Source organism: Stylophora pistillata, chromosome 9 (genome assembly GCF_964205215.1).
Source record: "Stylophora pistillata chromosome 9, jaStyPist1.2, whole genome shotgun sequence".
NCBI classification, from domain to species: Eukaryota; Metazoa; Cnidaria; class Anthozoa; order Scleractinia; family Pocilloporidae; genus Stylophora; species Stylophora pistillata.
Window position 1 is genome coordinate 8,505,458 of NC_142527.1, and position 72,089 is coordinate 8,577,546.

The window sequence follows — 72,089 nt, forward strand, 5'->3', positions numbered from 1 at the left end:
TATCTTCCTCGATGCAATCGACTTTCGATAGAAGGAATGGGCCGTAATAGGTTTGACCAATGCTTATTTTTAGTTTCATGTAATTTGAATCGACGAGGAAATATTGCCTCTTCCACTTTTACATTCACATATGAATCCAACAGAATCTTTTTTTCATGTCGCAATTCATATCATTATAGAGCCCATAATTGACATCATAATCTTTGTACACCTCCACACAGTTCTCGCGACCTTTATTGTCACTAGGTTGTCCTTCTGCCCATGGCCATTCTCCTTTTTTGGACGCAGTTACTATGCTGTTATCACTTAACCATCTCCACACCCTAGTTGATGTATATTTTCTCAAGCCTATGAAGTACTCAGGGGTTGTAATGTTCTGTATAGTTTCCATCAGGAATTCCCATTCCTCACGACTCTCAATAGAGACAAGGAGCAGGGGGGGGGGGGGGGACAGCTGGCTGCACATGTATATTATTTCTTACTTGTTTTCTTTTTAAATTAGCTTTTTTAGTACACTTTAGATTTAGTTTGCCGTGGAATGCTGAGCGCTGGCGTGTAGGACAAGTCCCTTGCCTACTAAGCATTACTTTTATCAAATCTTACTTTCAACAGTCAAACCTGGACAATAAATACCTCCACTTTTTAGTTTGACTACCCTGAAATTGCAACAGCGATCGTAAATTTATAGTTTTGAAGATGTGTCCGAGTACATTTTGATATCAAACGTGTTATGGGCCGGCAGCATGTGTCAGTGCACAGTACTATTTCCAAATTATTCTCGCAGGAATGAATACTGCTTAAGTAGTAGTCAAAGTAAGGTCTGAAAAAAAAAATGTAGGCTTGTACAGGATTTGAAACCATGACCTCTGCGAGACCGGTGCAGTATACTACCGACTGAGATAAAAAGTCAACTAGGAGCTGGTCATTATGACCATAGGTTTCATACGAGCCAAAATAATGACCAGCCCCAGTTGGCTTGTTGCCTCCGTTGGTAGAGCACTACAGCGGTATCACAGAGGTCATGGGTTTAAATCCCGTACAGGCCTGACTCTTTTTTTGTTTGTTTACTTTCGTTTTACATAGACAGGTAAAAACGAACGATATAAAATACCGACGTTTCGGCTACTTCATGACGCCATTATCAAGGGTACAAATGAAAATAAAATTAAGAAATGCGAGTTCAACAGTTACAATTTGCATAGGGGAGGTAGCTACACAAATACTTTAGCACGGATAGAATCCGTTTGCACGTGCAAACTCGGTGTTAATTGTTTGATGTAAAGCATCTCGTTGACAAGACAATCGAATTTGTTCATGCACTTCTTGAGAACTTTGAAACAGCTAAGAAGGTCCTCAGGGACAGCACCTGCGTGGTCGTTGTCGTAGCGCTTGCGTGCTGAAGATGACGTGCTCTTATGGCTATCCACGCGGGCATATAAATGCCCACGTGTGTAACCAACATAGCTCCCTGTATCACACAGGTTACATTTAAATTGATACACTACGCACTGTTGATTAACCAGCTGTGGTTTGGTTTCACATTCTTTTCTTCTTTTGTTTGGTAGGCTTTATTTTAACTACTACTTACCGTCAAACTAAGTCAAGCGTACCCCTCAGGATTACATTAATGATTTGATTATTTGAATATCGAACCCACTAATCGTTTCAGGAGCGCAATAACAAATTTAATATTTGAACATGGAACCCACTAACCGTTTCAAGAATGCAATAATAAATTGATTATTTGAATATTGAACCCGATAGCCGTATTCGTTTTGAAAAGGCGCGGATCATTGTTCAAATCAGAAGTCCATTGTGATTGGATTATGCGAACACGTGATGATGGATCGGAACTATTTCAACATGGCGTCAGACATGGGGGGAGAGGTGAGTGCGAGTGTTGTGTAGAACTTCTTGTAAATGTTGTAAATGGAATGCTATCGAGAGCTTTTATCGCCTATTTACATCTTGACGAACTTATAGAAATTCTTGTGTGTATTCATGGTCGGAAAAAATAGTTTACGGGCGAAGCCGTCGCAGGACTTTTTTGATTTCGATAAATTTTGCAATCGACTGTTTTCGCAGTGTTTTTACAGTGCAGTTTGTTCATTTTCAGGATTCCTCGTCAAATAGAACAATCTTATCGGACTTCAAAAATGGACTTCTAATTTGAACAATGATCCGCGCCTTTTCAAAACGGATACGGCTATCGGGTTCAATATTAAAATAATCAATCCATTATTGCATTCTTGAAACGGCTAACGGGTTCAATAATCAAATAATCAATTCATTATTGCATTCTTGAAGCGACTGGTGGGTTCAATATCCATTTGATCAATTCATTTATGTAATCTTGAGGGTTACGCTTTACTTAGTCTGACTGTAAGTAGTGTTCATTTCTGCGAGGATCGTTTTCAAACATTTTAAGCATGCTTCATTGTCGGCTTTCAGTTGGATACGAAATATAATTTAGAAAGGAAACTTGTAGCCATTGATTGTGCTCACCAGCAACACTCTTCATGTGTATGATTCCAGTTAGCAAAAGAAGAGCAGAATAAACCGCAAAATACACTTTTTCCATTCCGACAAACAAGTATTTCCCACAATGTGCTCAAGAATTAAAAACAAAACTGTTTGCAAGTCGCGGTATAATATTTGTTTTACATGCTTTCGCTTCTGCACTTGTAAATAGGAAATTTCCACCGAGTTTCGCTGAGACGAGATTTAGCACTCACGTGTATCACGCACAAATTTATGTGCTAATTGTAAGATAACACGGAGCAGGAGAACACCTTCTATAGTTCACGTTAGTCGCTGGTGACATCATTCTTTCCTGGAATAATTCAATAAATCAGTCCAAGTTCCTATTGCAGTCCCATTGCTTTCCTGCTCCCGATAATTTGTTCATCACAAACACTTTCAGCAAGAGGAAATTGACGAAAGGATAGTGAATACGTCTAAACCTTAGTTGTTGTGTCTGATGTCCTGTTTACATTTATTTACCAAACTTTACTTCTCTAGAATATGTCATGTACACCATAAATCGTATTTAATCTGACGGTAGCAATATTCAAAACATCAACCAGACGTAAACATTGCAAAGAATCTGCAAACATGCATACCGGAAAAGATTTCATTTTTTACTTGACTTTTCTATTCTCAATACTCTTCTCCGTTTTTCATTCGTCTTCATGATTTCACTATGGATCGGTCGATGAAATTTGCATTTTTGACGTTTCCTGAGTAGTAGAAAAAAACCAAACAAAAAGTAATCCACGGCGAAAAGAACCAAGGAAGGAAATGGTTACGATTAAGACGCAGTGTCTTTAAAAGTGGCCCGTGAATCTCGGTAGAAAAACTCGTTTTCTATTAAACTTTGCCCATGAATGTCTTAGGCCCAAATTGATCGAAACCACCTTGGGTTTTCGAAGTGTTGTAAAATAATTATTTTCCGAGCAAAAATCACTTCCCCACTCTGTAGCCTGTTTTTAACAGCGCCAATCATCAAAATTGGCCAAAATTTAATTGCTCGTCTTTTCTCAAAACTCTTGTGTGAAAATTTTATTTATGTTTCGCATACTAAGATCGATCTTTTGTGAAAAAAAAATCACATTTTTTTTTTATTTCTTAATGGTCACTTACACTCAGAAATATTTTTCACTTTGACACCTAATTTATCCTTGCCGCCAGGACCGTGAATATGCTACCTTAATCTTGGAGCTGAATTTATACACGTTTTTAAAATTTAAAGTCATCATGAGGTGTTCGCCGGAAGTAGGTATTTTGATTCATGTAAAATTGTAAAATTTAGGTGTGACTATGTTATTGATCCGATATACTCATGAGCCAAAAGACTTTATGAGCACTGTGTATCAAAGTGTACATGGATACTAATATGATATTAATATGATGCTCATTCAAACCTTTTGCAGAGAGCTGAATGACAGGTTTGTTACAATGAGATGTTGTTAAGGTTGAGAACGGACGTCGGCATTTTCTCAGGCGCCTCTGGCAGCCGCTTCAGTCCATATCAATCTCACATTCCCACGCATTCCACCCCAGAGGAGGACATCCATCACACAGTAATCTCGTGTGTGGGAAATGAACGTCTCCTACCCCAACCCTGCAGGAGACGGGACCTCCATTTATTCGTCCCTATCCGAGAAGACTAGAATATCTAACCATTTCTTGATGTTATAGAAAGGTAGCAAATTCTTCCTAATCATTTTAAGACCTTGAGTGTTGGTCCGGCCGGGGCTCGAACCCTCCCGCACAACAGTCCAGCGCACTATCCATTGAGGTAACTGGGAGGCGGTCTGTTGGTTACCAAATTCAATAAGCTGTTAAGTACTTGCAAATAGGCAAGGCATTTCAAGGAAGTAACATGTTTGCCATACATTTTCTGATAATCCTAAAATCAGAGCTATACACATCCAGTAAGTCCTGATTTCACCTTACGTTCATTACATGCTCTTATAGAATGTTATTTGATCTGTACACTGTATTTCCTCTGATACAAACTGTAAGCCCCCCAAGCTCTCAATCTAAAACACTTCCCTGCTCCGAATGAGCGCCCACCCCGTAGAGCACAGTGTACATTCGTATATAGCTGTTAAAATATCGTAATTGCTTTCTACTTTCTTGTTAAAAAATATGCACATATTTAAGTAAATTATTTATAATATCTCTTTCGAATTTAGCTAGTGTGGTAGTTTAGAATTGAGAGAGAAAAAAGAAAAAGAAATTATTAAGAGCTCTTACCTTCCGCTGAATTGTATAAAAATATATATATTTCATTTTGCTGTGTGAGTTTCAGCTGTAGATCATTGATACCTCCATTCTTCAATGAGTCAACTGTGCCTTTTATTTATTTATTTATTTATTTATTGATTTTTAGCGTAATATCAAGTCTATATGTACAGATCTCCTTGGAGGGGGAGGGGGAGAGGGTGCTAGGTTGTATAGGTTAGGCTTATTTATCCAGGTGAATTGCTGGTGTGTGTATACAAATAGTTTGACCACACACTTTAGAAACTAGATTTCATTTGATTTTGATTAATGCTTTATTAGATTGTTCCCCACTTGACTTTGGTATAGCAAGAGGTATTATTCCAGCCAGCGATATCACAGCATCAACATTACTAAATTCTGATTCATATGCTAAGTACGCACGGTTAAGCAATAGCAAAGCATGGGTCCCTGGTAGAAATGATAGAAATCCATGTTTACAAGTGAATTTACAGTATTCAAGAAATATTATGGCAATTGTTACACAAGGTTTTTCTGGCTCCTTTGTTACCCACTATTATGTGAGTTTCAGTATTGACGGAAACAATTAGAACAACTTTACAGAGGAGGGAAAAGTAAAGGTAAAGAGAATCGAATTCATTGTATAACAGCACACATACCCGGTTATTCGGACCCCTCTATTTTTAGTAGGGAAGGGGGTGGGGAAGGTTTTGGTGGTGTTGTTTAGGGAAGGATAATATTTTTTTTTATTTGGCAAACATATACATGGGTATCGTGGTGCTAGGTAAGGTTCATAAATTGCTTATATTTGTCGTACACAGGAATTAACATGACAATTACATGTTTAAGCAAGTGATAATTTTTTTTTTAAGTTTTTGTTCAAGGTGTTTCAAGCCAATGTAAATGATGATACAAACAAAACAGTCCTTTTCAAACCTTTTCATATAGCACAGTACATAAGATTATACCCAACAAAGTGCTCCAACACTTGTGCCCTCAAATTTGAGCTTTATGGATGTAATTTGACAACATGTAAGGGACGATTTTTGCAAAATCTCTTAGTTAAAGACATTAATATCTACAGTTATTATCCAATTGTGCTTCGTTGACTACAAGTAACGCGCGAGACGAGTACAAATATCACGCCATATTTGTACTCCAGAGATATCCGCGATTTCGCCTGCACTCAAATAAAAATTTGGCGTGTTGGATGAAAACGGCACAACTCTAAAAACTATCTAACATCCAATTCTTGAAATGCTTCCTCGGAGATTTGATACTGGATCAGCTAAATAAGCCCCCTTTTCACTTGTCTACTTGATATTGCATTGATATTGTAAAGAGAATTTCTCTCTTGTTCCCTGATGGGAGGTAAAGGGCTTTATACATGTCGTTAGCTGTTTTCTCTTGTTATAGCCTGACCTGTCGAGCAACCAACCGTTTTTCAAAGTTATGTATACAATAAAGTAGCAGACTGGGGTCTTGTCCATATGTTTCTTGATTTATGGAATCTTTCTTGGTGTGGACATTGTGTTTCCCACATGTACTTGCGAACTCAGAGACCCTCTTGAGCACTGTGCATACTCTACGAATGTAGAATTGATTTTTGCCACATAAAAAAGCGGTCAATGCATAACTCTACAATGTACTTGTATAGTATGACATCAAATGTCCTGTACACCTGAACACACATGTGCTGCAATCCTGATGTAACTGTGGTTCTCATACAATAGCATTTGATATTACATTCACCCCATGGCTTTTATAAAATGCTTTGACCACCATCTTTCCTGGAATAAGTTTCCTTGTTCAAATAAGCTCCCACTCCCTAGTTTATAATGTCAAACAAACGCCCATCTCGAATAAGCTCCCCTCCTATCCCCTACTCTCTAGGTCTATGTCTTTGATTTGAAAACATGTTGCTTAAGTTTTTACGTCAATCCCGCCTTTGATTGAGGGATACAAGAAAAACCTGTTTCTATTGCCACTTTAATTATAACTTTTAAGAGGAAATGTTACCATCGGTCAAACATTCCGTGGCTACAGCTCCAAATTCAATCTGGCCCATATTCTGAGGTTAGGTTGACTTTAATGTAAAAGAAAACACTGCGTCATTTGTTTGGCTAAATATTGATTAGTTTTTTTATAATAACTGAATCCTGAGAATTTGCCACAATTTGAGCTTACAATTTAGGGACGAATAAGAAGGCTTCGCTTAACGAAACAACACACTCTACAGAAATGAATTCTACTGAATCTTGTAGAATGATGCCAAAATATGAGTGAAAAAGAAATTGAGCAATCCTCTTCCATTTACTTTGAAAATATAATTACATTCCGCGAACCCTCTTTCATTAAGATGAAAACTTACTAAAAAATAACCTTCAATCCAAGTATGTGGTACTAAATGAAATACATTGAAAAATCTGGATTTCGAAAGCCAAGAAATCGTTCTTTTACATGTCCAAAGGATTTTTTTGGGAATTGATTTAACGCGAAGATATTGAATTTTAAAGTTGGATAAAATGCCCTGTTTTTAACCAACCTTCCAGTTTATGAAGTAACACACAGAAATACAATTAGATACGATGAATATATGAAGTTCATATATTTTGAACTGCGGTTATCGATACGTATGATGCACGATCCTCGCAGTAGAGAGGGCTATTTATGCAAAATCTACGGCGAGGGTCGTGCATCATACGTATCTATAACCGCAGTTCAAAATATATGAACTTCATATATTCATCGTATCTGATTTATCATCAAGGGTTTATTACGAATCAACTTAACGACCTGCTCCCAGTTGGCTTGTTAGCTCAATTGGTAGAGCGCTGCACTAGTATCGCCAAGGTCAGTGGTTCGAATCCCGTACCGGCCTGATTTTTTTCAGGTCTGATTTTCGCTATTGCATAAATAGCGCTCTCTACTGCGAGGATCGTGCATCATACGTATAAATACAACTGTTTGTAAGATAGCTTTCAAACAAAGGCGGGATTGACGTAAAAACTTAAGGAACATGTTTTAAAATCAAAGACAAATTTTATTTCTGCTGTCACTTTGTTTGATACAAATTTCAATCAAGCTACAAGATAATCTTTAAAGAGAACGAAGCTGACATGTTTGTTCACACGCCAGCGTGAAGAGCTGACTCGAGATTTTTTGGTGTGAAAATTGGGAATGTCGTTTATACAACGAGCTAAACACGCTGATTTGGCTGTAATTTCTCTAGTTACGCGTTAAACAACGTTGTCAACGTTTTACGACACCAGGAAATGTTTCCACACCGGAAGTCAGTTCGGCCACGAACAAGATTTACTCGTGACTAGAAGTTAAATGACTTTTTATATACATGTATTTTTATGTATACATCAACATTTGTATTTATAAACAACAGAACTTGACCCATGCCTGTTACTAAGGCAATTGTGTAGTTCTTATTTAAGGATATCGGAGACATTTCACAGCTGACATTAGCTTGCTTGTTTGATGGTTGACAGTAAAAATATTGCGTATTTGACAGTTGACAGCTAAAATTTTGGTTAGTACGTTGACGGTTGACGGTTAACCCCATTGAAACCCTTATTAATGGCATTTAAGAATGGAAATAAACTGACCACCAAGAGGAAGACACACGAACGCAAGATCAAACTGCTAACAACAAGCAGCGGCACCCAATTCGTTAAACTAAGTCTAATAAGTAATTATGACATCTACTCAACTTGAGAGGAAACCTATTCGTCTTCATGAAATCGTCACATTTGTTAAGTTCTTATTAGGAATCGTGATTTCTGTATCGATGGGCTTGTCTTAGAGGAAACTTGCTGGGCTGGTTAATAAAATAACCTATCTTAAATCAGTCTTAAACAGTTGCATCAGCCTTGTTATGTTCTCAGACTAAGTCTCTCTGATCAGACCATAGTTAATCGATTAACTTTCTTCGAAGTCGTGTTGATTCCTGTAGAGCAGCGGCAAACAAATAAACAATATAGTGGCCTATCTAAAGGCTGGATCAGCTTTGTCATCTTGTGAGAATACGTTTCGGTGATCAGACAGAGGGGAAAACAGGGAAACTTGTTTCCTATGTGAAATGCGACGACCCCTTAACACTTAACCTCATGCAGAAGCAGAGTCTGATATTCTCACCTCGCTTTGATTGCAAGAATGGGTCAATTTCATTCGGAATAACATACTGGTGAGTTTTTCTGTGCTATTGTTTATCACCATTTGCAGGAAACTTCCCCCTTTTCCTCCAAAAAACAAATGTTATCCTTTTCACCTATTTGTTTGTTTTCTTGCTTGTCTGCTTAATCTGTTTTCTCAATTTTCTATAATCGCTTTGATAAAACTCAAAATGGTGATACGTCAGATGTCCGAGATATAGCCGTAGCTCTCTTTTACACGCCCATTCTTCTTCTTGGCTAGTAAATATGGGAATAGCACAAAACTATGATATCATTCCAGGTTTTGTCTACTGTAGTGTCTAAAAATGAAGAAGTATGCCACAAAAGGCAGCCACGACGAACAACAACAGTACACACAGTACACGTTTCTTTAATAATCTTCCCGCGCTCACACTTTCCCGGATGTATACTTTTACATAAACAACCGCTGTCCTAGTATACTACATTCCCTCTCTTTCTTCGCTTAGATGGTTGACCTCGAAAGACAGAAACGTTACAAACTTCCACTTTGTTTAGACACCGTAAAAGTTCAATTCGATTCCAAATGTTCAAGACAAAAATCACGCTAAACATAAAAATAGCCTTGGCCGTTCAGCTTATAAAACAACGTTTCAATGTCACTCATGTAATAACAACGAACAGTAATATGAAAATGCCAATGTCACTAGTTTTAGTACAGAACGTAGTCACTCAGAGCCTTTGGACGGCTCGTAATTCTGCCGGATCTTCTCACATGCTGCTCAGCTGTAGGTACAGTAGAAGGTACATCTTCTGGTGGTGATTCAGCCATTGGTACTTGATCCTCTGCCACAGGTGGCGTCTCAAATGACTTAGGTTCAGTCCGTGGTTTAGCGTCCTGTTGTGGCGTTTCCTGTTCTTCTAGATCTGGCATATTAAAGGACTTAATATGCTGAAGGCTGCGTTTGTACTGGACACCTTGAGGCGATCGCAACACCACCTGGTCCCCATAACGAGATATCACCTGATATGGTTCCTTCTCATAGCAAGGTGACAGCTTATTTTCTTTCTTCTTCTCAAGCAGAACACTGTCTCCTTCTTTCACATTTCGATCTCTGGCATGGAACTTCTTGTCCACATAGTCCTTGTTAAACTGCTTTCTCTGATTGTCCCGATCACGAACGGCTTGGTCGCTCACTTCTACCTCCTCCTCTTCAACATTGACTAGCTCAGGCATTTTAGTTGTCAGCTTTCTCCTAAACAATAACTCGGCGGGACTCTTTCCTGTGGTTGAATGTGGCGTGGACCTGTATGCCAAAAGGAACCTGTTTAGCTCCTCTCTCCAGTTCTTTCCTTCTGCATGGGCTGCTCTCATGGACTTCAGAAGCGATCTGTTTTGCCTCTCTACCTCACCATTAGCTCTTGGCCATAGAGGTGCTGTGTAATGGTGATCAATCCCCATTTCATTCAGGTAATCTTCTACTTCTTTAGATACAAGATTTGAGCCATTGTCGGTACGCAGACCTTTAGGCAACCCATGTCTTGCAAATTGGGCATTCAAGCAATGAATGATGGTTTTGCTGGAAGTTGTTCGGATAACATCAACCTCTATCTACCGGCTGTAATAATCAACGAGAACTAACAAATGTTCCCCAGAAGGTAACGGACCCATTAGATCCACAGCTACTTCTTCCCATGGTTGGTTGAGTAACGGTGTTGACTTCAATGGTGGGGGTGGAACGTTCTTTGTGACCATCTGGCACCCGTAACACTCTGCACATCTTTTCTCGGCATCACGATCCATAGCAGGCCACCAGACTTTTGTTCTAAGTCTCTCCTTTGTCTTTGTGACTCCTTGGTGCCCCTCGTGTGCCAAACTAACGACTCTCTTGCGAAGTGCTTGGGGTATAACAATTCTTGTCCCCCGGAGAATTACATGGCCAATAAAAGTCAACTCATTGCGCACTGGCAAATACTGCTTTGGGGCATTGTCCCATTTCCCTTCGATGAGACAATTCCTGAGTGCTTGCAACTCAGAGTCTTGTGCTGAGACTTGTTCAATCTCTTTGATTCTCAATGCAGCAGGGACAGCATGTAGAGCTATCGCGCGTACATATCCATCATCTTCCGCGGAATTGTCTGAAGCAGGTATCTTCGTCAGTCGGGAAAGGGCATCTGCGATGTTTTTTCTTGAAGGCACATAGCAAACTTGATAGTTGTACGGTTGTAAACGCAGAACCCAGCGCTCTATTCTGGCTGAAGGTTTAGACTTCCTTGAATAGATGACTTTAAGTTCTTCATGGTCTGTCACCAGATCAAACTGTGGAAGCCCGTACAAGTAGAGGTGGAAGCGTTCACAAGCCCAGACTAAGGCTAGTGCTTCCTTTTCTGTCTGACTATAACGACGCTCCACTTGACTCAAACTACGACTAGCATAACAGATGGCACGGCTTTCCCCATTCTTTTCTTGCACCAGCACGGCGCCAATTCCAACAGGACTTGCATCAGCAATAACACGGGTGGGTGTGTCCTTATCGAAGTAAGTTAGGACTGGTGCACTTGCAACTTGACTCTTCAATCTCTGCAACGATTGCTCCTGCTCCTTACCCCAAACGAACGGTTCCCCTTTTCTTGCAAGTTTTCTGAGGGGATCAGCAGTGGTAGCAAAATCGGGTATAAACCTGGCACTGAATCCAACGAGCCCCAACAAGCTACGGACTTCTGATGGTGTCTGAGGCTGACTTGCCTCTGCAACTGCTCTGACTTTTTCCTCCGTTGGGCCGATGCCATGCTTACTCAGCAAAAGGCCCATGAATACCACTTTAGTCATTCGGAAAGTGCATTTTTCAGCATTCAAAGTCAGCTGCTTCTCACTAAGACGTTGCAACACACTGTGTAAGTTCTTATCATGTTCTTTAGTGTCTCGACCATGAACGATAAGATCATCTGCTATGTTTGACACCCCTTGTAGACCTGCCATTGACTGGGTGATGATATGCTGGTACTTCTCTGGTGCGGCATTTACACCGAAACTCAAACGTTTGTAGCGGAATATACCATCATGGGTGGTAAAAGCAGTGATATCCCTTGAATCAGGATCCAGGGAAAACCCCACCTTAAATCTAACTTCGAGAAAACACCACTCCCATTAAGACTTTCAAGGACTTCATCTATGGTTGGTATGGGCAATCTTTCCCGAATAATGGCCTCGTTGGCTCTCCGCATGTCGACACACAACCTTATGTCTCCGGACGGTTTAGGAGCAACAACGACTGGGCTTACCCACACCGTCGGCCCCTCGACTTTCTCAATTATGTCCTTTTCAAGGAGTTCGTTAACCTTGGCAGTTACTTTGTCCTTTACAGAAAAAGGTACTCGTCGCATTTTTTGAACGACTGGAGTTACACTGGGGTCAATGTGTAGCTTCAACTGATAATCTTTAAGCTTTCCAATTCCCTGGAATACACTGGGGTATTTTGCTTTGAGTCCTCCCACGAAGGTACCATCAACAGTGTTACAGTCTCCTGTCCCAAGAGTTCCCGAGAGATCCACACGAAGGATTCCAAGATCTGTGGCGGACGAATATCCCAGCAAACAACGCCCGGATTCAACAACAATGAAATCTGCCACAACCTTTGCTTTGGGTACGGAAACTTCTGTCTGAAACTGGCCCTCAATTTTAAGTTCTCGACCCCCATAAGCATACAATCTCTTCAGACAAGGTTTTAATTCAATCTTGAGCCCCTGATACTTAAGTTCCTGCAGTGTATCTTTACTAATGAGGTTACTTGCAGAACCTGAATCAATCAACACATCTCTGCTGATTCCACCAATCTTCACTGAGATAACGGGTTCAGAGGAATTTGACATAGCACATGTCTGTTCTTCTATAGTAAAAGCAAAACTGTCATCCTCACCTGACTCGTTACAATGACCCTCAACATGATTTGCCTGTCTCCCCTTACCATGACGCTGCTGTCTGCCTCCCCGTTGTTGGGTGTTACCTTGTTTTCCAGGCTTCGAGTTCCTTCCCCCTTTGCAACAGCTTGCATAATGACCATATTTACCACACTTGCTGCACTTGCGACCTCGGGCTGGACAATTTGTACTTTGAGCAAAATGACCTTCTTTACCACAGTTGAAACAAACGCTTTTCCCTTTGTCTCCACGCCCATGACGTTCTTCAACTGCATGAGTACCTGCTCCAGGTTCTTGACTTGGCATGACCATTTGACTTGCCTGCTCGTGTGAGGCTTCCCACTTTCGAACTTTATCCATTGCTGCTTGCAGAGTAATATTAACGACTTCCAATAGCTTCTTCTTTAGCTCAACATTAGGCAACTTTTCAATCAATTGATCCCGTTCTTCCAAAGTTGGACCAAAATTACAATGACGAGCTTGTTTACGTAAACGAACCATGAACTTATCGACGGTCTCTCCCTTTGTCGGCGTAAGTTGACGAAAGACATGACGCTCGTACGGTACATTGTCCTCGGCTCGAAAATGAGCATCCAACTTTCGCAGACACACCACATACTCATTATCCTCGTTAGCATTCAGTGGTCCAGGATCTGGAATATCTTCGTAAATATCTTGTACTTCCATATCTGCTAAATGAAGTAACTGAGCTGTTTTCCGAGAAGGATTCGTAATTCCCTTGCCATCGATGTAATACTGATACGATCGTTTCCACTGTCGCCATCGTTCCGCGACCTGAGAGGAAGACCCTTTTAAATCTAGAAGCGGAAGCGCCCTTTCTACTGAATTCGACATCCTCGTCGCCAATTTGTAGTGTCTAAAAATGAAGAAGTATGCCACAAAAGGCAGCCACGAAGGCGAACAACAACAGTACACACAGTACACGTTTCTTTAATAATCTTCCCCCGCTCACACTTTCCCGGATGTATACTTTTACATAAACAACCGCTGTCCTAGTATACTACATCTACTGGCCTCTAGGGAGCTATCAGCAACCTTGATTTTGTGACTTTTAAAAGCATTGGAAAGCTTTCTATCTTCTCAGACGATCCAGTTGTCTTCGTCTTGCCTGAATCAAGCCATTTGAATACTAAAAACGAATTCCAAAAAGAAAACATATTACTTCTGAGCAAGAGAATAGACAGGTTATATCATCTTGTTCTAAATCATGAATCTTTTTTAGCAATACACTCATGCGATCAGAGTTAACTACGACTGACTAAATGTCTGATCAGGATCTGTTAAACGAAATGAAATATAATCATCAGTCAAAATAGAGTCCAAATAAATAAAGTCAAACACATCATTTTCATTTCTCCAAAGAGTTCGTGTTTAAGTATATAGAAAAGTTGAAGCCAGGCTATAAACAACATGTACGTGGGTTTATCGCCGATAGTATTTTACCATTAAAATGCTATCGGCAATAAACCCACGTACATGTTGTTTATCGCCTGGCTTCAACTTTTAACTCAATAATTATAAGCAGCTAGGCTAAACAACTTGACCAACCGAAAAAATAATTCTCACAGCTTAGAGGTTCTTAATGGGGTTAATCGATAGCCATAAAAAGTGCAAAAAAATGTAGCCGTCAGACTGTTAACCATTAGCCGTAAAATAGCCAAAATATTTAGCGTTCGCCGTAAAAGCGAAATCAGCGTATCAACTAATGTGTACAAGTTTTCTTTTTACCAAAGGACAATATATTTATTTATTTGTAATTCATAGATCATATTTATATCAATAGTTTTAACCGATTGTTGTTCATTACTTAGTGCCATTGTTTTTGAAATTATTATTGCTATTTCTTATGATATTATTTTGAAACTCTTAGTATAGTTTTCTTTTTGTTTTTTTTTTGTTTTTTTGGCTGTCTTAGGAGTATAATTATTAAAGATTAAAGATTAGAGACCCTCAGCTTTCTTAGAGTTGTGATCTAATACTGTCTTTAGCACGTCTTGATTGGTCAGTTTACCCTGATTTAGCATGGCGTAATTTTACAATTAGTAAAATGTCATTTTTGAAGAACCAGTCTGTCCAACGAGAAAGCAAATCATTTAAATCAAGTACGCCTGAGACTTGAAAGGTGTAATTATTTCATTTGCCACAACTCGGGGTTTTCTCATCCGAACCACACAACTTTAACTTTATATTTGGCTCCCTTGTCTGTGTGATTATATATATCTCACAGATTATTTTTGGATAATTCTTTTTTTAATAAAGCCTGCCCCTTGATTGCCTAATAAAAGAAAGGGCTAAAATTACATTTGAATTCTAAATGGATTGCCAATAGAATCCAAGTACCTTTTCCGCGTTGCTTCTTACGTAGAAGGTTCATAACCACAGCAAGGATTATGAATACTGTAAACAATAATCCTGCTAAAATAGCGACTGCCAGATAAAGGGAAAAGCACTTGTTGTCATCGATGAGGACACCGACCTTTGTCACTACTGGCAATGTGGTCGTCGAGGAAGCCTAAACTGTGAACAAAGCTCAAATAGAATAAAAGAAAACGAAACAAAAACAAAAAGCAAAACAAAACAAAAATCAAAACAAAACAAAAAGGAAAACAAAACAAAAAGCAAAACGAAACAAAAAGCAAAACAAAACAAACAAACAAACAAAAAGAAACAAGATCAACAGCAACAGCAACAAAACAAAATATAAAACAAAACAAAACACAGCAAAACAAAAAATAACAACAACAACAAGAAAAACAAAACAAGAACAAGAAAAATAACACAAACAAAAAGCAAAAAAAAAAAAAAAAAACAAACAAGCTGACAATATAGGTTGTCCCCCGTATAGCGAATTCCTGTGGGTTACTAGGTTTGTAGGGATTTAAATACTTATCCACAAAAAGAAAAGATCTCCGCTGAACTTTTTCTGTTGACTTTGCCGTAGCTAGTAGGAATCAGGTCAGACCCTGGATTTAAAGCGTTTCAAATACTTAGTTTTGAAAACATAGAGTCTTCACTCTAGGTCCCTCTCGCTTTCATAACGGAATACTTTAACAGAAATTATCGTCAAGAAGAAAGAATTTTTATTTCTCACATAAAGAGCAAACGAGCAGGCAAACAAAACAACCACACAACTCTCGAAGAAAAATATCAATACAAAACACGCAAATCCAGGATTTAATGAATGATGCTCATCTTCATACACTCAAACTACTACTGATCGTTGATCCTACCTGATACAGCAGTGATATCCTGTTCAGTTGTCTTCTTGCGTTGTGCAGTAACAGCTTTATTTTCAGTCAATGTTTTAGGAGGACTTGTGCTTGCTGGAACAGGATCGTGAAAACAAATTCCTCTACAGTTAGCTATTGAAGAAACATACCTACTGCCACACTTCCACCATACGTTTGTCGAGTAATATCCCAATTACGGAAAAGTGTCACGTCCCTATAATCCAGAAAGCTTTTGAGTACATTTACGGCTAAGACTAAGCTGTTTGCTCACATTATGGTGATGAGCTATCAGTGGGCAGAGTGGAGATAGGAAAGATAAAGGAAGGAAAAGGGAGGGTAAGATTAGCTTATAGAAATTCAAACTTGTGCATGAAAATCAAAGTTTGATACATGCAGCTAATATTTTACTTTTTCTGGTACTGATCAATACCTGTTTCTTCCTTGCAAATCCATCCTCTTGGCATGTCCCTCTTGATTGTGTTAAATGATCCTTTAGCTCCAGGTGGATATTCCCCATGAATTAACCAATACGAGTCGCTTTGGTCAAGATTTCTGCCCACTGCATGCCATTTGTCAATAGTCAACGGTTTACCATTGATCCAAGTCCATCTCGGCGTTGTTAAATTTCGTTTCAAGCCAATATACCATTCACCACGTGGGTTGCCTGTTTTATTATGAATCTCAATTGTAATAAGCATGCCATTCCTGCTCTGTTTCCATAATCACGAGTGTTCTTTTGTTTTGTTTTTTTTTTGTATTTTTCACAAGATTACTCAAGGTGTGACTCGGGAGGAAGTTTGGCGCAGGCTCACGGGTCAAGGAAATGGTAAAATAGATTGATAACAAGTTGTCTTTAATCAAGAATAAGCCAAATAAAGAAGGGAAATTTTGCATGAGGGAAACAACACTAATTTCCACTTTCAGCTCCTCTTATAATTAAAGGAGAAGCAAAGTGTTATTGCTTATTTCAGACAAAGCAGGGTGCATTGTTGAGCTTAAACGACCACAACGATATCGACGCAATATCCAGTACTCAAGGTGGGACTTGGGAGGAAGCTAACTCCCAGTTAGCTCATGGGATAGAGCGCTGGCCTGTTGTGCAGGAGGTCGAGGGTTCGAGCCCCGGCCAGACCAACACTCAAGGTCTTAAAACAAGTGAGAAGAATATGTCACCTTCCTATATCAAGAAATGGTTAGATACTCTAGTCTTCTCGGATAGGTACGAATAAATGGAGGTCCCGTCTCCTGCGGGGTTAGGGATAGGAGACGTTAATTTCCCACTCACGAGATTACTGTGTGATATATCATAACTCAACCAGTAAACAAGCCCCATCTGGGCTGTATCCAAGGGTCATATTATAAACTGGGAAGTGAATGTAAACGTGTGACCAGCTCTGTAGGACGATTTAACATCGCTAAGCTTAAGTATTCCTAGTATGGCACATTTTTCCTTTTTTTTTTTTTTTAACTAAGTTCAGTTTTTCATAATTCAACCTCCTCGTTACCCTTAGAAGTAATTTAGACGAATTTTGACCTTTGGAGGAGACATGTCTTTACGTTAAACTTTTTTGATGTGTCTTATGTATCTACATCTGTGGTGGTGCATTGCTAAAAAAGTATGAAATGAGGAATCTTAGCCATTAGGCGTTAAAAATGATAAACCTTAATAGTTAGTCGTCCAGGAGGTTAACTGTAACCAAAAAAAAAAAAAAAATGGAAAACAATTCTGGTGAAAGCAATGGAAAGTTTTAAACCTGTAGCTGCTAATTGGTCAGAATTTTAACCGTTGGCCGTTAAAGCCATGACTCTTTGAGTTCCTCCAGTACGACTGTCGTGCTAGATATCTCTGGATTTAAGAAAATTATGTCAACGAGTACCAGTCTCTCTTTTTTTAATTAATCCGCCCCCCAATTAAAAAGCATTAATAATTAAAAAAAAAAAATAAAAAAATAATAGTAATAAAATACAGCAGTAAAAAAGCGCAGATTTCAGTGCGTTTTACTCTTTCATTAGTCTTATTCATCCTATAATCTAACGTCATACAATCAAAGTCAGCCACATGAAGTAGGAACTCTGAGCAAGGTTGAGTACAAAATTGATAAAGAGATACTGAAATATGACATTCACCGAGAGACAGGAATACAGGTCATTCATCTTTACTTATGCGTTTGTAAAATGGTGGAGAAACAAATTCAAACATGATCCTATCAAATACTTAATGATGATTAACTACGTAGTACAGTAAGAAAAGATCATAATCAATCACCTAATATCATCATTGTTATTATTACATTTTATTCATTTTAATGGCGAGACTGCAACAAGTTCTAATTAAGCGATAGCGTGAACAGATGAGATTGCCTAGACGAGCTAAAGGCATAGTTTACTTTTCGTCTACATAGAGCATAATTCAAGGACAGGGTTGCTCAAACCACCATTAAACTACCCCAATGTCAATGGAAACTGTTGTTTTTTCCTCTATGGCTTTTCAAAGACACACACTATCGATATTTCGTTCACTTCTGCCCTTTACGGATTAACGCTACCCGTCTTATGAACAATACACTTAAGCATTAATATACTCAAGAACAGATATTTGATTCTCATATTCAATGTCGTTGTCTTCATCCTTTGATTTCGTAAGGGAAGCGTACGTTCGGGACCCATCCTCATCAGAGGTCTGCAAAATATTCAGTGGTAGTCGTTAGAAACACGATGGTACTATTGACTTAGTAGGTGCGCATGGTTATCGAAACCTGCTCTTGAGTCCTTTCAAAACTATTAATGCTTGAAAACACGACTGAACTCGTCAATACAATGAAAAAAGTTGAAAGAAACCATAAACGTTGCCAAGTGAAATTAGACAGTCGTTAATTATACTTCTAGTTATAACATTCATTTTGGGTAATTCTAATCTCTTTGGTTGTGTAATTACCATTACTGACTCTGAACACAGCGCGGTATATACACCCTCCTGTTGGACAGACGGCTCACTTTGGTTTCTTTTACTTCCCGCCGCTAAGCTAAGCTGGGCACCGACCTTCAAAGCATTCAACGGCAAGCTTTCTCTGAAGCCATGTTGATTCCTGTACAATGACAGCATACAAATAAACAATTTAGTGGCCTATTTAAAGTGTCTTTCAAAGTTGCATTAGCCTTGCTACCTTATGAGACCAAGTCTCTGTGACTAGACAGAGGGGAAGACAAGGAAATGCTTTCTTTCGAAATCATATGTAACTACGTCTTAACACTCCACTAACATGCAGAAGGCGAATCTGAAGGTGTCACCTTACTCTGATTGCAAGAAGGGGTCATTTTAATCTGGAATAACATACTGGAGAGTTTTTCTGTGCTGTTAGCTTGTCACTTTCAAAAACATTAGAAAGTTATCATTCTTACCGCGCGGTGAGATGTCTTTTTTGCACTCCTGGATCAAACCAATCGCATATTTAATTTACATCAGACCGAATAAATAAAAAAATTAAAACAGGTGCAAAGGGGGCTACTTACTTTATAACAGTTTCTTTTACTACATCTGTTGAGTAATTTCAAATACCATCATCAGAGACCAAAATAAAAGAAAAAAAATTAACATGAAACAACACAAAACAAAAACAAAAACAAACAAACAGGAAAAAAAATATATTTTTATTTGCTCCGAAGAGTTAAAATTTGGGCTCATGTAAAAGTTGAATTCAGGCTTCAACAGACATGTAGGTTGAATAACTTGACCAGCCAAGAAGGCGTGGCAAAGCTTAGAGAATCTCAATGGCGTTTAACGATAGCTGTAACACGGCTAGAAACTTTAGGCGTTAGTTGCAAAAATTGAAAAATTTCAAGCGATAGTCGTAAAAAGAGTTAACCCTAAGTTTCTGGTGAAAACGAAGGAATAATGTTAACCCTCTGCCGTAAAAGCCATGACCTCAATAAGACCCCCAGCTTACCTAGAAGTATTCACTATCTTCTTTGGGGCGTCTTGATTGGTATTTTTTTTGATTTGGCATGGCGTAATTTTATTGTTCTTTAATTAGGTGTTATTTTTGCAGATTCAGTCGATCTTCAAAGGCATCATAGTATTTGATTACAGAACGCCTAAGAAAAATAGGGTATGTTTTTTTGTATTTGCCTCAACTCGTGTTTTTCTAATCCTAAACTCACCACTTAAACTTTGAAAGTGATCAACCTGTTCGTTTGATTTTAGGCATCTCTTGAACATTTTATATCAAGTCTGCCCCTAGACTACCAGGATAATAGTGGGACTAGAGATTAAAGTTAAGTTTTAACTGAAATGCCAATAAGATCTAACTACCTAGTTAGATTTTTTTTTTTTTTTTTTTTTAATCAAGTCTGCCCTTAGATGACCAAGATGACAAAGCGGGCTAAAATTAGCGTTAGATTTGTAAATGAAATTCCAATAAAATCCAAGTATCTATCTCACTTTGTCTCTTCGGTAGCAGTATCAAAACCACAGCAAGGATTATTGATAATATAAACAACAATCCTCCTAAGATAGCGATTGTCAGATAATGGGTGAAGCAGTTTTTGTCATTCTTGACACCACCGATGTTTGTAACAACTGATAAGGTACTGAGTTGTAGAGGATCCCTGGCCCGTCAGCAACACTTTTTAGGAAAGAAAAAAAAATGTTTCAAAGTCGTGCAATGTATACATAACAAAACGAATAAGTCAAACCAAGTCCAAAGCATTTATCGGGAAAAGCATAGGGCAAGGTTAGATTTTTTCACTTCGTAACAATTGTGCCTTCAATTCTTTGATCCAGGCTTTCTCTGGTAGAAAACAGGGATTCAGAATAACGGAAAAGACAGAAACTAACTCAAAGTAAAAATAATCAAGATCCTGCATGAAAAAACTTCAACTCTCTGCTGGAGACTTCCCGATTGTTACACCTTTCACTATTCGCTTTTCCAGCTTCGTTTGGTGAGAGATCGCGTTTCAAGGAAACTGTAAAATTGGATTAATAGCAAGCTGATTTTTTTCTCGGGCATCCGTAGAAAAGCCCGAGTCCAAAAATGGAAGCCGTTTTAATTGGTCGCCAAAAGGGGAGTCATGGTCCCAGGCGTTCCTTGTGTAAACTGTGGAAACTGGGGATGAGAGTGCGACGAGTTATGTTATCGTGAGCTCGCTCTTCATAAACAACGTAACTTACAGAGTGCTACGGGTCTCTATTGGCAGACAAGGAGCTAAAGCATTCGATCGGATATTGCTGCGGTATCATCGCACAACATGTATAACAGAGGTATCAAAATTTATGCCCATCGCAACGTACAGGTGTATTACTGCGAGACTAATTCTAATGCCTTTCCTAACGAATTGTCATCGAAATTAAGAAAAGAATGATGTCGAGATTTTTAGCCGTTTCCGGATCCTCGAAATGTAAAATGGTCGAAGAATGGTCCTACCTACAAATGCTTTACATAAAAGATGTTCCTTTCCAGTGATGGGAAAGGGACTTCTCGTCATTTTTTTTTCTCTTATTGCGCGTGCGAAATAGCTCAGTAAAAAGAACGATCAAAATATTATTCAAATTTTGTTGGACTCTCCTAAATCCGAACTCTGCACATCAAAACACGCTTTTTAAAATGTTTATCGTTCTTGGAATTTTTCCTTTTAGTGCAAGAAGAAGCACAGGACGTCGACGCTTATCGAAAATAGTCGTGACAACAGACCAGAATGTCATCAAGTAAATATTGTTGTGCTCATTTTCTTTGCCTGTCATTTTTTGTAATCAAACTCATATTTGGGTAAGCAAAATAAAATTGTAGTGTCTTAATTTGGTTTCCACTCAGTTAGTGCTATGGTGGAACAGTGATAACACAGACCCTTATAACAGTGTAATGATACATTTTACTGTTGGAATAATAATTATAGGTACCAGTGATAAAAATGCAAACCAATGCAAGGAAGTAATAGCTTGATAATTTAAGAAAATATAGTTTTCAACTTTTTTCGGTGATATCTGACCACAATTTGTTTTGTCTGACCAAGATGGTGTCTTAGCAGGACCTACAGTACCTACATTTTGGTCACCCAATGTACTTTAAGAGAAAAACATTGCAGCTTTTGATTAGCTTAGCGATGCAAATCAGTTACATCAGTTTGCATGAAGTATAAACCCAAAAATAGAGAGCAAACAGATACATGTAAGGCCTTGTTAATAATATAGCCTTGAAAGTTTCCATATTCTCTACAACAATGCCAGCAATCTCATAAAACTGTTCGCCGTGTTCAGGTTTAGAAATTAAACGAAATCAATGACAAAATAGTTTCACATTTAGCTTTTAGGAACAAATACTTTAAGGAAGGCTTGAGGCAGGGAGGCATTTTTAAACTGTAAGGTTAATTGAAATATAAGATTGCTTTATAGGCTATGAGTTGTAATTGTAATTACTGTTTTGATTGTTATATAAACAACCCTTTATAATGAGAGCAAGAAAAACACTCTCTTCTCTGTTGTTCCATAGACAGCCTCTAGATATGAGCTATTTTGGGCTCTGATTGGTTCTTCATTACTGGGCCATCAGCTCATTTCAAACCAGTAAATTATCATAATTACCCCACTGGCAAGTAAATCTTGTATATGCTTTTGTAGGCAAGAGTGTTTCTCCGAGAGAATGTATCTTTGGCTCTCAACATTCAGGGTTGTCTATATGATTATTACTTAATATGCCTCTTAATCCTACCATGCAATGTTCACGAGGAATCATTATTTTTGGATTATCTTTAACTTCTTCTACTCGACTCGATTTTGAGGACTAATTGTCAAATATCCAATTGGTAAAGAAGTTGGCCCAGTGGGCAGTCCAAATAAATATTTCTTTCAGAGAAGTTTTACATTTATTTATACCTTTTCCCGCTTCTGTGCAAGGCTGCAGAGGGTCAGAGGGTAAGAGGGTACAGAGATAAGTTCTGACATCTTAACGTTCCTTTACACAAAGTGTGCCCTTACACAAACCTTAGGTAAACGGCGTAAAGGAGCATGCATGATTCTGACCATCTTGATGTTACCTTTACAAAAGCGTATTTAAACGTTCGGTTAGTAAAGTGTGCATTACGTCACCTTTACATCCCTGGTAAATAAGCGTAAATTTGACCCATCAACATTACGTAAACTTTACAACTGCTTTACATTTATAATTTGGATATATCAACAAAAGTTGAAATGGTAAATTGGCCACCGTAATGATTACAAAAGCTGACGTTTCGAGCGTTAGCCCTTCGTCGGAGCGAATTATTTACTCAACTAAATGCTTTACATTTAGTTGAGTAAAGTGCGAGTTTACGTCAACTTTACGTTTTGAGTAAATAAGCGTAATTTTGACCCAACGATTTTACGCTAGCTTTACGTGGGCTGTACGTCGCTTTGCGTAAATCTTCCTTTACAGACCTTTACCAACAATGTAAAGTTGATGTAAAGTTTGTTAACCATCTTTACGCAGATTTACGCAACTTTAATTTGGCGTAAATCTACATTTTCATGCTGTGTAAAATGGTCGAAGAATGGTCCTACCCTCAAATGTTTTACATAAAGGATGTTCCTTTCCACTGAGGGTAAAGAGACTTCTCGTCATTTTTTTTTCTCTTATTGTGCGCGCAGAATAGCTCAGTAAAACGCTCGAAATATTGTTCATAATTTGTTGGACTCTCCTAAATCCGAACTCTGCACATCAAAACACGCTTATTAAAAAGTTTATCTTTCTTGGAAATTTTTCCTTTTAGTGCAAGAAGAAGCATAGGACGTAGACGTTTATCAAAGTAGTCGTGACAGCAGACCAGAATGTCATCAAGTGACTTAAAAGAGTCACAAAGTGATAGTGATAATAGTAGTTATAATAACGATAATAGCATTGACTAAAATAATAATAATGATCATAAAAAGAACAATGCTAACCATAACAATTCTGATGACAGTAAGAACGATCATGTGGTATCTAAGGATTATTCGCCCAAAACCAATGAGAAATGGGGCAGGAAAGGGTGGCTGTCATAATCTTGACCCACCGTCCCCTTCCTATCACCCTTTTCTTGTTCTTTTTTCATTCATATTTTGGAGGTGGGGGCTGGGAGGGGGGGGGGATTGCAGTGTGACATCTGACAAGAAGCGAGCGGTACATTAGGGATATCTTAAATAATAAACTTTCAACGAAGTAAATCCCACCTTCTGAAAGCATCTCATGCCGATCTTCAGTTTTTGTATTCTTCCTTTGAGTTCTGAGGGAGGTGGCTGTTGTCTTTGTCTCTAACAGCTGGTGGGTTGACGCAGGTTCTCTACCTTTCAAAATGAAAATATCTGCTTTCGATGAAACAGTGGAACAATCTGAGGAGAAAATATGAATAAGAGTTACTTGCTTCAAAATCAAAGATTGTTTACAACTTTTTGTCTTACTGTGATTAGTAACGTTGGTTGACATAGATAGGCATGATCATCGACTTACTGACTTGCTTTTCGCATATATATCCCGGATCGTCATCATACGAAGGTTTTTCACAGGCTATGTTGCTGTACTCTCCATTTTGCATCATCTCCACGCATTTTTCTCTGTTATGATTGTTTGGTTCTCCTTTAATCCAACGCCATGTTTCATTAGAACCCTCGTTAACCCATGCTTTGCTTTCACTCAACCAGTACCACGTATTAGAACTGTTAGCACTTTCAAATAAACCAATGAACCAACGTGTTTTTCTTTTATTCTTGGTCAAGTTCCTAACAAAGTGCCATTCTTTTTCGGTTTCCATAGAGACAAGTGAACCACTGTTTTTGGCACAGTTTTTCTTGGCCTCCTCCCAGTCAGCTTTTTCCGTGTGGAAATCATACTTGGAGCAGGTCGAGCCTTCTGGTTGAAAAGCCGAGAGATTAAGAAGAAAAAATAAGAGCAAGGAAAAAAGTATATACATACATATATATTTGTTTATTTTAAAATTACAATTACGTTTCATTCAATCATTAAAAGTAGTCATACAAAAAGTGAACTCAAAAAACCCTCGGACAGAAGGAAGACTTGCATACCTACCATGGTACAACAGGAATTGGGTGAACAAAACGAATTTCAAGAATGAGATCACTTCGGAAATCAGAAAAACATATCACAAATGCAATTTTAATTAAAAACTATAAACGATAAAATTACATCAAATATCTATTTTCTATCAAGTAACAGGACAAAATTTCTAAACAATTATGAACGCAGATGAAATACTCTTGCGTAGCGACAGAACGTTTGTACGTCTCTGTCATTCCTATATATATGGACCTCGTTAAAATGTGTTGCTCGATGTAAAAGAAAATTAAAAGTCTTTTTCTCAAAATTTGTAATGCTCTCAATAACGATGACCTACTTTTCTGCTTTGTAGGATAGTTATGAATGCCAAAGAATATAATAAGTTAGGCTGGAGCTAAGGAAATTACACGCACAAAAAAAAAAAAATGTTAAACGAATATGGGACGAGATAAGCTATGAAAATAATGATATAAAAGTCTAAAATGTAAGGGATCAGGTAAAAAAATTGAAAAAGTGTTCTATGGAGTCCTATTTCAGAGGAGTCAGGAGCGACAACTGACTTAGGGAACTCTTAGCCGCCAATAAGAATCGCAGTCTCAGACGATGGAAATAGTCAAAATACAGAAAAGCCTGCACGATAGCTTGAATTTGCATACATCTACACTTCAAGTCTCCAGGGAACAACTAGACATAATTGTGACGGAACTTTTGATGAGAGCCCATTCGCCGATACGCGTGGCCCCTTGCCGAAAATTCTAGCTTTGGCCACGTCGCAATCGATTATATGTGGTCAATCAGTAGATTGGGGCGGACAATCAGCATACAGCTCTAAAAGCGGCCTGTGTTCTTCTTGTGTCGATTCTGATCTTTCTTACAGACGCAGTTGACCTGGAATGGCAGCACTCCCGCTCTCACAAGAGAGCGCCATGCAGGATGGTCTTCCGCAATCGCTTCCCATGGGGAGCAGGAAATGTCACAGCGCTTAAGAGACCTTTTCAGAGAGTCTTTGTATCGTTTTTTCTGGCCGACTGAGTGGGCGCTGTCCTGCTGTAAGTTCACCAAAGAGCAGTCTTTTTGGAAGTCGGCTGTCGTCCATTCGTCGGACGTGGCCTGCCCACCGGAGCTGACAGCGCAGAAGAATGGCATGGATGCTCTCTGACTCATCACGCTGGGGGACTTCAGTGTCTGGTACTTTGTCCTGCCACCTGATGCGAAGCAAGGTCCTCAGGCATCTCATGTGGAAGGCGTTGAGTTGTTTGGCGTGCAGGCAGTAGACAGTCCATGTCTCGCATGCATAGAGCAGGATTGGGAGAACAACCGCCCTGTGCACAGACAGTTTGGTTTCGAGCTTAAAGGCCCCGGCGCTCCCAGACTTTGTCTTTCAGTCTGCCAAAAGCAGCACTGGCTCTGGCTATTCGGTAGGCCAACTCCGCGTCGATGTTGACAGCGCGCGAGAGAGTGCTACTAAGATAGACGAACTTGTCTGCTACAGCGAGTCTCTGACCGTTGACGGTGATGGTGGGCTCGGTGTAGGCCATTGCAGGTGCTGGCTGGTGCATGACCTCGGTCTTCGCGGTGGAGATGGTGTGACCAAAGTCGTCACAGGCTTGAGCGAACATGTCCACTCTTTCCTGCATATCTGACTCTGTGCTAGCGTTGAGCGCGCAGTCATCAGCAAACAGGAAGTCACGGGCTGTGTCCACTCATTATTTGGTCTTGGCCTGTAGTCTCCGGAGGTTAAGGAACCTGCCATCAGTACGGTATCGGAATCTGACACCTACGTCTACGTCACGGAAGGCGTCCGATAGCAATGCCGAGAACACGATGCTGAAGAGGGTTGGTGCCAGTAGGCAGCCCTGCTTCACGCCGTTGGTGACAGGAAAGGGCTTTGAACACTTGCGGTCATCCTGCACTCTTGCATACATGCCGTCATGGACCTGGCGGACCATTGCAATGAACTTGGTGCGGCATCCAAACTTGGCCATGATCTTCCACAACTCCTCGCGGCAGATGGTGTCAAAGGCTTTAGTGAGATCCACGAAGGTGGTATAGAGACCAACATTGTGCTCCTGGAACTTCTCTTGTAGTTGGTGGGCAGCGAAGATCGTGTCGGCCGTGCCTCGGCCCGCGCGGAATCTGCACTGACTCTCAAGAAGCACATCGTACTCTAGGTGTACATTGAGGCGGTTCAGCATGACGCGAGCTAGAATCTTCCCAGCGATGAAGAGCAAGGAGATGCCGCGGTGGTTATCGCAGGAGCTCCTGGACCCTTTGCGTTTATAGAGATGGATGATGGAGGCGTTTTTGAGCTCCTGTGGCAGCTTTTCCTGAGTCCATATGGTGGCGAAGAGGCTGGTGAGGCTCTCGATTAGCGTTGGGCCGCCAGCAGCGTAGATCTTCGCAGGAATGGAGTCAGCACCAGGTGTCTTGCCCCTATAGAGTCGTTTGATTGCTTTTGCGACCCCTGCCTCCGTGGGTGGGTCAGCCATTGCGTTGTTGATTGGGACTTGCGGGAGATGATCGATGGCTTCTTAGTTGATGTTCAAGGTGCGGTTAAGGACAATGTGGAAGTGTTATGCCCAGCGCTCAAGGATATTCCCTTTGTCTGATATCAGTGTCTTCCCATCTGCGCTGTGGAGAGGGGGTGAACTGGATTTGGTGGTATCGTAGACGGCCTTGACGGCGATTTTGAAGCTCTTTATGTCCTTTATATCAGCGTAACCCTAGATGGTGTCCGCTTGCCGGCTGTACCAGTCGTCCTGCATGTGACGGAGTTCTAACTGAACTGTCCTCTTAGCAGTCATAAGTTATAATGATGAACATTATGTTATAGGAAAAGTTATTCTTTAATTTCGGATAGGAGGAGTATCTCCCTAACCATAAACTAATGCACTTGACAGGAACGATAGATAGGCTATGATACTCAAAGAAGTTCTCCAAGTAGCTTTTTCTTTTTTAAGTTTCGTATCCATTTAAATCGATGTGGTCTTCAATAGGTTTACGTCGTAATAACCAAGGATGGAGCCATAGTAAGCGTAAATGAAACAGCACAGGCTTTGTTATTATTCGCCCGTTTATTGCAATTGGTTCCCTGACCCACTTATTAAATTTATTTTCATTGATGCTACTCTATAGAGCACTTTATCCAATCACGCGCTTATAAATCTGTTTATATTCGTCAAGAAAACTGGTACAAACTTCGGTTAAAAGAAATCCACAAGTAACTTTATTTACAAAGAGGGTGGGTTGTTTGGTATATATTGTGAGGCGTTTACATCTCATGATCATAAATATGGATAAATGCCAAATTAGATTTTTTTGAGAACTTGATCATTTGATAAACCATGATCTCTCTCGCTCTATAATTTTAACATTATCGCCTAATTAACTCTGCGCTGGTTTTACATGAATTAATATTAGTAGAGAGAGTGTGAGACATTTTTTTTCTTGGCAAATGTATACAAAGCTTTCAAAGGAAAGCACTGAAACAGTCGGAGCAGAATCCCCGCGGAAGAAAATATACCTACACTGTACATGTTTGCTGGCTTTCAGTTTATATTTAACAACCATGAATTCTTTGTGATGAAATTTTGTGGGCCGAGGCCAGGAACGTGTTCGATAATTGAGTCAGTTTGCTAGACATAACGTCTCGTAGTCACGTTCGACGCACTAAAAACTACTATAAAACGAATACAAGAATTGTAAAAACGTGTAAAATGGTATATAAAAAGTCACTTGTAACAATGTAGCGGAATTCCAAATCGATTTCGATCAATTACGATCCTCATCAGTAGTACTCCGCCATGTTTAAAATACTCATAAATAATTGTTCATATAAGTGACTCTGAAATGTCCACACTTCTTCCAGGCTTCATGTAAGCGGTCATGATGTATCAATCACAGCTCGTGGGATTTGAAAAAAGTTCCATTCGTTCTTGGAGTTCATAAGCGAGTCTTCGTTCACATTATTTATCCTCACTCCTTCAGTTATTTGTCTCAGCATCGCGTCATTGTGATAAACCCCCGTCACATCCATTCGGAACTGCTTTACCTCTCTATTGTGTTTCTCTTTACAGTGTTTCCACAATGCAGATCGTTCTTCCTTATTGTTAAGTGATTTCGTATGCTCTTTCCCTCTGGTATACGCGCTCCTGGCTGTTTCCCCGGGGGAAACAGCCAGGAGCGCGTATACCAGAGGGAAAGAGCATACGAAATCACTTAACAATAAGGAAGAACGATCTGCATTGTGGAAACACTGTAAAGAGAAACACAATAGAGAGGTAAAGCAGTTCCGAATGGATGTGACGGGGGTTTATCACAATGACGCGATGCTGAGACAAATAACTGAAGGAGTGAGGATAAATAATGTGAACGAAGACTCGCTTATGAACTCCAAGAACGAATGGAACTTTTTTCAAATCCCACGAGCTGTGATTGATACATCATGACCGCTTACATGAAGCCTGGAAGAAGTGTGGACATTTCAGAGTCACTTATATGAACAATTATTTATGAGTATTTTAAACATGGCGGAGTACTACTGATGAGGATCGTAATTGATCGAAATCGATTTGGAATTCCGCTACATTGTTACAAGTGACTTTTTATATACCATTTTACACGTTTTTACAATTCTTGTATTCGTTTTATAGTAGTTTTTAGTGCGTCGAACGTGACTACGAGACGTTATGTCTAGCAAACTGACTCAACCATGAATTCAGAGTTTGATAAAATATTTAGGAAGAAATGTGCCTACCATCAGTGACTCGATCTTCAGTGGTAGTAGTAACACCAAAAGCAAACAGCATAAAAGTGCAGGCAGCGGTCCTCATGATATCCCGTAGACTCCAATTCACTGTAGATGCGGTCGAAAATGGTTAGTGAGGTTGAAATCGAAATTTTATAAGGTGTTTAAGTAACAGAGCTGACGGAAGTTTTATTAATTTTTTTTTTTTGGGGGGGAGGGGGGTTGTCTGTCTGTTTCTTTGTTTGGTTGGTTTTATTTTTATTCCATGTGGTAACAGTACCGGATTTATTTTTAGGTATTATGCCCGTTATTTTTGCAAAACAAAAAACAACGACATTGACAACGGAAAGCAAACGAAAAACCAGCTTTAATCGGCTGCTTCTGTTGATACCATGTTACTTTCTTTACTCCGTTTAACCTGATGAAAATTTTAGCATGAGGGAATTAAAGATCATGGTTATGAATGTATGCTAAAGGAATAGTTTCAAAGTCCGGATAGGAGTACCTCACTGATCATTAACACAAACGTTTGGCCTTCATGGTGTCCACAACTTTGTGCTTTCTATCATAGCATTTAAAAAAAGGTCTCCACTGGATAAGGATAAAACATTACAAAATACAAGTTAAGAGATGGTTGTCGCAATGGGCTAATTTGGCCGGAAGCTCGTTGCTTAAACAATTCCCCTGAATCTTTGTTTTTAATTTCGTATCTGTTTAAATCAACATGATCTGCTTGAACACGTTTAAAGGCTGCGGTAATAAGGAAGAATGAAACTTTAAATGAAACAGCACAGGCGTTACTCATCCGTTCGAAATTCATTGGCTCCCCCAGCCATTTATTGAATTCGCTTTGATTGGTATTGCTGTTTATAGCACCTCATCTAATCGCGTGTTTGTAAGTCAAGTTAATTCGTTGAGAAACTGGATATAAACTTCAGTTAAAAGAAATCAAGTTATGGTTATTTAGTATCATAGGACGTTAACATGATCATTAATATAGAAACTGCTCAATAAATTTTTGGGAGTATTCAATCGTGATTTACCACAATGTCGCGCGTTTTTTTTTTAATAATTTCAACATTATTGTTTGATCTGTTTTGATACGCATTTGTTCAATCGTGCAATCAACTCGACTCTAGACCTGCTTTTCCCAAATTAAAAATGTTTTCAGCTCGGGAAATATTTCCTCAAATTCTGGCTATGTACGCTACAGTTGTGGTGACTAACTAATGTTCAGCAAAGACTCTCTATTGGACGATGGCGATGATATCGAAGCTTGCTATAACGACAGAACCAGAAGGATGAATCCGGTTTTTCCGTTTTTTTGTTGTGTGTGTATGTGTGTGTGTTGCAGCTTCTGTTATAGCAAACTGAAGCACGTGGTTCAAAAAAAATAATTATAGGAAGCCCTGCAACTGAAAAAAAAAAAAAAGAAAAAAAAAATTCCTGGCTTTAACTCTGTTCCTTAAAATCTCGATTTCAACAAGAGCGAACATTGTCGACCATACCAGCGCCGAGTTGGAATCTCTTAGGTGTCATGATGACTGCTATTTGCATTATAATTCTTATCAGCTTTAATTTTATTAATATTACTGAAGAGCAATTTACCAATAGTAGGCACATTTTTCTTAGACTACAGAATCGTACTTTGAATTTCCAATCTCGAATATGACAAACAGCATAGAAATCAAGTCATGTGTTCGTCGTAAAAAAGAAACAAATATATATAGATGTATATAGACTGAAGACGATCAAACTCGCACTGTCACTGGACATGTATTTTTCAAGTGGGGATCCCCTCCAACTAATTCATGGCTTTCTTTACGTTAGGTTTGCAATGATGGATTTTCAACCCTTAGTTTGAGTCTTTTATGTGGGTGAGCTCCTGGTACGTGAGTGAATAATTTCATGATCTATTGTATAGGCTAGGGCGACTATAAATTACATCACTTCTGTTAGGTTGTTCCTCACCTTTACTGGTACAATTCCAAACAACAATATCATAACGTCATCAGCACAGAATTCTGATTCACTTCCTTGTTATGAACGGTTAAGGAAAAGGATAGAGTGGACTCCCGATAAAAATGATAGAGCACCATAGATACAAGTGAATTTACAGCATTCAAGAAATATCACTGCGATCTCTACTCAAGGCGCTTCTGGCTTTTTTGTGAATCGCTATTATGTGAGTTACAGTGATGATGGAAATAAGTGGAACAACCATATGGAGCAATCTAAACTTAAAGTACTACTTGAATATGTAATTCCCTTAAAACTGGACATATGTCTGGTACATGTCTGGTAATTTCATTCTTGCTATTCTCAATGGGTCGTGGGGTAGGGGGAGGGGGGAGATAGGGAAAGGGCGGTGTTGTTTTAGAGAGGATAATATTTAATTTTAAGTTTAATTGCAAATGAAACAATTGTCAATCTACTTTCATGTGTTGAATTTCTTTTTGACTACATGTATCTGTCCATACAATGTATTTCAAAAGGATTGACTGGCTTTTCGTGTGAATGTATCTCGAAGTTTTAAGGGTATCAGCTGAAAATGTAACCATTAGTATCAGTCTAATTAAAATATGTTAGGTTTTCAAGACAGGGTCACAAAAAATATACTTTGGGGAGGGCAGAATTTTTTGAAAGGAAGTGTACCACAAAATTTGAAATGCGCGTATGCCCCTGGTAATTAAAATAATTAAAGATGACATTTGCTCCAATTTCAAATGTTAATGTTAAATGCAGTTGTAGAAAAATGTTTTCAATTACTATTTTTCTTTTTACGCCATTATAAGTGATTTCAAGGAAAGGTTTTTAATATTCAATACACTCAATTTTCAATCCGTTATGTTTTCAAGTTGTACAAAGTGTCATAAAATAGAAACAAATTTCTAACTTTCTTTTCATTTATTGTACAAATTTGACACGTTTTTGCAACCATTTAAAAAAATAATAATATTTTAAAAGATATGGTTAACTGATCAGATGTGGAATTACTCACAGGAATGGGAGCAGGCTTTTGTGACAAATATACAAGATTGTGAACACAGCAGATTGATTGATTCATTTGGATATATCAAAAAAGTTGAAATGGTAAATTGGCCACCGTAACGATTACAAAAGCTGACGTTTCGAGCATTAGCCCTTCGTCGGAGCGTAATTTATTTGCTGAACAGCTTTCGTGGGCTCTAAAATCTTGTGGTCTTGACTCGGCACGATATAAAGGTCATAGTTTTCGTATCGGTGCTGCCTCTTATGCTGCAGACAGGGGATTGTCTGATTCTCAAATTCGCACTCTGGCGCGATGGCAATCCAATGCATTTACTAAATATATCAGGATTCCTTCGTTGTCTACCTAATTTAGTTGATCAACATTAATTTAATTTGGCAATCATACATCAAAATAGGGGAAACTGGCTGATTTACAGGGGTGATCAGTCGCTTATCTCTCTGGTATGCACGCACTTAACTTCATGATCTTAAATATTTGACATGCATTTTATATAATATTAATTAACACTCAATCAATCAATACTTTATTTACCCACGTAGCGTCAAGGAGCTCATAGAGCTCGTTCTAAATACGTACGTGCCTCTAAGATTAAGAATCTAAAACACCTAATAAATACTGTCAAAAACTAATTGATTAGGAATTAGAATAACTAACAATTAATATTAAAATTTAAGTTTGTGCAGTAAAATTCAAAGTCGCTTAAATACAGGTATAAAATGGTGAGGCAGTAGCTTAAATAATTTAAAATTAAAATTAAAGATTAAGTTTGCACAATGAAATCGAGAGTCACTTAAATACAAGTATAAAATTGAGAAGCGGCTAAAGTTTCAAAGTTCTCAATAGCTTCTTAAAAAGGTTGATATTATTGGCCAGTTTTACACTTGTAGGTAATCCATTCCACAGCTGCGCACATATATAAGTGAAGGATTTTTTTTTTTATAAAATTTAAATTAAATTTAGGTGCGAACAAATTAATGCCGGTTCCTCTCAGGTTGTACGTAGTTTCCCTAAAACTAAAAAAAATCTCTGATGTATTTGGGAGCGTCGTTATGCAAACATTTATATAACAGAATAAGGGATTGTTGTTTTCTTCTCTGGTCTAACGTTTCCATATTCAAGATTCGCAGCAATTCATCATAAAGGGTAGACTTGAGATAACCTAGCAGTGATCTAAGAATATAATAGTTGGCATCCTCTAGCCGATTCGCTTGCACTTTCCCCAATCCAAGAAAGAGGGGGCAGCAGTATTCAAAATGAGGGAAAATGAAAGTTTTATAGAGGCTTATCATAACATTGTCAGGGACAAAACGCCTGATTGTCCTAAGAGCGCCACTTTTAGCGTATACCTTTTGAAGCTGTTTAGTAATGTGATCCTTGAAAGACAGCATGCTATCAAGTTCAAGGCCAAGTATTTTGATAGATGGCAGTGTCTCAATGACAGAGCTATGTATGGCCAGGTCGTAACTGTACTTACAGGGACCAATGGGTACTGCTCTCGTCTTTGTGTTGTTGATCACCAGATGATTCTCTCGAAACCACGATGATAACCGCTCAAGACCATTATTCACTACAAATTCGAGAACCATGGGCGAGACGTCTCATGCATACATAGTTGTGTCGTCGGCATTAGAGACATTATTGACTGATTGACAGGGGTGATCAGTCCTATCTCTAGAGCTATATAGTCAATGTAATTACTGGGATGGTAAGGGTTGATTTGGGGTGGCGCCACTACTATCTGGTATCTTAGTACTTTGCAATTAGTATCTACTGTTATTTTGTAAAAAAAAATAAATAATTTTACGATGATTATACATGTTCTGGTTATATAAGTGGGCTGTTAGCAGGGGCAACAGTCTCGTGATTGTCTCATTGAATGTCGTATATACCCTCCATTTTGTACATATTATTATCGAGTGTTTTGTAGCAGATTATTCATCGCGATGTTCCAGTGTATATGGGCTGTTCGTAAAGGTCGCTGCCTTGTTATTTTAATATTTGATCGCCGTTTGATTGCATAAGATTCTTACATGAGTTCAATGTGATTGTGAGTAGTAATGTTCATGGGCTGTTAGCAGAGGCCACAGTTAAATTACCTCATTATTGGAGGTGTATTTGATTTTCCTTTGCTGCATTTTCCTTGGGTGGGGCTGCAAAATGATTTCATTTGTCTGTTTTCTTTGGCGATTAATTTACCCTCTCCTTCACTGGGCAGTAGTCACTGTTCTCTTTGTCACAATTTGCAACAATTTCTTCTAATTCAATTTATCGTAACTTGGTTAAAACACGGCTGTAGGTAAAGGCCTGCAGCCATTTTACTCCAACTTTTGCTTGTTTCGTTTGTCTCCCTGCCCTGTAAACGTAGCTCGGAAAATGCAGTTTAGATGCGATTTAATAGTATTTTGATAGTGGAAAACATAAATGCCAATACAGAAATAAAGAAAATGATATATTAAAATAATTCAGAAAATTTTATAACAATAAGTCCTTATTGGCCCAATACTAAGATCCAAAATGACTGTTATATCTAACTTTCACACTATGTTTTTTTTTTTTTTTTTTTTTTTTTTTTGTCAGGTATCATCCTGAGTACAACCGAGAAGGACTGGGCCGTAATATGGTGGACCTGCTTGTATTGTTATTCTCAGTCTCGTGGAATGTGAATTGAGGTTTTTATACCTCCCCAAATTTACATTCACATATGAACCCTGCGTATTCGTTGTGTGCAGAGCAGCCGACATTATTATAGAGCCCATATCTCTTACGATAACCCTTGTATATTAGCGCGAAGTTCTCTTCATGTCTCTCTTTAATATCTTAAATGAGTAAAATATATATATGATACATGTATAATTGCTAAGAGAAGTAGTGGACTATAATACGATTTCCCTATTCTTATTCTCAGACTCGTTTGATCTGAATCGACGAAGGACTATTACCTCCTCCATCTTTACATTCACTTATGAGTCCTGCTCCAGTTATTTCGGCGACACAGCCACATAATTATACCCCCCTTGGCCGCTGTAATTTCTATACATCTACGCACAGTTATCACGACCCTCATCTTTGCTAGGCTGTCACGTTGCCCAAGGCCACTCTCCTTTTTTGGATACGTCCACTGTGCTGTTATCGCTTAACCATCTCCAAACTCCAGTTGTATCTTTCCTCAAGCCTATAAAGTATTCAGCGGTTGTCATTGTCCCGATGGTCATTTTTTCAGGAAGTTCCATTTCTCGCGACTCTCAATTGAAACAAGGTTATATCCAGACTGTAATAAACAATATACTTACCAGCAACACTCTTGATGTATGTGGTTCCAGTTAACACAAGGGGAGTATAATATACAGGAAAACGCGATTTCCACCAAACACGTGTTTCCCACAATGTGCTTAAGCATCAAAACGAAGTTGTTTGCAAATCGCAGAATGATGAGAGTGCAAAGTACTTCAACACTGCACTTGTAAACAGGTAATTTTGTCCAACTCGCACTAAGACAAGACTGTCAACACCAAACGCATGCACGTGTAACAAGCTTGTAACATTGTCACAATTGTAAACCAACTTGGAGGAGATGATTTCCTTCTAAGTTACGGTTTTTAATAGTCACTCATGACATTATTCTCGCCTGTCACGATTCAGTCTAATCCTTTTTCAGTTCAAGATTCTATTTCAATTTCATAGCTTTGTAGCTGCCAATGATTCGTTCATCAAAAATACAATTGAAAGGAAGTTGGCAACAGCCTGGTGTTTACCTCAAAGCCATTGTTGGGTCTAGGTCCCTGATTTGATTGAGTTAAGCCTGGTTCACATATGATCGCACACGATCGCAGGCGATCGCAATCGATCGCCAACGATCGTTTACGATTATATGTTAACAGCTATGCGATCGTGTGCAATCAAGTGCAATCGCGATCGCAGGCGATAGCAGGAATAGAACCATGTTTTATTCCTGCGATCGGTTGCAATCGTCTGCGATCAAGTGTGATCATATGTGAACAAAGTTCTGCGATCATGCGATTGGAATATGTCCAATACTGCTATGCAAGCGGCATGATACCATGACAGCCAGTTGTTTATCAACTTTTACAAGTGCGTGTGTTTTGACTAGATGGTAGGGGGAAATTGACACGAAATACTTTATGGAAGAAATCAGAAAATACGATTGTTTATTCAATCGCTTTAGCAAATAATTCTCTATTTCTTAAGAATTTCTGCACCAAGAAGCGACGTTTCTTTCTTGATCTGGCAGCGATTCTCCGTGTAAGTAAAGACAACAGAAGCAGAATGTTAACACCTATTAAAAGTTGAGCGTCCTTTGTGTTTATGTTGGTTGACTGAAGTTACAATGTATTGCCCCTGAATGGTAAACCATGGAATCAGTTGTCACAGATGGCTGCGATCATATGTGAACATGCGATTCGCGATCTTCGGTTGAGTGGTTTCAGCGATCGTGCGATCCCCTGCCATCGTCTGTGATCGTTTACGATTATATGTGAGCCAGGCTTTACCAAATTACCATAGCATCATTTCATAATATTTATTCTAGTGGCAGAAATATTTAAAATATAAATCTGACGTAAACAATAATTATGTACAAAGTTTCCACCCTCAATACTCTCTACACTGTTTATGGTTGAACAAATAAATTCTTTGCGTAAAAGTAGGAGAATAAAAGAATATAAGTCTATATTCTCTTTGTTTCACTCATTTTTTTAAAAAGTCAATAGCGTATCAAATGTAAGCTTCGCTTTCCACTTTGATCACAGCGTAAAACAACTGGTCCTCATTTTAGAAAACAAATCTTGTGAATTTTGCTCTTCTTCTCCCACAACTTCCTAATAGCCTTATCAGCACCAACTTTGTTGATTTTTTAGGCTAAGTAAAGTTTCTTTTGCATTTTTTATTCGTATAAACAGTCTTTTGTTAAATTGAAATGAAAGTTGCGTTCAACTATGGACTGACAATAAAAATGAGAATATTTTCTGTGTGGAAGCTTTAGTGTAGTCTCCCTCGCAGCCGTTTTGTTTGGATGTCACGCAACGCTCCCCCAAAAGAACGGCTGCTGACAACCGAACTACATTCCTTTCTCCGAACTGGCCAATCACAGCTCGGGTTCCATTTTCAGGAACCTTTTCGCGCCAGACTAACCTTTTGAGACTCGTCCAATCAGATATCGTTTTTCATTGCGATCCTCGTGTGGAAAACACAAGACAAATGGCGGTACTTGAAGGAGCTTCTCGCAAAGCGTCGTCAAAGTTCAAAATTTTCGAGCTTAAAGCTCACCAGAAGCTTGCAATTAAAAAAGTTTTAGTCGAGAAAGAAGATGTTTTTGTTAAGTTGCCTACAGGATCCGGGAGATCGTTAATATATCAAGCACTCGTGCTCGTGTTTGACCATGTTACCGATAAAAGTGGTCATATTATTGTTATTGTTGTTGCGTTGTACCAACGTGCGGAAACACTCGATAATTCGGGCCGATTTCCTGTACCGGTGATAAGAAGCCACGAAAATAGCTAATCGGGTTCGCTCCAGCTAGCAGCGGACTGGCAAATGAAGAAGTACAAGTAGTGTAGGAGACGTTGGCCGACCTAAATTGCATTTTTCTTGAAGCTTCGCCCGGTTTGTTGACGGCAAGCACGCGCTTTTTTCCTCCTGATCTCCATCTGTAGGTCGAAGCAAGCGTTTAGCCCTTGGCCTAGATTGAAAGGCGTCTTGTATTTCCTTTTGATCATTGATGTAATTTACTGTTTCTTATATATTCTGACTTTTATAATCTGTAGTAACCTCTTGAAATAGTGCGAATAAAGAGTTTCAGTTCAGTTTTTAGCTTCTTCTATTTTCGCAGTTGCTCGCCGAAACTTTAACCGCTCAAACAATCTAGCGTTCGTGTCGTTGGCGTAGCAGTTGACGTCTATGTTAAGCGTAAATTCTATAATTTCAACGAAATTGTGAGAAGTTTTCCCAAAAATATATACTCTATCTTTACCAGGGCACAACGATGAACATATAAAACATTTCGAGCTCTCATCGACAAATTTCTTCAGTGTTTCTCCCAACATCCACATTCTCGCGTGAAACCTTACGTCATTCAGATTTTCTGGTATGTGATTGGTCTGTTCATCAGACCGCGACCAAACCGCAAGGACGATGAGAAAGGAATGTAGTTCGGTTGTCAGCAGCCGTTCTTTTGGGGGAGCGTTGCGTGACATCCAAACAAAACGGCTGCGACGGAGACTAGCTTTAGTGATGCTGATGTTATTTCTGTTAAAGTAATACATTTTTTCGTAATTTTCGGGAGTAAATACTCGGGGACTAAATCAAAGTTGCCAGTTTAAATGAAAAACTTTAGATTTGCATTTAACAAGGTTGTCGTCAATTACTTTAAAAGCTTGATTGAGATGTACTAGTCACCGAGGAGCTGGGAAGCCACACATTGCAATGAACTTGGTTTGAAAAGTCGTTTTGGATGAACTTTGTCAGTCAAGTTTAATGTCGACAATGATTGGCATGAGCCTTGATTTAAAGTTTTGTTAAAGAAACTTCCTGCCCCACTTTGGTATGAAAAGCACTTTGGTATTTTTGTTGAAAATTCGCCCTTAAAGATTTATCATCTGGTAGGAGATATGAAGAAGTCAAAATGGTTAAATTATGTTTTGCCTTACTCTTTGCCATCCGTGTACTACATAGAACCAAATATGGATATAATTGCACCGGTAAACATGGTACTTAACAGCTGACTCTCTACAGTCTCTCTGAAAGCAGTTGGCTTCATTTCAGCTCCAAAAATCGATTTCTTACAAACTTTGCCCATTTCTCTGTCTAAAAGTTGTTGAAAACCACATTGATTTTTCGAAACCAAGCGAAAAGTTAGATATTTTTATTACACTCAAAATTATTTTTTCAGTTTGACACCTACTTTGCCTTTATCGCGATGACCGTAAATATGCAACTTTTGTTCTCGGCTCAGTGCAAAATTCCAACCTCTTCCCCATTATATTTTTATTCAAACTAACTGAAATAGAGTACAGGAGTATGGAAATATAGGAATATGGGGTTCGGTTGAGCTTCTGTTACAACCGGTCAACATGATATACACATTTACGAAAACTCCACCCAACAATACACAAAGAGCGAACTCAATTATTTGCGAAATTTGCATCTGCCACCCATTGTTGACGCCTTAAATCAACATTCTGAAGCTATTTTATGCTTGATGATACTAAAAAAGAGCATTTAAGAGAAAAAAGTCTTTCCCCCATCCAGAGAAAGACTGTCGCTGAAAGCTGACTCTTCGCTCCAAGCGACCTATTGTTTTGTTTTATACGCAGTAATGAGAAAGAAGAAAATAAATCACTTAAAGTCAGGGTAAATGCTAAAATAGTCATGTTAATACAAAATGTTTCTTATTATTATCCAACTACACCTAGACGAGTACAAATAACGACATAGACGAGTACAAATATCACGCGGTATTTGTACTCCTCTATTGTAGAGTACCGTTTAAACAGGTTTTCTCGCATCGCGCAAGCGAAGAATTGGATTGTTGTTACGAAAAAAAAACCAAATGGCGGAGAATTTGAATCATATTTCCGACGACGAAGAGTCAGAATGGCTGGCAAATATAGATCCAAGTTCATTACATGAATCGAACGAAGAAAAACAGCTTGACGATCAGAAAATTTCTTCATTTAATGAAGAAAATAGAAACTGCAACACAACAACACGTCAATTCCGTTCCGCTTCGCATACTTCTGTCACGCACTCCCCGTAAATAAATATCCGCGAAATTCGCCCGTTTGGCGTGTTGGATAATAAATAACTTGTTAGACGTTTTGTTGTGTAGTATCGCTGAGTATTTTTACTCGTTATTTCTATTTTGACTCGCCCTACGGGCTCGTCAAAATACGGCACAACTCGTAAAAATACTCAGCGATACTACACAACAAAACGTCTAATAAGATATATTTATTATCCAACTGTGCTTGGTAGAGAACAAATAGCGTGCGAGACGAGCACAAATTTCACTCGATATTTGTTTTTCAGTTATATCCGCGAAATTCACCCTCACTGAAATAACACTTGGGCGTGTTGGATGACATAAATTTCATTATTAAAAACTGAATCATTGGATAATGTAATTCAATACTTTTTATTGGGTTAGCCATTATGGTATATGAGCCAATACACCATAATCTACAATATGGTAAGCGTACGCGTCAGGTTAAAATTAAAAGGGAGCTAAAAATTTAAGAAAATTTAATAACTTGATGTAACGATTTTAATAAAACAATTATTCCACTCGTGCTTGTTGGCTATCTATCATCTCATATCCAACGCGCGCTCGTGGAATAATTGTTAATTAGACGCTTTGTTGTGAAGTATTGCTGAACATTTTTACTCTTTGTTTGTATTTTTACTCGGCTTACGGGCTGGTCAAAATACTGCACAAATTGTAAAAATACTCAGCGACGCTTCACAGCAAAGTGTCTAGTAAAATGAAATTATCCCTTTAGAGACTGTTCCTGTCGGTATTACATAAAGCAACATTTCAGATTTTAAGAAACGGAATGTTCGCAACAGGGTGATGGCTTTCATCGCTAACGGTTGAAATTTTGGCTGTTTTACAACTATCAGTTAATTTCTTTTACTCTTCTGTCCTTTGGATTAACAGAAAGACTTCATGCATTAAATTCTTATGACTAACGTTTACAATTTTTCAATTTCTACGCCCAACAGTTAATTTTGTTACCGCTTTACAGATAATGATTAATCGGGCCACTGAGCCCTCAAACAATTAACTAGGTCAAAGAAAAAGGGCAAAAGGTGTGTATGGAGGCCGAAAAACGGAGAGGTGCTGTTTAACTTTGTCTGTCTCAGTGGGAAAAATGGAAATATGTGTCCGAAAAGGAAATAGTACAGACAAATCTGTTTATGGGCCGAACTGGTGACCAAGAATTGTCATCATTGCCACCGATTGGTAAACCGAGTCAGGCTCGGGTTTATTCATCCATAAAAGGACTATAAACAATTACCGTTGGTATCTCACCATTTATAGAAAGAGTGGGATGGATTCTTATCACAAGAACTCGATTGTTTATCGTTTATTTAGTCATTGGTTGTTGTTTCTTTTTTTGTGTGTTTCTTTGGTAGGCCATACCAAAAATATAGACGTTAAAACGGGTTTTAAAATTTTACGCTGCAGTTTAATTTAATGTCATCAGACCTCACGAATTGATTACTTATTTGTTAAAAAAAAAGCAATGATATTTCAAATTTTATACTTTACAATGCAAGAGATTTCATATGATAAAAGCTTTCCTCTTGCATACACACTACGTACAAAGTTCGTTAACCCCTTGAAATGTTTTCCTTTAGTACGCCCATGCACAGAGCCCCCGTTTTTTAACCCATCGGCCGCACAAACTCATCGCCGATAAGTATTATTGATTTTATTCGGTTTTCCATGTAAGTTAAAGTGAAACATGCTAAGTATTCTGGTACACAACAGTTGATATTGATACAATCATCCTGCTACAATCTATGGAAGTTACTTCCATCAAGTTAGTAATGACAAAGCAAATGATTGCTGACAACTGTTTCGATGAAAGTTTCTGCGAATTCTAATTATTTTCTTAGAGTTTTGACTGAGTTTTTATATTTTTTATCTCTAAATTATTTCTAGGATTGTAAACGGGCAGAGCTCACTTATGCTCCCCTTCTTTTGCTTCCTCCTGATTCTGCTGCGATATCTTCACGCTTGCTGTCTTGACGTGATCAATTTGGGCGTATACTGTTTGGGACTGCTCTTGAACAAGCTTTGCACTGTTTTCTCGGGTATGGGCCAGATCTGCATACACAAGTCCACGGTAGGGAGGGGGCATCTAGATCAGACAATAAACGAAGAAATATAATTATACCGTATAAGCAATTAGTGAAACCTGCGACACTGAATAACATTAGCAACATAGTAGCTAGTGCACGAATAATAATAATAATAATAATAATAATAATAATAATGAGAAGGAAGAGTAAGGACCACTAAAGTTCATAGACGAATATGATACGCCAACAAAATTAATTTACCACTATTTGGTTTTCGCCCAAGCTTTTGTTTTACTATTAGCTGTGACTTTTTTCTAGTTTGTTTGTTTGTTGGTTTGTTTTTTGTTGGTTTGTCTGTTAGTTTTGATATACAATATGCAGTTTTTATAGGACCCTCTAGATACTCAAAAACAAGTCCAGCTGCCGTGTTCCGTGTTCATCGAAAAAAGTTTTTAATCGAAGAGATGAATGAATAAGAATTTTTTTCCCTAAATTAGACAGCGCTGGAGACGAAACGGGTCATATTAAAAACAAAACAACAACAAAAAAAAAAAACAAAGCAAAAAAAGCAACAACAACATAAAAAAAAAAAAAATTGTCGGAATCTGTTAGATGAAATACCTGTGGTGGCTTTTTCTTCTTCGTTGTCATGTCAACAGCTGCGTACAAGTATTCATTGCTCCCGCCAGTTTGAGGTGTCTCGCTCTCTGCAGCCTTTGCGATGTTGTCGAGCCCTAAATCAGTTTCATGTGACGAATGACCAGTACAATCGACACCTGTCGCCTTGTTCACAGGTAACCAACTTGCTCCTTCCTGAGGGCGGCCTGGAGATGTTTTGAGAGCACTTGCTTCAGAATTGACCTTGTTTTTTCTTTCTTTATGAACAACAGCGTAAACATTATCCTTCTTTTCTTCTTTTTCGCTGCAAAAAGTGGGTGGCTGCTCTATTCCTTTCTTACCACCAATCGTCATCGCTTTTTCTCGTTCTTGTTCCTGAATTTCTGAACATCCTTTGCTTCCTGACCACGACATTCCATTAGTCTCATTCATGTCATCATATTCGCTCTCTTTTTTGCAGTCGCTCCCTGTCTCGTATGTGGCCAACCCAGATTCCGTTTGAGAAAGTGTTAAGTGTACAGTGAGCTCGGTGGAGTTCTGTGTTTGTTGGACATGCACAGGATCAATAGATTGCAGTTCGGAACTCGGAGGCACCTCGTAGGTGCAAGTAACCCGATCGTGAAGGTGATCTGAAGGTGATCTGTAATGCAAAATGATTTTATCTCTCATAAAGCGGAAAGACGATTTCAGTAGGATTATGCTATGCAAGGATATGTTCATATAACTTATATGTTTGCCCGCTTGTTTACGTGTAGCGTCGTACTATGTACTCGAACGGATATTTTCAGGAAAAAAAAGTAACGTACTTTTTATGATATGAGTTAGATGAATACTTTGAAGCAAATAAGATACATTAAATCCAATAGCAGTAAAACTTCCATTGAGAAAAGGTAATGATGGCTGGGCAGAAAATGAGGTTTGGAAGGGAAAAAATATTGCAATTATCATTAGATAAGTACCGTCATCACCATGTATATCTGAAAATATTTTGTTTGTGCCATTCAATCCAGAGCCAAATGGGATATGTATTGTTATTACTCAAAATGTTTCTCACGGAAAGTTAAGTTTTGCGGATAATTGATTTATAGACCCCTTGTCTTTCCTTGTTCAAAATCTGGATAAATAAGATGTGATGAGTTCATTAAAATGAGGTAACGGAGTACAAAAGATTAAAGCTAAAGTATTGTACTGTATACTACTTGCCGTTTGTCACGATAAAGCACACCATTATTGTCATTGCCATCGGAAAAAAAAAGAAGGGAAGAAAATGGATGTTAGTAGCAAGCCAAGATAAGATACAACCAGCCCTCCAATCTAAAGCCCCCTCCCCTTCCAAGATATAAAGGGACAGGATCTCCAAAGGTAACATTGGGAGTAGGGTGAATGGCTCCCCCTTAGCTTAAATATATTTTATAATTTCTCAGCAACGTTTTAGCCAAATATCTTAAGTTTTTATTCACATGTTTACCATACTCGCTGAAATTGATTAAAAAACTGGAGATATTATAGAAGCTCGAATCAAGCAAACAACAAACAAATAAACAAACAAAAATGAAGATGTAAATGTTGCAAATGACCTGCCTTGGTTTTTATGACCCAGGTGTCGTCGACAAAACAATATTCCGAATACGACTGCAATCACTAAGATAAAAACGGCCAGTAGCACTATGATGATCAAGACCAAATTTATTTTGCCGAATAAAAAAATTTGCCTTGAAGATTTACGAACGGTATTCTCAAAAGTAGTTCCTGAAGAAGAAAGAGGAAAATGGTTATTTTATTGCTTTCCTATGAGGCGATCGAAGGCTGATTGAACTGAAAAAGCTTGAGTGGAGACTAAAACGAAAACTAAGGAATGTGGAAAAATTGAATGTCACTTTTCAGTTTATTAACTCTTGTGATTGATCTTTGGAATATTAGAGGCTCAAATTATCTATAAACTCATATGTTACATTTCTACGCCTCCCTGCCCGAGACATTTTTGTCAAGATCTTAAGCTTTGTTATTCAATAGCGAAAATCGATCTCCTCTGTTTCCCTGGGGAACTCATGGAAGATGGTATTAGATGGAACGTAAGGCACACCTCATAACGTCACTCTAAAGAGAAGTTGCACATTTATAACAAAGTTTTTGGGAAGTACGAAATTGCAATTCATGATAACGTTGCTTTGGTGTTAAGTAAAGAAAACGTATTATTTTATGGTTGGATTTTATTCTTCGTCAACAGCGATACATTCGAAGTAAAGAAACAAAAGTAATACTCTATGGCAATCACATAGTAAATTACATGGATTAAGATATGGATAAATACAGCTGGTAGCATGTAGACGATTATTATACTGACATAGAAGAGGCTAAGACGATAACATTGTACCTTGAGTTGGGAGTTTAAATGTGGCTCGCTTTTCCAGTGTAAAATTATTTCCTTTTGTTGATAATGTAGAAGTTTTTGACACCATTGATTCTTTAAAACGAGTAGTAGTTTCTAGTGCTCGTGGCTCACGGGTTGACTCTAACGGAAAGCAACCAGAGAAAATCATTTGCAGAAATCCTTAGGCTCAGAATCGCCCACGTATCTCATTGTTATACAACTCGATTTAATTCACTTATACGCTACCAAAATAAAAATAAATCGAACCTATTTGTTTTAACCCTTTGAATGCCAAGGACGTATATATACGTCCTAAAATAGGACCCTCAGATACCGAGGACGTATATATACGTCCTCTGACAAGCATTTTGTTTCTTTTCTCGGTCGTTCAAGGTTTTTATCCGTGGTTGTTTCAAAGGACTTTGTTTTGTTATTGCAAAAAGGAGACATGCAGGAAACTGAAACTTGTTATTATTTTGGGACAAATGATCATCTAATTATAAATTCAATATGGCTGCTGGTCATGATTATATGGGAAAAAGAGACAAATCATTGACAAAAGTTAACTTTATTGAACTTTGTGGTTTTATGAGAACAATAACATTATAAGGGAGTACAAAGAAGAAATGAAATCTGTTATATAAGATGTTTTTGAAAATCATTTTTATCAAATTGTTTTTTTATTATAAATGCAACCACACTGGCATAGAGGTTGTAATAACCTAGCCAATAAAAATACATATTTGATGTATTGACTATTGTAGTGCAAGATTGATTACTAAAAAGAGTTATACAATGCCAAAGGGCTCAAATTGTTGAGTAAAATTATTTTATGAAAAATCCAATATGGCCGCTGGTTGCGAGGCATGCACCTGGGTTGGCATTCAAAGGGTTAAATGTAGTTTCTTGAAGAAAAATGAATCAATGAATTGATAAGTGAAAAGGTCAATCAAACAAGTAATCATTCGATCAATGCATCGTTCAATTTAGCTAATACAGAGGCATGTAGACATTTATCATGTACACACAGAAAACGTTAAGATGGCCATATTGTACCTTGCGTCGGTCGATTTGATGTAGGTTGGTTTTGTAGTGTTGAAACTGTTGCACCTCTTGGTTGAGTGGAGGGTTTTGTCACCCTTGTTGTTGATTCTTTAGAACGAAGTGTGAGCGGTGTGTGTTGTTCACGAGTCAACCCTGACATAAAGCAATACAGAAAATCATTTGCAGAAATCCCTACTTTTAGAATCACCAACGTACGTCACGGTTATATAACCCGATTTATTTCACTCCTACGCCACCAAAGATAAAAATCAATCGAACCCTAGTTGTTTCAACCGAAGTTCCAAGACCAAAATTGTAATGAGACTTTCAGTTTTTAGATAAATGAAAGGAATGAATAAATGAATCGATAAGTAAACAGGTCAATCAAACAATTAATCAGTTTATCAATAGTCGATTGTTCAATAAATCTAATATAGAGGCATATAGCCATTGATGATATAAACATAAACGACGTTAAGATGGCCACGCTGTACCATGTGTTGGTTGACTTGATGTAGGTCGGTTTTGCGGTGTAAAGGTTGTTGCAACTCTTGGCCGGGTCACAGGCAGCCCAAGCTCACTACGAGAAAAGCGGACGTGACTCTTACCGTGTTGCGTAACGTTTTATATTTATAAAGGTTTGTATGGGATGTTATCGGTTTGCCTTAAAAGAGAGAAAAAAATGTCTTGTTTTGAAATATAATGGGCTCACTTTATTGCCTTGTTGTTTTCTTTGTTGATTCCGAACGTCTCAGGCCATTTTGAAGCGTTTTCGGCGAGTTAGCGCTATGTTGGTGTTCAACTGCTAAAAGAAAGACAAGGCCGGAAACCTATTTTAGAAGCGTCCGTCGCCCGAAGCGAATAATTCCGCCAAAAAATTTCCACCAGTCTCGATTCCTCCAGAAAATCAAAGCAGAGATGTTGCAGTTCCATTTTCCATTCACTCGATTCACAATTCCTCCCCCAGATCTTTCACTAGCGATACTTTTATCTCCAGATCGATAGGCTTTCCCATTTCGAATTTGGCTGGTTCAAACGACCACTGTCCCTTCGCCGATCGCACAGTATGTTGGGTAACAAAAATAAGCCCGGCGAGGGTAGCCAGCGGCCTGCAGTCCAAAAACAAACCCGTTAGCTCCCCTGGTCCCCTCGAGAGGTTTTGTCAAGACCGCATTGTTTTGATCGACCAATCAACATCGAATGAAAATGTGTTTACTAATTTAAATATCTCAGTGGAAACCCGAGATCGATCGCCATGTGCACGTTCCTGAGTGTCAAGCTATGAACGAAACCTGCGGCGAAATTCCAGGGGAGCTAACGGGTTTGTTTTTGGACTGCAGGCCGCTGGCTACCCTCGCCGGGCTTATTTTTGTTACCCAACATACTGTGCGATCGGCGAAGGGACAGTGGTCGTTTGAACCAGCCAAATTCGAAATGGGAAAGCCTATCGATCTGGAGATAAAAGTATCGCTAGTGAAAGATCTGGGGGAGGAATTGTGAATCGAGTGAATGGAAAATGGAACTGCAACATCTCTGCTTTGATTTTCTGGAGGAATCGAGACTGGTGGAAATTTTTTGGCGGAATTATTCGCTTCGGGCGACGGACGCTTCTAAAATAGGTTTCCGGCCTTGTCTTTCTTTTAGCAGTTGAACACCAACATAGCGCTAACTCGCCGAAAACGCTTCAAAATGGCCTGAGACGTTCGGAATCAACAAAGAAAACAACAAGGCAATAAAGTGAGCCCATTATATTTCAAAACAAGACATTTTTTTCTCTCTTTTAAGGCAAACCGATAACATCCCATACAAACCTTTATAAATATAAAACGTTACGCAACACGGTAAGAGTCACGTCCGCTTTTCTCGTAGTGAGCTTGGGCTGCCTGTGGCCGGGTGGAGGGTTTTGTCGCTTTCGTTAGTGATTCTCTGAAACGGGTAGTAACCGGTGTTTGTGGTACACGAGTCGACTCTGACACAAAGTAGTATACGAGAAAATAAATGTAAGAAATCCTTACATTCAGAACCATCCACAAACCTGTTGAATTCCTTGATTCATTTTACTTATATGCTTAAAATATGCCAACAAATAGTACCCTTATTCCTTTATTTTATCTTCCTTCATTTCGGTATGAACTTAACACTGTACGAATTGAATCTCCATATAATGTCGTTTCTATCACGGTGTTTTATCAAACCTTACTGGTTTATTGGAACTGTCTGTTGAACTGATAGCGGACAAGTCTTAGAGTTCGGTCATGACACTGAAAAGAAATTGTATATTAAGAATATTGTAGTCGTTAAGATGTTACAAATTGCAGTGTTATAACCGTTTACGATTTCATCATTCAGTACTCTTTTAACTGACTTCTACGCCAAAGTTATAGGATAAATATTCCTAAAAATTGAGTGATTTTGATTGTCGCTGCATCTTTGCACAGTATGATATGGTCGCGTGCGTGGAAACGACCATACGCGTCACTGTTCAATTTAGTCTTGGCACTCTCTAAATTCTTTGTAGCAAAGAGAAAAAAAATATATTTTCAAATCCCGTTTTCAAAGTAGCTTTAAAAAATAAATTGCAGCATTCGAAACATAGTTAACCTTAAGCTGATATGAACAAGGAGGCTAAGATGGACAAGGCGCAAAGGGCTAATGGAGTGCTTCTATTTTTTCAAAAAAACAAAAAAAAACAAAAATACTCAACGTAAATTTTTGGTTTTGGTGTCTTCCGATCAAATAACGCTGATGTAACACGTATTTAAAGAAAAAAGAGGGTGATTCTGCCTTCTTTAGCATTCATGGTCACGCTGTAAAGAGACTCCCGATTTCAATCGGAATGTGCCGGTTTGTCAATTAGAGAAAGAAAATATTAAAAAAATTAATAAGTAGATTAATAAATATATAGTAATAATAATAATAATAATAATAGTAATAACACTATTCATGATAATAATAATAATAGTAATAATAATATTTAGAAGTTAAAAGTAAAAACGACCTAAGAGTAGTTCCGATTTCAATTAAAATCCTACTTACAATCTAATCCTTTTCATCATCATCAATATTATTATTGAGATGCAATGAATATATGAAGTTCATATATTTTGGACTGCGGTATTAGATACGTATGATGTGCGATCCTCGCAGTAGATAGCGCTATTTATGCAATAGCGAAAATCAGACCTGAAAAAAATCAGGCCTGTGCGCAGGCCTGATTTAAATAACGGACATAATTCTATTACATACAGAAATTTCCGAAATTTCGATCGCCAAAAGTTTCGTTATGACATTCTATCTCAATGTTGGGATAATGTATACGAGTCTTCCAACCCAAACGTGATGTGGCAGCAATGGAAATGTACATTTCTTGCTATCGCTGACAAACATGCCCCACTGAAAACGATGCGCGTTCGTTCACGGAGTTCTCCGTGGATTACCTCTGAATTGAAAGACCTTATGCATAATAGAGACATATTAAAAATCAAAGCAAGCAAGACAAATGATCCTAACGATTGGGCATTATTTATCAAACAAAGAAATATAGTCAATAAGCAAATACGCTCAGCTAAGCAAGCTTATTACCAAAATAGTTTTAATAAGCAAACCAGCGACTCCCGAAAGACCTGGCAGACTATAAACGAGCTAACTTCTCGAAAATCTGGGAAAACGCCAGTGGCGTCCCTAAAAGTGAACGGATTAACGATAACTAATGCGTTGGAGCTATCAAACGAATTCAATAACCATTTTGCTAATATTGGTCCAAAACTTGCCAGTGAGATAAATTGTGATAGTGGTAGCTATCAAAGATATCTCACCGCAACAGATAAACGGTTTAAGCTCCAACCCACCAATCCAACTAAAGTATTTTCACTTTTAAATAAATTAGACAAGTCAAAGGCAACAGGCCTTGACAAAATATCTGCTAGGCTTATCAGGGAATGTGCTGATCTCATTTGTGTGCCGATATGTGATATTTTCAATCAATCTATTAGGCAAGGGACGTTCCCAGACGACTGAAAATATGCAAGGATTACCCCTCTTTATAAACAGGGTGACCGCGGTGATGCTAACAATTACCGCCCAATATCGGTGATTCCAATAATGGCGAAGGCGTTTGAAAGGATAGTTTATGAACAGTTATATGCCTATTTGGAAGAGCACGATATTTTATGTCAAAACCAATCAGGGTTTCGTGCTAATCATTCAACTGTAACAGCTTTGTTGGAAGCGACAGATTCTTGGGCATATAATATTGATAACGAGAAAATCAATGGAGTCATTATTCTAGATTTGAAAAAAGCTTTTGACACTGTTGATCATCAGATCCTTCTATCGAAACTAAACTAATATGGTATACATGGAAAATCTTTCAGATGGTTTCAGTCATATTTGGAAAACCGAACACAAAAATGCTCTGTCAACGGGTCGCTATCCAGTAGCTACTCGTTGACTTGCGGCGTCCATCATGGGACCATTCTCGGTCCATTATTGTTCTTATTATACATCAACGATCTTCCAAATTGCTTATCAAATTGTAAACCGAGAATGTATGCCGATGACACGCACCTCACATATGCGGGAAGCAATCTTGAGAACGTTCAGTTTTGTCTAAATGAAGACCTAGAAAACGTCTTCAACTGGCTACAAGCGAACAAACTCACGTTAAACATGACTAAAACCGAGTTCATGCTAATAGGGTCGAGGCAGAGACTGAATACTCTCACAGCTTTACCAACAATTAGAATGAACAATACTCAAGTGAGCCAGGTTTCAGCTACAAAATCGCTTGGTGTAATAATAGACGATAAACTCGATTGGCATAGTCACATCGAAAAACTAACGAAAAAGATCGCCTCTGGTATCGGGGCCCTAAAGCGAATTAGGCACCTGATCCCAGCATCAACCTTACATCTCATCTACCAAGCTTTAGTAAAACCTCACTTTGATTACTGAGACATTGTTTGGGGTAGCTGTGGGAAAACGCTACGAGACAAACTGCAGAAATTGCAGAATAGAGCAGCCCGTGTGTTGACATTCTCTAACTATGATATTGATGCAACTGAGCTACTCGAGTTTTTAGGGTGGAAAAATCTTGCACGCCAGCAGGAAATCCATAAAGCCACCATGATGTTTAGATGTCTGCACGGGCTAGCTCCAAGGTATCTATATTCAAAGTTTACGTGGCGTGACTCTGCTTATGACCTCAGGGACTCGGAAAATAAGCTTAATGTTCCACTACCGTGCACTAATTATTACAGAAAAAGCTTTAGCTACAATGGCGCCACATTATGGAACAGTTTACCACGCGATATAAGGAACACAGAGTCTCTGGGGTTATTTAAACGTAAGATCAATGACATTTTTAAAGTCTAACGCACGGCATTCACGGAAAACAGCTTTAGTGTTATAGTATGTAGTTTTAATTTTAAATATCTTAGCGTATGTGATATGTATTTTTATAGGCTGATGAATTGATCGAGTCTAAATAAAGATTACAGTACAGTACAGGACAGTATAGTTCAAAATATATGAACTTCATATATTCATTGCATCTCAATAATAATATTGATGATTAAGTATTCCCCTGTTTCAAAAGCCTGGATAGTTTGGTTTAAAAAGCTCCATTCTCCATAGATTTCAATAGAGACAAGGTCATATTCAGCCTGCTTGCACTGTCTTCTGCTTCCGGACCAGGATTAAAAAGGTGTCACATTGTTGAGCTGGTGGAATATGTAACTGGAACCATTGTATACATCTTTGAAATTACCTTTGTGGTCTATATGAAAATAGAAATGCATTATATATTCAACCTTATTAGTTACAGGAGACGAAAATTTCCAACAAGAGGGAACATATACTTTACTAATTCCATCAGATCTGTAATAATTTATTTGAAGGTATTAGCATTAGGATTACTAAGATACCGCACAACGCCATTTTTCCATTTCACCAAACAAATATTTCTCTTGACATGCTCAAATATCCTTCCAACATCCAAGCGACTCGTGTTAGTATGATATGGACAGTGAGTGTGGTACAAGTTGAGCTTTGATTTGGTTCCCATCCCACAAAAATACGTAGATTAATAAATGAATGGTACGCAGATGTACTCGATACAGACATATAAAGTTACTCAAACTTAGCGAAACGCGGAGTTTCGTTAAAGAAGTAAACATATCACGGTTCACTTTATTAACTGCTGAAATCATACTTGCCTGTAGTAAATCTCTCACCATCGCTCGATTCAGTTCCAAAGCGGAATGGTATTATTTCAAAATACTTCCATTCCATCAGAAATGATACTTATCAGTTATGCTTTCATGAGATAATGTACTCAATTCGATATAAAAGTCTCAGCCTTAGCCAAAACTGTTGAAGTAAGTCTCGCCAAGAAAGTCTCAGGTAATATGTAAACTTATAAACAAGAATGCTATTTTCCCGCTGAAAGGTTCAAGGAAGTTGTAGAAAAGTTGGAAGGAGAAATTCTAATGAGCTGTCTGGATTGAATGTAAATTCATCACCCACTATCACGAGGTCATTAAAATAGATCTTTTCCGGACATTTCTAATTTCGAGGACAACTGATGCTCATATAGTAATCATAATATTGAAAATTATCATCATGTTTTTTAATAGTGGTCTCTATTGGCAGACAAGGAGCTAAAGCATTCGATCGGATATTGCTGCAGTATCATCGCACAACATGTATAACAGAGGTATCGAAATTTATGCCCATCGCAACGTACAGGTGTATTACTGCGAGACTATTTCTAATGCCTTTCCTAACGAATTGTCATCGAAATTAAGAAAAGAATGGTGTCGAGATTTTTAGCCGTTTTCGGACCCTCGAAATGTAAAATGGTCGAAGAATGGTCCTACCCCCAATGTTTTACATAAAGGAAGTTCCTTTCCAGTGAGGGTAAAGGGACTTCTCGTCATTTTTTTCCTCTTATTGTGCGTGCAGAATAGCCCAGTAAAACGCTCAAAATATTGTTCATAATTTGTTGGACTCTCCTAAATCCGAACTCTGCACATCAAAACACGCTTATTAAAATGTTTATCGTTCTTGGAATATTTTTCCTTTTTAGTGCAAGAAGAAGCATAAGACGCAAACGCTTATCAAAGTAGTCGTGACAGCAGACCAGAATGTCATCAAGTGACTTAGAAGAATCACACAGTGATAGTGATAATAGTAATTATAATAACGATAATAGCATTGACAAAAATAATATTAATGATCATTATAAGAACAATGCTAAGCATAACAGTTCTAATGACAGTAAGAACGATCATGTGGTATCTAAGGATTATTCAGCCAAAACCAATGAGAAATGGAGCAGGAAAGGGTGGCTGTCATGATTTTGACCCGTCGTCCCCTTCCTATCCCCCTTTTCTTGTTCTTTTTTCATTTATATTCTGGAGGTGGGGGCTGGGGAGGGGGGGGGGGTTGCAGTGTGACACCTGACAAGAAGCGAGCGGTACATTAGGGATATATTAAATAATAAACTTTCAACAAAGCTAATCCCACCTTCTGAATGCATCTCATTCCGATCTTCAGTTTTTGTATTAGTCGTTTGAGTTCTGAGTGAGGTGGCTGTTGTCTTTGTTTCTAATAGCTGGCGGGTTGACGCAGGTTCTGTAGCTTCCTCAATGAAAATATCTGCTTTCAATGAAACAATTGAACAATCTGAGGAGAAAATATGAATAAGAGTTACTTGCTTCGAAATCAAAGATTGTTTACAACTTTTCGTCTTACTGTGATTTGTAAAGTTAGTTGACATAGATAGGCATGATCATCGACTTACTGACTTGCTTTTCGCATATATATCCCGGATCGTCATCATACGAATCTTTTTTACAGTGTATGTTGTTGTACTCTCCATTTTGCATCATCTCCACGCATTTTTCTGTGTTATGATTGTTTGGTTCTCTTTTATTCCAACGCCATGTTTCATTAGAACCCTCGTTAACCCATGCTTTGCTTTCACTCAACCAGTACCACGTATCAGAACTGTTAGCACTTTCAAATAAACCAATGAACCAGCGTGTTTTTTTTTCATTCTTGGTCAAGTTCCTAACAAAGTGCCATTCTTTTTCGGTTTCCATAGAGACAAGTGAACTACTGTTTCTGGCACAGTTTCCCTTGGCTTCCTCCCAGTCAGCTTTTTCCGTGTGGAAATCATACTTGAAGCAGGTCGAGCCTTCTGGTTGAAAAGCCGAGAGATTAAGAAGAAAAAATAAAAGCGAGGAAAAAAAGTATATATATATATATATTTGTTTATTTTAAAATGACAACTACGTTTCATTCAATCATTAAAAGTAGCCATACAAAAAGTGAACTAAAAAAAACCCTCGGACACAAGAAAGACTTGCATACCTACCATGGTACAACAGGGATTGGGTGAACAAAACGAATTTCAAAAATGAGATCACTTCGGAAATCAGAAAAACATATCACAAATGCAATTTTAATTCAAAACTTTAAACGATAAAATTACATCAGATACCTATTTTCTATCAAGTAACAGGACAAAATTTCTAAACAATTATGACCGCAGATAAATTACTCTTGCGTAACGACAGAACGTTTTTACGTCTCTGGCATTCCTATATATATGGACCTCGTTAAAATGTGTTGCTCAATGTAAAAGAAACTTAAAAGTCTTTCTCAAAATTTGTAATGCTCTCAATAACGATGACCTACTGTTCTCCTTTGTAGGATAGTTATGAATGCCAAAAAATATAATAAGTTAGGCTGGAGCTAAGGAGCTTACGCGCACAAAAAAGAATAACAACAAAAATGTGAAACGAATATTGGACGAAATGAGCTATGAAAATAATGATATAAAAGTCTAAAATGTAAGGGATCAGGTAAAAAAGTTGTAAAAGTGTTCTATGGAATCCTATTTCAGAGGAGTCGGGAGCGAAAACTGACTTAGGGAACTCTTAGCCGCCGATAAGAATCGCAGTCTCAGACGATGGAAATAGTCAAAATACAGAAAAGCCTGCACGATAGCTTGAATCTACATAAATCTACAATTCAAGTCTCCAGGGAACAATTAGACATAATTGTGACGGAAATTTTGATGAGAGCCCATTCGCTGATACGCCTGACCACTTGCCGAAAATTCTACCTTTGGGCACGTCGCAATCGATTATATTTGGTCAATCAGTAGATTGCGGCGGACAATCAGCATACAGCTCTAAAAGCGGCCTGTGTTCTTCTTGTGTCGACTCTGATCTTTCTTACGGACGCAGTTGACCTTGAATGCCAGCACTCCCGCTCTCACAAGCGAGCGCCATGCAGGATTGTCTTCAGCAATCGCTTCCCATGCGGAGCAGGAAATGTCACAGCACTTAAGAGACTTTTTCAGAGAGTCTTTGTATCGTTTTTTTGGCCGACCGAGTAGGCACTGTCCTGCTGTAAGTTCACCAAAGAGCAGTCTTTCTGGGAGTCGGCTGTCGTCCATTCGTCGGACGTGGCCTGCCCACCGGAGCTGACAGCGCAGAGGAATGGCGTGGATGCTCTCTGACTCATTACGCTGGGGGACTACAGTGTCTGGTACTTTGTCCTACCACCTGATGCGAAGGAAGGTCCTCAGGCATCTCATGTGGAAGGCGTTGAGTTGTTTGGCGTGCCGGCTGTAGACAGTCCATGTCTCGTATGCGTAGAGCAGGATTGGGAGAACAACCGCCCTGTGCACAGACAGTTTGGTTTCGAGCTTAAAGGCCCCGGCGCTCCCAGACTTTGTCTTTCAGTCTGCCTAAAGCAGCACTGGCTCTGGCTATTCGGTAGGCCACCTCCCCGTCGATGTTGACAGCGCGCGACAGAGTGCTACTAAGATAGACGAACTTGTCTGCTACGGCGAGTCTCTGACCGCTGACGGTGATAGTAGGCTCGGTGTAGGCCGTTGCAGGTGCTAACTGGTGCATGACCTCGGTCTTCGCGGTGGAGATGGTGAGAACAAAGTCGTCACAGGCTTCTGCGAACACGTCCACTCTTTCCTGCATATCTGACTCTGTGCTAGCGTTGAGCGCGCAGTCATCAGCAAACAGGAAGTCACGGGCTATGTCCACTCATACTTTGGTCTTGGCCTGTAGTCTCCGGAGGTTGAAGAGGCTGCCATCAGTACGGTATCGGAATCTGACACCTACGTCTACGTCACGGAAGGCTTCCGATAGCATTGCCGAGAACACCATGCTGAAGAGGGGTGGAGCCAGTACGCAGCCCTGCTTTACGCCGTTGGTGACAGGAAAGGGCTTTGAACACTTGCGGTCATCCTGCACTCTAGCATACATGCCGTCATGGACCTGCCGGACCATTTCAATGAACCTGGTGGGGCATCCAAACTTGGCCATGATCTTGCACAACTCGTCGCGGCAGACGTTGCCAAAGGCTTTAGTGAGATCCACGAAGGTGGTATAGAGACCAACATTGTGCTCCTGGAACTTCTCTTGTTGTTAATGGGCTGCGAAGATCGTGTCGGGCGTGCCTCGGCCTGCGCGGAATCCGCACTGACTCTCAGGAAGCACATCGTGCTCTAGGTGTGCATTGAGGCGGTTCAGCATGACGCGAGCTAGAATCTTCCCAGCGATGGAGAGCAGGGAGATGCCACGGTAGTTATCGCAGGAGTTCCTGGACCCTTTGCGCTTATAGAGGTGGATGATGGAGGCGTCTTTGAGCTCCTGTGGCAGCTTTCCCTGAGTCCATATGGTGGCGAAGAGGTTGGTGAGGCACTCGATTAGCGTTGGGCCGCCAGCAGCGTAGATCTCCGCAGGAATGGATTCAGCACCAGTTGCATTGCCCCTGGAGAGTCGTTTGATTGCTTTTGCGACCCCTGCCTTTGTGGATGGGTCAGCCGGTGCGTTGTTGATTGGGACTTGCAGGAGACGATCGATGGCTTCCTAGTTGATGTTCGAGGTGCGGTTAAGGGCAATGTGGAAGTGTTATGCCCATCGCTCAAGGATCTTCCCTTTGTCTGATATCAGTGTCTTCCCATCTGCGCTTTGAAGAGGGGGTGAACTGGATGTGGTGGTATCGTAGACGACCTTGACGGCGATATAGAAGTTCTTTATGTCCTTTATATCAGCGTAACCCTGGATGGTGTCCGCTTGCCGGCTGTACCAGTCGTCCTGCATGTGACGGAGTTCTAACTGAACTGTCCTCTTAGCAGTTATAAGTTATAATAATGAACATTATGTCATAGGAAAAGTTCTTCTTTAAGTTCGGATAGGAGGAGTATCTCCCTAACCATAAACACTTAAGTTTTGCCTAAACGGTCTCGAGCATTTGTGCTCTCTATCGTAACACTTAGAAACAGTCTCCACTAGAGAGGGTTGAGACGCTTTAGATGAAGAAATAATTAAAATTTGTATGCTTCAATGTACTATTTTGGTTGAACTGAAATTTTGTTTTTCTTTGGGTAAAAAAAAAAATCGCAAGCTTTTGTCCGCGTACGCATTTGGAAAATGGATAGGCAATTACCCTCAAAGAATTTTCTAAGCAACTGTTTTGCTGTAAGTTTCGTATCCTTTAATAATCAAATAAAAATCGTAGGTACGTTTAAGCTGTAATAACGAAGAATGGTGCTATTTTAAAAGTAAAGGAAACAGCACAGGCATTCCTCGCCCCTTTATTGGTTCCCTTGCTTTGATTTTGGTCTTTTGTTTAATGCACTCGACAGGAACGATAGATAGGCTATGATACTCAAAGAAGTTCCCCAAGCAGCTTTTTCTTTTTTAAGTTTCGTATCCCTTTAAATCGATGTGGTCTTCAATAGGTTTACGTCGTAATATCCAAGGATGGAGCCATAGTAAGCATAAATGAAACAGCACAGGCTTTGTAATTACTCGCCCGTTCATTGCAATTGGTTCCCTGAGCCACTTATTGAATTTACTTTAATTTATGCTACTCTATAGAGCACTTAATCCAATCACGCGCTGATAAGTCTGTTTATATTCGTCAAGAAAACTGGTACAAACTTCAGTGAAAAGAAATCCACAGATAACTTTAGTTATAAAGAGGGTGGGTTGTTTGATATATATTGTGAGGTGTTTGCATTTCATGATCATAAATATAGATAAATACCAAATTAGATTTTTTTTGAGAACTTTATCACTTGATAAACCATGATCTCTCTCGCTCTATAATTTTAACATTATCGCCTAATGAACTCTCCGCTGGTTTTACCTGTATTAATAATAGTAGAGAGAGTGTGAGGCAAATGTATAAAAAGCTTTCAAAGGAAAGCACTGAAACAGTTGGAGCAGAATCCCCGCGGAAAAAGTATACCTACACTGTACATGTTTGCTGGCTTTCAGTTTATATTTAACATCCATGAATTTAAAGTTTGATAAAATGTTTAGGAAGAAATGTGCCTACCATCAGTGACTCGATTTTCAGTGGTAGTAGTAACACCAAAAGCAAACAGCAAAAAAGTGCAGACAGCGGTCCTCATAATATCCCGTAGATTCCAATTCACTGTAGATGCGGTCGAAAATGGTCAGTGAGGTTGAAATCGAAATTTTATAAAGTGTTTAAGGAACAGAGCTGACGGAAGTTTTTTTTTTTTTTTTTGGGTTGTTTGTCTGTTTGTTTGTTTGGTTGCTTTTCTTTTTTTCGATGTGGTAATAGTACCTGGATTTATTTCTAGGTATTATGCGAGTTATTTTTGCAAAACAAAAGACAACGACATTGACAACGCACAGCAACCGAAAAACCAGCTTCAATCGGCTGCTTCTGTTGTTACCATGTTACGTTCTTTACTCCGTTTAACCTGGTGAAAATTTTAGCACGAGGCGAGGGGATCATGGTAATGACCGTATCCTAAAGGAATAGTCTCAAAGTCTGGATAGGAGTACCTCACTGATCATTAACACAAACGTTTGGCCTTCATGGTGTCCACAATTTTGTGTTTACTGTCGTAACATTTAAATAAAGGTCTCCACTGGATAATGATAAAACATTACAAAATACAAGTTAAGAAATGATTGCCGCAATGGGCTAATTTGGCCTGAAGCTTGCTGCTTAAATAATTCCCTTGAATCTTTGTTTTTAATTTCGTATCTGTTTAAACCAACGTGATCTGCTTGAAGACGTTTAAAGGCTGCGGTAATAAGGAAGAATGAAACTATAAATGAAACAGCACAGGCGTTACTCACCCGTTTATTGGTTCCATCAGCCATTTATTGAATTCGCTTGGATTGGTATTACTGTTTATAGCACCTCATCTAATCGCGTGTGTGTAAGTCAAGTTGATTCGTTGAGAAACTGGATATAAACTTCAGTTAAAAGAAATCCACAGGGACTTTCATTTATAAAGAGGCTGAGTAACTTATGGTTATTTAGCATCATAGGACGCTAACATGATCATTAATATAGAAACTGCCAAATAAACTTTTGGGAGTATTCAATCGTGATTTACCATTATGTCGCGCGTTTTTGAATAAATTCAACATTATTGTCTGATCTGTTTTGATACGCATTTGTTCAATCGTGCAATCAACTCGACTCTAGACCTGCTTTTCCCAAATTAAGAAGGTTTTCAGCTTGGGAAATATTTCCTCAAATTCTGGCTATGTACGCTACAGTTGTGGTGAATAACTAATGTTCAGAAAATACTTTCTAATGGACGATGGCGATGATATTGAAGCTTGCTATAACGACAGAACCAGCGGGATGAATCCGCTTTTTCCGTTTTTTTGTTGTGTGTGTGCGTGTGTTGCAGCTTCTGTTTTAGCAAACTGAAGCACGTGGTTCAAAAAAATTATTCTAGGAAGTCTTGCATCCGAAAATAAAAAAAAAAAAAAAAAAAAAAATTTCCTGGCTTTAGCTCCGTTCTTTAAACACCACATAAGTTGTTCCAATTTCTCAATCCACGGGTAAGAGGATATTTGTAAAAATCCATTAAAAACAGTGAACATGGGCAGTATCGACGATCTAGTCAAGTGTATGAGTTTACCCGGGGTACCTCAGTATGTGTGAAGAGTTGGTATTAGAAGACTATATGGGGAGGACCCGTTGAGAGAGATTTGACTAGGTTCCAGGTTGACCGCGCATTAACGGCTGCACAAAAAGTTCCCTCCACGCATTAGAAGAATTCCGAATGGCCGTTAATTTGAAATTCTCGCTGGATTGGTTGCTCGACAAACCGACTTTTGTGGGATTTTTTTCGGTGAGCTTAAAGGGAAACTATTTAGCTTTCGTGCTGCCGAGATTTGATTCGAGGGAAAGTATTTAAGTGTTGTTTTCCAGCGATTTTGGCGAGCATGTGTCAATAGAAGTTTCCGAACTTCACGTATTTTATGCATGGTAATTTAGGGCGTGAAGCTGAAACACATCAAAACGGCCTCAAATCGCGAGGGGAACAACACAGACTACCCTATACGAAGGTAAGACTTAATTTCTTTGATTATTTCACACAACTTTACATTTACGGAGCTCAAAAGCAAGTCGAACTAAACCGCTATACAAACTCTTTAATTATCATGACTGTGAAAGAGCCTGTGACAGAGCTTGGGCCACCTGTGGTTCCAGTTCTTCGCCTAACCGTAGACATATCTTGAGATGCCATTCCTATATAATATTAGAATGGAAAGCTTTTGGGGTTACCTAATTTACCACAAGTGGCTTGGATCTTCAACAGAGCACAACAAGACTGTTGGACCTGATAAGCTGTCAGATTAATTAACAGGACTTGAGTTTACAACCTATAGAGTTCGAGTGGCTGGGTACACAGCTGTTGGTGTTGGTTTGAGTACTCCTTCTGTGAGAAAACAGCCAAAGGAAGATAGTGGGGGAGCTATTTCTTAATTTTTCACATTTTATTCTTTCACACCATTCATTTAATTTTATGCAGAAAGATAACGCACTGTTACTGTTACTTTGAGTACTTCCCTTTGAAAATGACAATCACCAGATTACAATGGTTCTTGAACTTTGTTATCTTCTTTTTTCTTCCCAGAGAAAAAAAAAGCGAAGGAAACGGCGTTCCACATGACAGGTGACTATTGGGGTCATAAATGCGAATGGCTTGACTTATCAAACACTCACTACTAAATTAAATCCATACCGACACTCGTGTGTCGAACACAAATGTCTGTACTAATCGTGACACCAACACGGAGTAGTAGATTTCCTTTTACGACTAATATTGCTCAATGGTGACATCACTCTTGTCAGGCATGATTCAATTAAACTTTGTAAAGCTCAATTTCCAAATGCGATCTCGTAGTTTTCCTGCTCCCAACTCAGTCATTACAAATACAGCAAGAGGAAATTGGTAACGCCACGGTCTAAAGGACTGTTTGTTCGCTTGTCTTGCTTTATTTAACATGACCAGACTTCTACTTCAATAATAAAACTAATTATAATCATCTTTTTTAGTATACTATTGACTTACAGAGATGCATAGGGAAATTTATCTTTCAATAAATTACGTTAACATGAAATTTTTATTTAAGCGTGGAATAAAAAAATAAGCTAAAAATATTGTCCGCGTAGTCACTTAAAGTAACGCTAATTTCTTTTTTTTTTTGCAAATTTAATGAAGCTTTTGCTACAGCCGAAATTTGTGATAATTTTTTTCAACCTTTTTTTCATATTAGTTATTTATATACTCCTTTTTCTTTCTCTTATTTTTTTCCGGGAGTAAGATGTTCAAGGACTAAATTGACGGTGGCCTTGGGCTGAAAGATATATAAATCAACATGTTTCCTTAATTGCTCCCTGCTGTGATCGAGGTGAACGTGTCATCGAAAAGCTGAGAAGCCATGCAGTTGCAATACAATCGGCGAGCACAATCTTTAAACTAATAGTACGAAGCGACTATTATGTTAGCCATCTTTGGCATGAGCCATGGTGATATTGCTTTGTCGAAGAACATCCAGCTCCACTACAATGGAAAAGTTATTAATCTCATTATCACTGTCCAATACACGTGGGGGCGTCCCTTGTAATGACGGCCCTGTTAAGTATCATTAGATCTGAAGCGCCTGATACTCATATCAGGATGCGACTCGCCATAAATTTATCTTTCAAGTTTGAGCTTATTATGCAGATGTGAGACACATTTAGTGGTAAGAATGGATAAATCGTCTTTCGCAATATTTTTTGCTCTCCTTGTACTAAGAGGAACCATGCCATTGAAAGAGTCACGTAAGTGTACTTACAGCACAATATAATTTTTTACATGTGGTGTTAATCTCCAGATAATTCTAATTTCTGGCAATAACAATGGATTTCTTAAATAATCCAAACGTTATAAATAAACTTGAATCCTTCTCTTATGTTGGACTTTGCAACTAATATTTGTATGAAAAGAAAGAAAGAAACGGGACACAACCCAAATGATGGCTATGGTGGAACATTGTCGAAGGACGATTTAATAATAATAATAATAACAATAATAATAATAATAATAATAATAGTAATAGTAATAATAATAATAGTACGGTATTTATATAGCGCTATTTCTATCACTATCCAATAGCGCTGTACAGTAATTTTATAAATCGGACCGTTAAGATTATAAAAACCATATAAATCTCTAAAACATGAGTAAAAGTCTGTAGTAATGAAAGTAAAAACTTTAAACTTATATTGAAATTAAATAATTTCTTAACCATTATTAATTTACTAGCTAACTATCTAGCGACCTAACTTACTACTTAAATAATTAAATAGCTCAGTAAGGAGTAGTCTAATTATAAAATTTGTTAAAAAGGTATGTCTTTATACAGGTCTTAAAATGTGATAGCGAGCCGCTCACTCTTATGTTGTTTGGAAGAGAGTTCCATAGAGTCGGTGCTACAAAAGAGAAACACCCATGACCATAACTTGCTAGCTTAACAGATGGTACTTTAAGTAAATTTTTAGAGGAGGACCTCAGATTTCTGGTCGTTACATAAGGCTTCAACAGCTCAGTGATGTAACTAGGGGCCTGGCCGTTGAGCACTTTGTAGGTCAGAAGTAGTACTAGTATCTTGTAATCTATGCGCTGGCTAACTGGGAGCCAGTGCAGCTGCTTTAAGATAGGTTTGATATGGTCGTACTTTCTTGTATGAGTGACGACACGAGCTGCGGCATTCTGGACATTTTGTAAGCGATCTATTAGAAATTTGGGCGGTCCGTATAGTGGCGAGTTGGTGTTATCTAGCTCAGATGTAATGAATGCATGAACTAACTTTTCAGTATTTGCTAGAGATAGGCAGTCCCTTATCTTGCTAATGTTTCTAAGGTGGAAGAAACAGGCTTTGCAGGTACTGGTGACGTGCTTACCTAATGACATGTGCTCATCGAAGATAACTCCAATGTTTCTTGCAGAGGGAGAAGGCTCGATCCGCTCACCAGACACATCAACATACTCTACTAATGGGGGTTGAAGGTGTCGTGCGCTGAAGATCAATAGCTCCGTCTTTTCTCTGTTTAGTTTCAGTTTATTGCACACCATCCATGAGTCTATCGCAGAGACACATGCTCTATTTTTGCTATAGAACTGGGTTGTTCGGCTGGGTTGGGCTTGAAAGGGAGATAGAGCTGGGTGTCATCGGTGTAGAGATGGTAATTTAGTCCGTGCCGTCTAATGATGTCCCCAAGGGGTGAAGTGCATAATAAGTATAACATTTATTTATTTTAGATCGATTCCGCGACTATTTAAATCGTGAAAAAACAACATCCTCTCAACTGTGTCTAAAATGTTGTAAAACAGTTGTTTCATTATGGTGCGTTCGTTGGGGAATAACGCGCCACGGTGGTCTTGAGCGCACTCAAGGAGCTAGAAGGTCACTTGTTGCCCAGGGTCTCCCAAACTTCCCGCGTGCTTCATATTCCATGAAAGCATGCGCATGTATGAACGAATTATTTATTTATACGCATGCAGGTAAAAAATAACAATCATACAACGAGGTATTTCATGTGCAAGCTCGTAATTCTGATTGCATTTAACGTTCTCTTTTCTTTTGTGCCAAGGTCAACTCATGAGCCACAAGCATCAGAAACCACCAGTTTTAAAGAGTCCCTAACGAAGGTGTCAACATCCTAACATTACCATTTAATAATTACCGAAGTAGAGTTAGGTACATATATCTTATTAGACGTTCTATTGTGCAGTATCACTGAGGACTCTTACGATTTATCCCTTATTTCGACGAGCTGGTATATTTAGGGCGAGTCAAAATACAAATAACGAGTTAAAATACTCAACGATACTACACAACAAAACGACTAATAAGTTATTTATTATCCAGCACGCTAAATTATTATTTCAGTGTGGGTGAATCTCGCGGATATGTATTTACAAGGAGTGCATGACAATTACGCGAGGCGGAACGGAATTGGCGCGTTGTCTTGTTGCTGTTTCTATCATGTCTCTTCAATAAGTAAGGAAATTTCTTGGTTGTTTAGCTGTTTTTCTTTGTTCGATTTATCTAATACACTTAGATCTATATTCTCCAGCGATTCCGACTCTTCGTCGCAGAAATATGATTCAAATTGTCCACCATTTTTTTTTTTTTTTTTAATTTCGTAACTTCCATCCAATTCCTCGCTTGCGCAATGCGAGAAAACTGTCTAACCGGTTCTCTGGAGTACAAATACCGCGTGATATTTGTACTCGTCTATGGCGTTATTTGTTATTTACGGAGTCCAGTGGGATAATAATGCTGGATATTTACCGAGCCGCGGAAAGGGAGGGTAACTATACACTGCGCACCACTGACACTGAGGGAAATAACTGTTTTAATATATTTTAAAACAGTGATATGATATAGTATAAAATTATGATTTTAACTCATTTATTCCTACAACCATTACAACATATTCCGCTCTAAATCCCGTGCTAAAAATTTGGAGGTGAATAATGAAGGGTGTTCGTAGTCTGAACAGCCAATCAGAACGTGCCCTCAACGCTATTCCCTGTTTTAGTATATATTAACACATGTTTTACACTGCGAAACCGACGTATATCTAATCCCAAAGGTGAATAGATATCCTAATGTCATCTATGTGCGTATTACAAGTCTTATAAGCGTTTAAATACTCTTAGCTTTATTCACCTCTTAGTTCATGGGTCTGTCTCGCTTCCTTTGAATGTTATTTGCTCCATCTTTTATATTCCAATCCTTACCAATATCAAAGTAACACTTAGTACATTTTTTGTTGATTTTGGAACTGAAACATAGTCACTGTTCTGAAGAATAAGTGTAGCGCCTATTGAACACTAATTTGGTCTTGGTACCCGTGACGTAGTCCAGTTTTTCTGCACTTGTATTCGTCCGATTACAGAGTATGCATGTCCTGTCTTCCATGACGGCCTCCCTGTGTACCTCTCCTACGAACTTGAAGAAATACAAAAGCGGGGTAGGCGCATTTTTCCTCTTTTCTCATATAATAATGCCTTGGCGGAATCAGGCCTGACTAAACTTTCAGATCGCCGCCAGAGACTAGTTGATAAACTATTTAAGAATGTTTTACAGAATGAACTGAATAAGCTCCATGAACTTCTTCCTACTCGCAACACATGTACCTTAAACCCAAGAAATATGCGGAAGTTTAAGCCAGTTTTTAAGACGAACAGGTTTCGTAATAGCTTTATTACCTTCAATGCCCTTAAGGCTTGAACGGTTTTATACGACGGTTTTTTTTTTTTTTTTTTTTTTTTCTTTTAGAACATACATTTAGTGTCCTTATTGCTGTTTAAATACATTTAGTCTATTTAACGTAATTATCAATGTTTGAAACTTGTAAATAATCGTATAATTCAACTTTTGGTTGCAAATCGGTTAATAATAAACTATCTATCTGTCTATCTATCTAATTCGATTAAACTTCATTTTCAAATCATAAGCAGCCATATTTGAACTACTAAAACCCCCAGTTTCGAGATTTACAACCCAAAATTTGCTGGGACGATCGTGAATTTTGATTGTTAATTTGCATCCAAGAACAGTGAGATATTTAAAGTATAATTGGCACGATGTCTCCGGGTACAGATTCAAATCATCGTTTGCTTTAGAAAGATACAATGCACCCAATTTTTTTTTCTTTCTCTTTTTTTTTTTAACACCAGCATCTTTCAACGACAGCTTCCAGGCGGATACGGGAGCAAATGAAACATGTAGGTATTGATTTAAACAATGTGCTTACCAGTAACTCTCTTGATGTATATGGTTCGAATTAGTACAAGGAGAGTAGACTATAACACAAAACACGATTTTTCCATTCTACCAAACAACTGTTTCCCACAATGTGCTCAGGCATTAAAATTGAAATTGTTTTCTAATCACAGTATGATGTGATCATGATCAAGTACGTCAGCTAATACAGATTATTTCGTCCAGTTCTCACTAAGACGAGACTGTCATCACAAACGCATACACATGTATGAAGCACGTGTTTATGTGGTAATTGTAAATCAACACGGAGGAAAATATTTCCTTTAACACTTCATGTTAGTCACTCGTGACGTCGTTAGTGCCTGCCATGATTCAATCAATTCCTCGTTAAGTTCGAGTTTCTATGTCAATTTCATAGCGTTCCAGCTGCCGATGATTCGTTCATCACAAATACAATTGAAAAGAAATTGAAAACAGCATGGTCTATACCACAAAACTATTGTTGGGTCTACTTCCCAGATTTGGTTCAGGTACCAAACTATCATAGCATTATTTCGAAGTACTTATTCTCATAGCAGAAATATTCAAAATATAAATCTGGCGTAATATGAGAACGTGCATACAGGGAAAAAGGTTTTAATTTATACTTAGAGTTTTCACCCTCAATACTATTTAGAGTATTTATAGCTGACCCCAAAAAATCGTTAGGGTCAGGAGAATAAGAAAATATTAGCTTCTCTTCTCTTGGTTTCACTCATTTTTGTAAAAGTCATTGGCAGATCAAATGTTAGCTTCGTTTTCCCCTTTAATCACAAAGTAAAACAACTGGTTTTTCATTTTAGAAAACAATTTTTGCAAATTTTTTCTCTCCGTTTTCCACAACTTCCTTAAGAGCTTTATAAGCATAAACTTTTTTGTGTTTTAAGCTGAGCAGGCTGAGATTTCTCAGACTTCCGTTTGCATTGTTGTTCGTGTAAAGAACTTTCTTTTTAAATTGAAACGAAAGTTTTATTTAAGCACGGATTTAAAAAAGAAATAAGATCAAATAAAGAGAATATTTTCCGTTTGGACGTTTTCGTAAGGGTGATGTTATTTCTGTTATTTTCCCGTTTTATTTATTAATTTTTATTTTTCAGGTTAAAGTATTTTGGATGAATTCTGCCCTTCAAGTGTAGTGTTAACAATGATTGGCATGAGCCTTGATTTAAAGCTTTTTTAAAGAAACTTCCTGCCCTACTTTAATATAAAGGTTTCGACACTCAAACTTATTTTTCATTTTGACGCCTACTTTACCTTTGCCGCCATGACTGTAAAATGCAACTTTAATCTCGGCTCAGGGCAAAATTCCACCCTCTTCCCCATGACATTTTTATTCTGACAAACTAAAATAGGGTATAGGAGTACTTTCGGCAAACGTCTAATACCGCCAGTCCGTTATAATATGCACATTTTCCAAAATTCCTTCTAACAATACAAATGAAGCGAACTCAGTTATGTACGAAGTTTACGTCAATAACCAAGGGTTGACGCCTTAATTGAGCAATTTGAGGCTTTTTATGCTCAAAGATACCATGAAACAGCATTTAGGAGAAAAGGATGTTCACACCGTCCTAAGAAATACTGCCACTGAAAGCTGACTCTTCGTGACCTATTGTTTTGTAACGCAGCAACGAGGAAAAAGAGAAAAAAAATCACTTTAGTAGTCTACCTTAAGTCACGATCGATACTAAAATAGTAATGTAAATCCAAAATACTTCTTATCATCCGTTTAGAGAGTGTTGCTATTAATATTACTTGAAGCAGTGATGTTAAATTGGAAAATGTAACCTGTAATTTTATGATAGCGTGCATGACGTGAACTAATTTATTAAAGGACCCATCTACTGTGTTTAAAACTCAAAAATTCCCATTAAATCCCCAGAAAATAATATATGCATGAAAACATACTAAGTAAACCAGATGGATTGTTATTCTAGAAAAAATACCTGGTGTTAAGATATGGACATTTTCAATGGCTCGAATTCATCCGAATAATTCTCATACAGGGCGCAATTTAAATATGTTCTTTACTTGGGTTTTTTGTTCTGAACGGCTTTCTAACGGGCTGATTTAGGAAGTCGGTTTTCCTTTTAAATGTTATTCATGATGTCACTGCGTTCTCAGCTGTCGTTAAGGGGTAACTGTTACTTAGTTGATTTATCAAAGTTCCTTAGTTAAATCTTGGTTAATTTGGAGAAAATATTAATTGAGAAAAAAATCCGCAGACAACAAAACTCTGTAAATTGTAACAGTCGTTAATTCCATTGTGAATCCGTCGATGACATTTGAGTTCAAGATGTTTCTAGAGGAATAGAAACAAAACGAAATAAAAAGCAGTGCACAGCGAAAAGCACCAAAGAAGGTAATAGCGAGGGTTAATTATTTTCATTACCCGACTGAGATGTTCGCACACACGCACTAGACCAAGCGCAGAAATATTAGATACAAATCATTATTTTAATGTAAGCCTAAGCCTTGTCTATTTTCATATGTTATCTAAAGGCACATAGGTGCAGGTTAAGGCTTGAAAAGAGTGGCGGGGTATTGTACTTTTTCTTTCGACCAGCGCCAGGACTAAAACTAGCCTATAATATGCTTTAGATAAAAGTATTCTATTAGACATTTTGGTAAGGGGTATAAGTTATTTCTATGATTATAATAATAATAAGATTAATCAATTCCATTTTAGATCCAAACGCATAGCGACCAAAAAGCGCCGTTCGTCTCTGAATGCATTTAAAATGGGTTACAGGCCCAAATAGTTTTGAATGCTGTTTTGCTCTGAAAAACTAACAGCCTCGAGCTAGTTTGTTTCTGTTTCTAAACTTACTGCTATGTTTTTTGGGCTGACGAGGTTGATAGCTAACAGATAACAAGGTAATTTGGTTATATCAACTAAGTTGAAATTGTAAATTGGCCACCGCAACGAATAACAGCTGACAGATAACATATGTAACGAATAACAGCTAACAGATAACAGATGTCTTTATTGAATTCTACTTTCAGGTGACCTGAAGAACTGTAGTAGTCCCGGGTACATTTTCAAAACGAACAGTGGTAACCGGTACAGTTGGTCTAGAAGTAAAAAAAAATCTGTGAACGGTCTGGATATAGCCTCGTTTCTATTGAGAGTCGCGAGGAATGGAACTTCCTGAAATCAAACCATCCAGACAATGACAACCGAAGAATACTTCATAGGCTTGAGGAAAGATACAACTGGAGGGTGGAGATGGTTGAGCAATAACAGCACAATGAATGCATCCAGAAAAGAAGACTGGCCCTGGGCATTAGGTGAACCTCACGACGGACACTTTAAAGAGAACTGCGCGCCAATGTACAAGGATTATCTTAAGTGCTTTGGGCGCTATAATAGTGTCGACGGTTCTACACCCCTCGTGACCGCGGGGTTCATATGTGAATGTAAAGATTGGGGAGGTAATAGACCCTCAATTCACATTATACGAAACTGAGAACAGAATACATGTAGGTCAATCGTATTTACGGCCCATTATATCTCGGTTACACCGAGGAAGAAGTTGAAAAAAAATACATAACATAGTGTGAATGTTAGGTAGCAAGTCACTTTGGATCTTAAAAATGGGTCAGTAATGACTTCTTGTTATGCAAGTTTCTGAATTCTCTTAATATACACTTTGGATCTTAACTGAGTCAAGAACAACCTATCGTAACAACCTATTTTTTTGTCTTCGTTTTTGTTTTTTTGTTTTTTTTGTTTTTTTTAATTCATTTCTTTATGTATTTCTCCATAAATGTTTATAAAGATACATTTTTGCCGCGTTGTTACTATTGCATCCCTTACAAATGTATAGGCGAACCCCACGGTTGCACTAATTAGTAAACTTTCTCATTCCGCCCCAGAGAAAAAACCAGCAAATGTGACGGTGTCTACCAAAACAGGTAATCGTCAGTGTTTTAACGGTGGTAAAGTTGACTCGACAAATATGATCATGTGAATCAGTGCTGAATGTAACAGTAAATCAAGTAAAGTGGCATAGCTTCCGCCCCGACTTGTCCTATAAAACTATGTATTGGAAAAGGGAAAATAAACCATCAAAAATTGAAAAAGAAAACTACAAACAATTTTTAAATCCCAATATATTTCGTACCTTTTTCTGTTCTGTTGTAATTTACCATCATCTTCATCATCATCACCATACTGATTTTACAGTATTTGTATAATTTTATATGTAAGAAGAGCGTTTAATTTTCTTGGAGAATGCTGCTAGTGAATCACTTGCTGAAGTTGATTTATTGTTCCCCTTTAGGACTGACTGATGGATCCCAAGCATCGAAAACTGCTCGAGTCAACAACTACGGCAACAACTCATTCAGAGCAACATTCAGGTAAACCCTTACACTGTAATATTGATTATTTCTCGCCAGAGAAAAAATCAGGGAACGTGACGGCCATAACAAGCAACTGTTGGCGTCATAATTATCCACGGCTTGACTTATCAACCCCTCACCACTTAACACAGACATACACCGTGTGTCGAACACATGTGGTATGCGGCCTTCGACCGTGGTGCGTTTTGGGTAAACTGTTTTTTCGAGCTCATTTCCATATAGCCTCCACACAAGTGAGATTTGCATGAGTTTCTGGCATTTATTATGATATAGTAAAACGGCATTACTCTTTGCTAGTGCATTTGAAAGAGGTGAAAACGGAAAATTTCATTGGCCTCTTTAAAAGAAACGTTACAATTTAGTGACTGAGTGTGGATTAGTTTCATCAATCAAACCACCTTTGTTTCTTTGCACTTTTGGTATTCCGATTTTGTATGACAACAATTTATCATGGCATTAGTTAGTACCAGATAATTGGAACTACTTATTCGCAGTGGCGTAAATCTTTTGTGGTCTCTGAAGGATTTCCGGCCCTTCTGGCAAAGATCACTGAACACGAGGAACTTAAAAGGCTAGACTAGAGAGACTAGAGGGCCGAAGGTATCACATAAGTTCATGGTTTTGGTCTAGTTTTTGGTACAACATTTTAAAATTGGAGGCTGATTACCAAAAAGGTCTAAGAGTTGCTGGGTTGTTGTAATTTTGCGCTTCGAATCTTCGCAGTGTTGATATAATCAATAAATCTCGGAATTCTCCTAAACTTTAATCTTCGAACGCGAGATGAGCTTTTGGTAAAAAGCGTAGCTTGGGAATGAGAGGAGAAAAGAGAACAGGCGTGGGAATTAAACAAGAACAAACAAACAAACAAAGAGAGGCTAT

General features: G+C 38.5%; 2 protein-coding genes, 1 long non-coding RNA gene and 1 pseudogene across 4 annotated transcripts; all 4 read right to left on the reverse strand.

Annotated features, from left to right (window-relative positions):
- Positions 1–11,924: 11,924 nt before the first annotated feature.
- LOC148723078 (uncharacterized) lies at positions 11,925–13,808 on the reverse strand (annotated as a pseudogene).
- A 3,942-nt stretch (positions 13,809–17,750) lies between these two features.
- On the reverse strand, positions 17,751–20,971 carry LOC148723079 (uncharacterized). 2 transcript variants are annotated; one of them, XR_015991946.1, is made up of 4 exons: positions 20,499–20,971; positions 19,571–19,595; positions 18,996–19,146; positions 17,751–18,740 (listed from the first exon to the last, which is right to left on the reverse strand). It is a non-coding gene; the product is annotated as an uncharacterized LOC148723079 (long non-coding RNA). The 2 variants fall into 2 exon arrangements; XR_015991945.1 differs by having other exon boundaries at positions 19,571–20,971.
- A 3,143-nt stretch (positions 20,972–24,114) lies between these two features.
- On the reverse strand, positions 24,115–30,248 carry LOC111345693 (macrophage mannose receptor 1). The gene is made up of 3 exons (XM_088734397.1): positions 29,834–30,248; positions 24,514–24,912; positions 24,115–24,395 (listed from the first exon to the last, which is right to left on the reverse strand). The coding sequence occupies exons 1-3, from the start codon at positions 29,907–29,909 to the stop codon at positions 24,115–24,117; spliced, it is 756 nt and encodes a 251-aa protein (XP_088590523.1). The 5' UTR covers positions 29,910–30,248.
- Positions 30,249–42,266: 12,018 nt separating this feature from the next.
- Positions 42,267–59,481, reverse strand: LOC148723080 (uncharacterized). Its single transcript, XM_088734038.1, has 6 exons — positions 59,074–59,481; positions 54,497–54,895; positions 54,220–54,378; positions 44,859–45,026; positions 43,281–43,906; positions 42,267–42,718 (listed from the first exon to the last, which is right to left on the reverse strand). Exons 1-6 carry the CDS (start codon positions 59,147–59,149, stop codon positions 42,539–42,541), a joined length of 1,608 nt encoding a protein of 535 aa, XP_088590164.1. The 5' UTR covers positions 59,150–59,481; the 3' UTR covers positions 42,267–42,538.
- Positions 59,482–72,089: the final 12,608 nt, after the last annotated feature.

Bases quoted from the DNA above. Each gene is read 5' to 3' on its own strand.
- LOC148723080 (XM_088734038.1), bottom strand. From the start codon at position 59,149: ATGAGGACCGCTGTCTGCACTTTTTTGCTGTTTGCTTTTGGTGTTACT. The intron at 45,027-54,219 runs GTGGGATTAGCT...TTTCTTCTTCAG, and splicing joins GAATGAGATGCATTCAGAAG to GAACTACTTTTGAGAATACC. The intron at 42,719-43,280 runs GTATTTCATCTA...TGTCTGATCTAG, and splicing joins AGAAGAAAAAGCCACCACAG to ATGCCCCCTCCCTACCGTGG.
- LOC111345693 (XM_088734397.1), bottom strand. From the start codon at position 29,909: ATGAGGACCGCTGCCTGCACTTTTATGCTGTTTGCTTTTGGTGTTACT. The intron at 24,913-29,833 runs GTAGGCACATTT...CTTTTCAACCAG, and splicing joins TGAAGATCGAGTCACTGATG to AAGGCTCGACCTGCTCCAAG. The intron at 24,396-24,513 runs GTAAGTCGATGA...TTTTCTCCTCAG, and splicing joins TATATGCGAAAAGCAAGTCA to ATTGTTCCACTGTTTCATCG.